The following is a 72,089-nucleotide window of genomic DNA, read 5'->3' as shown; positions in this document are numbered from 1 at the left end:
GCATTTAACCAACACGAATCATTAAGGGCTTTAGTCACTGTTTTAGGTTCAAATTATGAAATTAAGCAGAAATATTCAGCAAATTGTGCTTGTTCATTATTTTTAGCTTTCCTTCTAGTTAGAATACCTGCTTCTTTATCTCCTATAACTAGAGACTCAAGATGTCTCTTTGCAATGATTCTAGAAGGAGTTCTCAAATTAATATTCACTTTAGGACTTGAATAGATTTCTTGTTCATTTGAATTTGGTGTTTCTGTATCAACACAAGCAAACTTCTGATCATCAAAATTATGTTCAATTCTTTGAATGTGAATTTCTTCATCAATCTTATTACGGTTGTTACTTAACAAGACACCTTCATCAAAAACCACATTTATGGCCTCTACAATTCTATTTAGTCTTTTATTGAAACATTTGAATGCTTTACTGTGTGTAGAGTAACCTAAGAAAATACCTTCATCAGATTTTGAACTGAAACCTTCCAAAACATCATTATCCTTTTTAATAAAACATTTACACCCATTTTTTTTTGAAATGTTTAACATTAGCAGTTTTTTCGTGCCATAACTCATAAGGAGTATAGGTAGTTCTAACCCTTATTTGAGCCTTGTTTAGAATATATACAACTATATGAGCAGCTTCTTTCCAAAATTTATCTAGCAATCTGGCTTCATTTAGCATTGTTCTAGCCATTTCTTTAACTGTTCTGTTCTTTCTTTCCACAACACCATTTTGTTGTGGTGTACGGGCAGTTGAGTACCGTCTTTTTATGCCTCATCTTTCACAATATTCAATGAATTCTTGAGAGTTGAATTCTCCACCTTGATTTGATCTTAAGCATTTCAATTTTAGATCAGTTTCTCTTTCTACCATTTTTCTAAATATCTTGAAGCGTTCAAAAGCCTCATACTTATGTTTCAAAAATGTTGCCCAAACCATTCTGGAATAGTCATCAACAAATAACATAAAATACTTTTCACCGTTTATGGATTGATTTTTGGTTGGTCCACGTAGATCAATATGTACTAATTCTAGTGGCCTAGTAGAAAGATATTCCTTAAATGTTTTAAAAGATGATTTTGATTGCTTTTCTTTTACACATTCATCACAAATATTCGTTGGTTTAATGATTATAGGCAAACCATTGACTTTCTTATTCTTTCTAATTCTTACAAGGTTATCAAAATTTATGTGACCTAACCTTTTGTACCACAATCAGTTCTCTTCAACTTGACTCATAAGACAAGTATTGATCAAAGATGATTCCTGAACTGTTGAATCTATTAGATTATAAAGATTACCGCCTGTTCTTAAGCCATTTGCTATTATTCTATCCTTCTTGTTTCTAATTTCACAACCTTTTGCATCAAATGAGATAGAATAACCACTATCACAAATATGACTCGCACTTAACAAGTTATGCCTCAGACCTTCAACATAATAAACATTATGTATAGGAGTATCTTTATTTAGATAAATAGATCCCCGTCCTATAATATAAGCTCCTGAATTATCACCAAACCTGACAAAACCACCATGAAAGTCTTCTAAAGTTTGAAATTTATTTTTGCTGCCAGTCATGTGATGAGAACAACCGCTGTCCAAAACCCACGTTGCAGGTTTATATGAGAATAAGGCTATTTCAACAATCAAAGATTTTTCAATATTCATATTTTTGGGTTTCCATACTCTTTGAGGTTTCAATTTCAGTTTGCACTGATTTGCAAAATGCCCATAATGAAAACATTTAAAGCACCCTGTTATTCTTTTGAAACCATACAATTGTCTATGCCCAAACATAGGACCTTTTGTGGCTAACTTGCAGTTGTTAGCTTTATGTCCAAAAGAATTACAACAAAAACAATACCCTTTAAAGAAACCAAAGTTTGTTGACTGATTCAAATATTGTTTTGATATCTTATTTTTCTCAAATTGTTCAATCTGTTTGTATAACTGAATTATTTTCTACTCATTTTCATGTAACAAAACTTTCAGACTCTCAATAGGTTGATTTGCAGTATTCAATTCTACTTGTAGAATTTGACAATTTTCTTCTTGAGTAGAAACCAACTTCTTTAATCTCTTTATTTCTTGTAAAGAACAAAGTAGCTCCTCTTCAAGATTTATTTCTTCATCTAAATCAGATGAAGATTCTGATTGAACAGTTTCAACTTTTGATCATTTACAATTTCAGCCATGAATAAAGTTTCTCCTTCTTCAACTGAATCATCTGATTCTTCATTAGTGTCTTCCTAGACTCTTCTTTTTAAAGTTTTTGAACCTTTTATTTTGATTCCAAGGTTTCTTTTTAGGAAATTTTCTAGTTTTTCATCATCCTCATTTTGATCAGCATAAGGATACTTTGCAGCAAAGTGTCCATACTGTCCACAGTTAAAACATTTTGATTTTCCCTGATATTTCTTTTTCAATTTCCTAACTAACAATGCTTCAAGAGCATCCGAGATATTAGAGTCACTGTCATCTTTCTTTTCAGCCTTGAAGGTTGTTTCTTTTGAAGTAGAAGCAACATTATTGCTAATTCTCATTTCATAAGCAGTTAGGATTCCTTGTAGTTTATGCAAAGTCATATTTGAGAAATGTTTCTTTTCTTCTAAAGCAAAGATTTTCATTTCAAATTTTGGTAAAACAGTTCTAACAACTTTTGAAACTACATCATATTCCTCAATGTTTTCTCCTAAGCCTTTTCTAGCATTCACCACTTCATCAATTCTTAGTAAATAAGCAGCTATGTTTTCATCTTCATTCATTTTCAAATTATCAAATTGAGTTTTCAAAGTAATCAACTTTGACTCTTTTACTTTTTCATCACCTTGATAAATAGTTTCTAACTTGACCCATATATAATTAGCAGAATTACAATACATGACTTTGACAAACACATCTTTTGAGAGACCACATAAAATAGCAAACTTGGCTCTTTTATCAAGTTCATACTTGGTTTTATCATCAGGGTCAGTAGGTATGGTTTTGGGCACAATGTATTTTGTAACAACAACTTCCCACCTACGAATATCTAAAGAATTTATAAAAGCTTCCATCACGACTTTCCAAAAAACATAATCGGTTCCATCAAACAGAGGGGCTCTAGTAAGAGCAGCACCTTCTACTTGAGCCATTTTCACTTCCAATATCCAAGAACAATCCCTATAGGCAGACCTAACAGAGGGACCCTATGCTCTGATACCACTTGTTGGAAGTGAGAAAACTTTGAGAGGGGGGGGGGGGGGAGTGAATAAAGTTTTAAACGAGATTTAAATTTATTTCAAAAGTTCACAAATTTGTAACCAAGCTCAAGAATGAGTTTACATATAAACCATATAAAACTGAAATGAACAGTTAAAAATGTGATTACTAAGACACATATAAAATACTTTGAATGAACAGATATCAGAGCATCTAAAACAAACTCACAAAAAGAACACATTATATGTGCCTAGTGGAAAACCCTCGAAATCCAATGGATTTCATCATAGGGAGAAAAACCACTCTAAAAAGTACCTCTTATTGATTCAAAGAGCTCCGACTCTTACAATGTTTTGCAACTACAACTGCAAGGAACTACAACCCCTATTCTTTCCAATAATTTTCTAGTGGGTTCACAATGATATATTTGCAATATGATTTGCAACTATATTTTATAAACCTTTATTACAACACAATAGAACTGATATTCAATGATTCCACAAAACCTCTGAGATCTCAATACAACTGATAATGTTTTCTTTTACAATCTCTCACACACTTTTCACTATGCACACTGCATCTATATATACTTGTTTTCACAAGGGTACATACATGCAGTTATGCATATCTCTAACAGATTCATAATTGTTTTAACCTGCATACTGCAACCGAATGAGAATCGCTGTGAAAAAGATATCATAACCCCAAGCAACTCTCGAGTGGTTAAACAACCATGAGAAAAATACAACCGTAAGAAACCGAAAAAATAGTTATCCCAGTTTGAATAAACTATTTTGGAAGAATGAAGAGCACCAGAATAAACTTTCTTAGAAAATAAGCACACAATATTGACAGTGCTTCCATGATCATTTTAAATAAATTCAAGAGACCATAGTGACATTAACCAATTTCCAACTGAAAAACCCTACCCAATCTCTACCATTTTAAGACAAATTCCTTTGAATAAATTTGCAAGAAACAGAGCAGCATCAACGCCGATATTCGCAAAAGAACCCCAATAAAAAATGCATACCTGTGCCTGGAGGGAAGACAAGTTACCCGTGAGGATCATGAGCAGTGATTCAACATAGAACATCTTCAGTCTTGGCAAAAATATCATCATAATGAAGAGCATAAACAGGAGAACAACATAGTAGAAACCCACAACCTTCAACGCTTTCTCCATGACAAAAGTTTCAAACAAGGTTATCAGAAAGCGACAACACAATAAGGTTTTAGCAGTGAAGATGAAAATAAGTATTCAAAAAAAACATAATGAGCTTTGAGATCCAAAAATATCCCAAACCAAAATCAATATGCTTTGACATCTGATAACTCATAACGCCACATAAAGAAAACAATACTTAAGTCAAACTCAATCATGGTTTAACCATTGAGTTAAAATACGTGCGAAAACATGCTGAAAGATAACTGATGATGTGGCAACCAAAGCCCACATTCTGCCACCGAAGAGCCTTGTCATAAAGGACAAAGAGAATAGTCAACACTCCCATGTGTGAATTGGTTGGATATTAATGCTTGGAATTAATGTGCCATGATGGAGTCATTTGTTAACCTACCGCCTATTTCCTCTCCAATGCATTCTCTGCAAATTCTACTTGCCACCTCCTTCGCCGTACTAAGGGATTTGACATTCACACTTCCCACCATCCTTAGCAATTCTATCAGTTGATCAAGTTTTCACTTGGCATTATGGACTATTGGCTGACAACTTGGTTGTCGACCGTTCATTAATGTCATTAGATGGGATAGAGGCGACATTAATTCCTTGCCATTTCCTGCGGTGCATTGACATTCCACTTGTACTCTCCTTGTGCTAGGTCGAACGCCACCTTGGACAACTCATTAGCTTCCTGGTTTCCCTCCCTTCTAACATGAGAGATTTAAATATTGGGAATTCCTTCAAATGATTGTTGATTACATGCACCATCTTACCAATCTGCTAGTGTATCACATTGCCTTTAGCAATCCCCTGCACTATGATTTTGGGGTCACCTTCTATATGTAGATGTCTCACCTTCAACCTTCTCGCCAGTTGGATAGCAAGAAGCACTACATTCACTTCAACTATGTTATTTGTTGTTTCTCCTAGGCCTTGACAATCGGTTGCCAATATGGTCCCCTTATGGTCCCTAGCAATGCATCTGGCCCCTGCCTGTCCCGGATTGCTTAGTGTAGCACCATCAAAGTTGATTTTGATCCAACCTATCTCAGGTGTATCCATTGATCACATGATCCGGTGTTTTGAAAAGGATCAACCCTTGAAGGCCCATTAATGGGCTGAGATGAAATTATTTTTGCAAATGAAATATTCATGAGAATTAATAATAAAAGATAAATTTATAAAAGTAAGCATAAAAAATTAGATAAAATTGAATATGAGTGTGCATGCAACAATTTTGTCATAAATTAGTCTAGGACTTATGTTCAAAGAACTTAAAACATCAAATAAATATAGAAAACTTTGCAAATGATATATGAAAGAACCAAAAAAATTAAATATTATAGATATTAAAAGGCAATTGATTAATCCATAAATGAAGAATTCAAAGAACATGAATGAGTATATTGCAAAGTTGAAGAACTTAAGTCATTGACTTGCAATTTGATAAAGGTAGAATATGTAGATTTGAGAATCATTGATTTTTTGATTGAAAGTTTTCCAAATGAGTATCAAACATAGAATATGTAGATTTGGGAATCATATAATTTTTGATTGAAAGTTTCCCAAATGAGTATCCAACATGTAAGAGTAAGTTTGAAAAATGAGATAAAAATGGACATGAATGTGCATGCAACTATTCTATGGAAAATTCTAGGATTTGTGTTCAAGAACTTAAAACAGCAAATAAATATAGAAAACTTTGCAAATAATATATGAAAGAACAAACAAATTAAATACTATAGATATTTAAAAGGCAATTGATTCATCTAAAAATGAAGAGAGCATATAACATTAATGATCTTATTGCAACGTTGAAGAATCTGAGTTATTAACTTGCAATTTGATAAAGATAGATTATGAAGTTTTGGAAATCATATATTTTTTTTTATTGAAAGTTATCTAAATGAGTATCAAAATTTCACATGTCTATTGTCGTGCCCAAACTTTAGGGCAAAAACACAACAACAATTTTTTTTTTGAAAGGCTTAATTACTTGTGTTTACGTAATGTGAAGATATGGTTGCTCACTTAGTTTCACTATCTTGATTATTCTAGTGTCAACTTAATGTGACCTTCAATGGGAATGATTAAATGCTTTATTTAAATTCTAATTAAAATGGCAACATGCAATGTACATTGACTATGTGGGGTAAGTTTAATCCCTTAAGCCATTGCACTACATTACACTCAATATGGATTAGTTCTTTGAAATAAAATTAAAGATACCATCCCTAGAGATGACAACAATACTTTAATTTGGTTAATTAAATTATTTATTAATTCACAACTAAGTGCTTGAAATAGCTCCATTCACTTAAAATATAACTTTCCAAAGGATTATAATCCAATTCCCCTTGAAATAACTATTTAAGTCCATTTTCGTTTAGAGTTAATTAAAATAACTCAAATAATACCATTATAACTTTATTGCTAAATGTATTCCTTAATTGTGAATTTTCCAACCTCATCATATTAATTTTAATATAAATTCTTTATATTAATATTAATTTAATAGTCTTATGTATCTATTTGCCGACATGGTCATTTTACTATTTCATTATTAACACCCCCCTATTTTACTATTTTAAAAATTATTATGATTCTCGAGTGTAAATATTAATTTATTAACCCAATGTGTCCATTTATAATTGCTATCAAGTGTGTGTGTGTGTGTGTGTATACCCCAAAGGGATGAATATAATACATCCCTTTTATCCATTTAAAAAAAAATCTATATACAAATATATATTTATATATGTATTTATTTACATACCCCTTGTGTATGTAAATAAATACACATAAATATAATATCAAAGATTTCACTTTATCTACTCAACCCTAAAACCCCATTTTATAATATTATTAGGGCTCATCTTTATTTTAAAAAGAGTCCCTTTTTTATTTCCTTATGCCCTAACATATGTTAGGGTTTCTATTTTCTTTTGCAGGGGAGTTTGAATTTTTTTGGAGGGGCAGAAGTGCAATTGGGCAACATTGTTGCAGGGGCCGATCTTGCAACAATGATGGTCGTGGCTATTTATTTGGTTAACGACGCAGTGTTTTAGTAGGTACACTTGGTGGGGGTGCCACCTGTGTGGGTTGCAGCCCACCTGTGTGGATCGCGGCTCACACAGGTGGGACATGGCCCACTTGAGTGGTTTGCTGCCCAAACGCTGCCCCCCATGCACCCTTGTTTTTGTTTACGTTTTTTTTTTAATTTAAAATAGTTTATACACACACATATAAGTATATATATGCTATATAATATATATACATATGCTCATTTTTTTGAGAGGTTATAAATCAGGTTTCCTAGTTTTGTTAATAAGTAGGGTTAGTGTGTATATATATATATCTTCTTATGAACACATTCAAATATACATTTAGTGGAATATTCATTTCAATCTGGTTTCATTTCCAGAATAGCTAGTTGCAGGGTTATATATATATATATATATATATATATATATATATATATATATATATTTATTCTTATGTATATATGTATCTATATACATAAGAGTATATAAAATGCTTATATGACATTTAAATCTGAGTTCTTTTGGATATCACATAAGCAAATTTTAAATCATTTACAGTTGTATAAGTGAGTAGATTTAAATTCATTTCTTTTACTAGCTGAAGGTCCATTAGATCCTTTTGATGTTGGCACAAAGTGTAAAATAAAGAGATATGAAAGGAGAATGGGAAAGAGAGGAGGACTCCCTACTATGGAGATCCTTCCTCCTTTCAAGCCCCCAAAAATTAAAACAAGGAGCTTGAATACTAAGTTCTCACATAATTTCCTTTAGTTCCTAATGTTTTGTTTAAAACTAATATTCTTTTGTTTCAATTTTTGACTCAATGTAATGGAATGCAAAACATGAAGTTATAAAGAATATTTTCCTATTATTGTAATAGCATTTCTCTTGACCTTAGATTAAATTTAACTGCTATATCATTTTCCAAAGCAATCTATTTTTCTACATTGTTACAAATGTAAAAGTTGAAAATAGAAGGAAAATCTTCTTTATTTTTGTAAGAATAATCTTTCTAAGAATAATCTTTCTAAGAATGAAAACTAACTATGAGTTTATAACATACTGTAAATAATGCAATACTAGTTTAGGAAATTGCACAGTTTCATTGATTTTCACATTAACTTAAATTTGAAAATTAACAATTCAATACCATTTTAAAAGGTAAATATTTTTCCAGATTTGTATTCTTATCAAATAAATATTACAACAAAATTAACTACACATTTCTTGTCTCTCTTTCTTTGCTATTAAGTAAATAAACTTAATGGAACAAATACATTCTTTTCACATAATCCTTTTTTTGAAACTCAATAGTAGGAAAATGATATACATAGGTTTGTTTTCCCTTTACAATCTTATTCCAAATTTCACTAATCACATAAAAAGAAGCATAATTTGAAACAATCATGAAGATGCAACTTGATAACACTCTTCAATCAACCACATAGGTAACTCTTTTTCTTCCATCTTCTACAACCAATATGCAGACCTGCAAATAAAATAACTCTTTTGGTTGTGACCATGGAGGCTCACCTCCCAACCTAGGCCTACAAGAGACCACCCTTGAGCTTGGGAGAACTAGGTATAAAACAGGTTACAACCAAATTTAAACACACATACAATTTCCAAGATATGTAGAGGAACATTCAACACAAAAACTCCCAACCCAAGCTTAACACATAGTCATAAAATGACATTTTCAAAGAGGGGTGAAGGTGGACTAGACATGGGGAGATCTGCAAGTATATTACAATAACCATATCCATCACAAGGCCAAAAAGCTCCTTCCAAACTTGGTCTCTCATTACCACAAAATTTCCTTATGACCCCCTAAGGCTTTTAAGCCAAATCTTCCCCTTATGACCCCTAATTAAAAAAATAAAATGCAGCAAGGATCCCAGATCCTTGTTTCCCTCTCTTCCTAGAAGAGAGACTCTACACCCTATGACAATCATACTTCCTTCACCCCAAGGCTACTTTGCCCTCCCAAGGGTGAGTTTGGTCTTGACTCCCATAAACAACATTCATATGAAAGCATACTACAATATGCAATACTCAACCAAAAATATTAATAACACAAAAACTCAAGTCACAAACAAATGCATCTACAACATGCAGATTTTCACATAAAGCATCAATAATATGCATTTAAATCTTAAGGGTGACAATACACCAACCTCAACTCCTGCAAATGGAATGTACTATGAAGATTTGATGAAGAGCTTCCAACCCAAGTCAACAAGATTCCAACCAGCTACAATCTTTTTCCTTAGCTAATTTTTTCTTTCAAATTCAAAATCTTTCATCAACTCTTGATCTCCAAGATTGGAGAGTGGGTGATGACTTCTAAGTTTGAATTTTTCTCCTAACTAGACTCTTCTGACACTTTCCAACTTTCTTGGAAAAGGATGGTGAGAGCTCATAGGTTGGTCTTCCCAACTCTCTTACAAGGTTTCTAAAAGAGGAAACTAAAAAGGTAGGTGTAAGGTGGGAAAGTGCATCTAACACAAGAATAGAAGGTTGTCTTACCAAAACTCAATCTTCTAAAAGCCAATTTTTGTCCATTTAGAAAAGGTCACTTTTGAAGTGACTTGGCAATCACATGTGAGTGGTTCTATGCCCAAAAGGTCCCTTACCCATAGGTATATCAAGTGGGACTTCAAAAAATCACTTAACCTCAGCTATAGGAGTTAGTTAGACCCCCCAAAAACCCACCTAAAGTTTACTTGCGGGTCAAACTTGATTTGACCACACCAAGGGCTCCCTAACCAAGTTGCCTTTTGGGAAAACTAAATGAGGTTTGAAAAATGCATAGGTTTTCACATTTCCCTCTCAAGGACATGTCACATGCCAACTCTCAATACATTACAAGTTTCAAGTGACACCATAAAATACAACACAAAAACATACACTGGACATGCCCTTTCAAGGTGAAATAAATTAAAATTTAACAAATTGAACACACATACATGCATTCACTTATACAAAAATAAACACATTACAAATGAGGTAATGTCTCTCCAAATAGACAAACCTTGGCTTCACAATCACACATAGGTTTGGCCCTAGTTCTCCCGTGTATTTCTATGGCCATAAGGATTAATATCCTACACATCTTAATCCACATATCAGTAGGTCCAAAACAATATGCATACATATCTGAAGGAAATACACTTTTAAACTCATAGCATCAAATTTCACATCATATCATGAATTGATCTCCTAATCAAAGAACAGTAAAGATAGAATCCAACTACTTTTCCTAACAATCCATATGTGACCATTTAGTCAATTGCAACATCATTGAAATCATATAATTCAATCATCAATTAGGCATGCATACATGAATCATAACATCATCAACATAAGTACTAAAATCAAACATAATATATGGGATATATCATATCCAATGTTATCAAATCATCTGTCAAAAGTCTCAAAATCCATAGTGCATCAAAGTAATGTATTAAATGATAAGTCCATAATGAAAATAAAGAAGTGCTATGACGGGCTCGGGGTAGGGCCTCACACCTATTGTAGATACTAAATAAAATGACAGTATAAAGATGGAAGAAACATACAATGGTTTGTTTAAGGAAGATAACATTGATTGTAATGAGAATTAATAAACATTTATGACTAAATATTAGGACAAGAATTATAACTAAGGAGAATCATGCCAAAATTAAAGGGAAACACAAAGAAATAATCAAAGGCAATGGAATCAACAAAGACACAACTTTTAGAAGGGAAAAATGAATGGAGGAATTAAAGGGACAATTTTAGAAGGGAAAAGCCATCACATGTTACAATTGTGGACTAGAAAGGAATAAGTGATTAATGTCCTAAGAAATTATATGTAGGAGGGGAAAGAAAGTTTTATCAAAGAAGACGATCATAATAAAAATATATTGATAGTCTTCTTAGTTGTTCCAGGAAAATATATCACATGGTACATTGATTTAGGGACTAGACAACATATGACCTACGATAAGAACTTTGCTTCTCTAGAAATAGTGAAAGTGGTGGTGATAATTCATGTGAAATTATAGAAACAAGTTCAACTCCAATGAAAGGACATGGAAATAAGATATTAGAAAAAACAAATCGTCTTGTATAAAAAAAGAAAAATCTTCTCTCATAAGTCAAGTAACTCAACATGATTACAAAGGTGGAGCTCTATTAAGATAAGTGGCTGATCAATAACATTAATGGAATCCAATTTGTGGTTCTAGGAGTTCAGAGTGACATAAATCTATACATTTTTAGCATCTATAAATAAGATAATTTACATAAGAATATATTTCTATACAAACGAGTTGTGAAATCAAAGAATTAGTCACTTGAATTATCAAAACCCTTGCTTATGCTTTCAAATATGTATATGGTTGTTTTAATTCCTTATATAAGGGTAAATACGAATGTGTGTATAGGAAACATAGTTAGCAAACAACATATGGACAAATTTAAAGATTCCAAATAGAGGGAAATTGCATCTTAAACTTGTCCATAGTGATTTCTATGTGTCCATGTATCCTCAATTAAGGAGAGAGGGTAGACATATGTTAATGTTTATTGATGATTTTTCAAGGAAAGTTTGAGTCCACTTCCTCAAGGAAAAGGATAAAGTGAGGAAAATTTGACATGTTTAAGGTTTTCATGGAAAATAAAAGAGGGAACTTGATTAAGATTTTTGTGAACAACATGGTATTAAGAGAGAAATAACTAATATGGATAATCCTCAATAAAATGGTTTTATTAAAAGGAAGAATAAAATCTATGAAGATAGTGAGGTACATGTTACAATCCAAGGATTTTCCTTTGTTGCTTTACTATGTAACTTGTTTGTTGAATTTCACTTCAAAGGAAGCAGGGAGAGATTTAGAAGCCAAATTTCAAGGATTTTAGAGTATTGGATGTGAATCATTTGCTCTAATACCTTTTGAGATTGGAGAAAAGAATTAAAAAGATTGTTTAGTGCACCTTTATTGGCCATACTAATTAGAATAACAGATAAACATTGTATGATCTTAGTGTGGAGGGCATGTTCAAAAGTAGGGATATCAAGTTTAATAAGGGTTTGAAGAGAATAAATCATCTCCAAATATTATCCCACAAATGGACATAAATAATGGTAGTAACTTTGAAATCGACAAAATTTCAAAGGTAACCTCTAATATAGATGAAGAGTCGAATCTACCTAGTACACCAAGAGTCTTCAAGAAATTTATCAAAGGACCCAACAAGTTAATTTTTCTCTAATGATATTAATAATGAAGATTAATGATCCTCACTTGTGATGAGGCTAAAGGAAAACATGGATGGGAAGATTCTCTTGTCCATATACAATGAATATGACTTCTAGATAAAGAAAAATATTGAGAATTGATGGAGTTACCCAAGGGAAATAATATGGTAAAAAGTAAGTGGGTATATAAGACTAAGTTTAAGCCTAATGGAAGCATTGGGAAACATAAGGCAAGATTAATGGCCAAAAGTACTCACAAAATGAAGGGAATCGACTATAAAGAAACATTGGCCTCAGTAGCAAAGTATTGATTAGCATTGTTGTATTATTGGTAGCTCATTATAGGTGGTCTCTTCATCAAATGAAAGTAAAGAAAATATTTTTCAATGGAGAAATTAATGTGCATGACTCAACCACAAGGATTTGAGGATTCAAGGAAATAAAATTTAATTTGTAAGTTCAATCAGTCTCTATATGGATTCAAACAAGCTCCAAGGGTTTGGTATGTTAAGATTTATGTGTGTTTTAAGGTCCTAGACTTCTATAATATTTCTCATGATCCAAACATGTACATGATTGAATTTGATAAATTTTTTTTGATCAAAGTGGCATAATCTTATTGTGCTCTATGTTGTTGATCTTAAATTAAAAAATAGGATGGACAATATTAGTGACAAAGTTGAGTTTGAAAGATATTTGAGATAAAATCCTAGATCTTAGTTTTTTGCACTACTTTCCTAACAAGTAGAGGTTAAAAAAAAGATGGAATATGACACTTGGATTGTAATGAAATAAATCGCATAAGATGAATGTGAGATGAAATATGTTACAAATACTTGATAATAATATGTCACTTTGAGGGGGCAACCTCCTAATCCACTTTGAGGGGGATACCTCCAATAGTCTTCAATAACAACTCAATACTCGACATGATCATAATAACTAACCTATACCACCTATATATACCATAAAGCCTTAAATACCACCTTGTCCAACTTAGATACTTAAATATATCTCCTAGGATGACCTAAATACATATATATATATGATTATAATAATGATTATCTACCTTATTTAAGAGTTAAGGTACCCACGAGACGACTACTCATATGTAACACAATACACACTATAGGGGTGGACATAACATTGCCTTCAATATAACTCAATAATCAACATGATCCTAATAGCTAGCCTATACCTCCCATATATATCATACTTATGCCTAATATATCACCTTGGTCGACCTAAATACTTACATTTGACTCCTAGGATGACTTAAATACCTATTTATAATTATAATAATAATTATGTAACTCATTAAGAGTTAATGTAGCCACAAGCCAACTATTCATAACACAATACATGCTATAGGGTCAAGGATATAACATTGAATTAAGGCTTGGAGACCTAAAACTTGTAAATTCTAATTTAGATTCGATAGATTTTGTGCAAATGATAACAAAACTATCATGGGAAATGTTTTCTCTCTTAGTTCTGGCCCAATTTCATAGTTAGTGAGAAACAAACAACTATTTTCTTACCAACTACAAGGATGGAATTTGTGGCAACAAATGAGACAACTAAAGAAATAACTCAATTATGGGTTGTTCTTTTACTCCTTAAAACATCAAATAGGGTCTTCTTTACACCACCATGTCAATGAGTTTGATGTAACGAGTTAAGCAACAACAATTATGGGTTGTTCTTTTACTATAATATCATCAAATGGGGCATTCTTTACACTTGTGAACCACTTCTCATGAAACATGGGTCAATGAGTTTCAATATGACATAATGAGATAAGCAATATCAATTATGAGTTGTTCTTTTACTAAAACAACATCAAATGGGGCATTCTTAGCACTTGTGAACCACTCCTCATGAAACATGGGTCAATGAGTTTGACTAAAAAATTACTCAGTTGAATCTTGATAGCAATATCATAATTTGACTTGTGGAAAAGATCCCCTACTTATCATTTGATGAGCTAAAAGACTCTATAATGAATAGTTCATAAGACTAACACTTTTTGAAGGTTTTGAGAATCTTAATAGCAATATCCATAAGATCTCCTACTTATCAATTGATGAGCTAAAAGGCTCTACAATGAATGGTTCATAAGACACAAGACTTGTTGAAAATTTTGCAAATGAGGTAGCAAGCTAAGTAGACTTACCCTTTGGGAAACCCCATAGTTAAACGTTCTTGTGTTGGAGTAGTACTAAAATGGGTGACCTCCTAAGAAGGTCCAATAATTCACCTCCATAAGCATCACCTAGATACAACAACAACTACTCATGAATCATGGTTTAATGAGTTTGACTCAAAAACTACATAATTGAATCCATAAGATCTCCTACTTATCAATTGATGAGCTAAAAGGCTCTACAATGAATGGTTCATAAGACACAATACTTGTTGAAGATTTTGCAAATGAGGTAGCAAGCTAAATGGTTCATAAGACACAATACTTGTTGAAAATTTTGCAAATGAGGTAGCGAGCTCATTAGCAAGCTAATTGATGAGCTAAAAGGCTCTACAATGAATGGTTCATAAGACACAATACTTGTTGAAGATTTTGCAAATGAGGTAGCAAGCTAAATGGTTCATAAGACACAATACTTGTTGAAAATTTTGCAAATGAGGTAGCAAGCTAAGTAGACTTACCCTTTGAGAAACTCCATAGTTAAGCATTTGTGTCTTGTTGAAAATTTTGCAAATGAGGTAGCAAGCTAAGTAGACTTATCCTTTGAGAAACTCCATAGTTAAGCATGCTTGAGTTGGAGTAGTACTAAGATGGGCGACCTCCTAGAAAGACCCAATACTTCACCTTCATAAGCATCACCTAAATGCAACAACTACTACTCATGAAACATAGTTTAATGAGTTTGACTAGAAAACTACATAGTTGAATCCTGATAGCAATATCATAACCACCATCATAACCACCATGTCAATCAAAATGCCATTTAATTATCTAAAATTCCAAAATGCCATTTAATTTTTCTAAAATTCCAATTTTTCATTCAAAACAAAACATCTGCCATTACATGAGGTGATCCATCTCAATATTGTCAAATAAAGGATTAGATAGTTAATCGTTTCACCAAGACCTTATGTTAGCATATTTAATAAAACAGATCAGTAACATAGTTAAAATAATGGATGTGAAATTAGACAAATAACTAGAAAAATAGATTAAAATAATTGCACACAGTGCATATGTTGAATCCTATAATTGACATGAATAAAATAAATCAATTAATATTAACCTTTTTCTCATACATCTTAATGGGTGCTTTGTGTAAATTGATTAACCCATCTACGTTTTGCAGTTCAATAAATATAGGCCAGTATAAATTGATCAAACTAAACAGCCAAATTATATCATGAAGAGTCTGCTAATCTCTCAGGTGCATAAATAATCTTATTTTCAGTAATTAAATATAAGTCAATATAAATTGATTGAACTAAGCAGCCAAATCCTGAAAAATCGTACTAATAATATATACTATTATATCCACAGTTGAAGGCTTTGTTCAGCTTCAACATTAAGATTGGGCATACTCAACTGTTGGATAGATAATTATCATCAATGATATGCGGATAAATAACTTCTATATTGGCTCTTCATACCCAAAACCAGTAAAATCATTATATGCCTGATTGTCCACAACCAGAACTAAAATTCAGGTCACAAAATTGGAAATCAGTTTTACAATATGCTTGTGGCCATGGCGATGGCCACCTTCAATCTATTAAAAGAATATCTTCCATACAAAATCGAGGCTGAAAACACTGAAACAGTTCCTACTGTTTGCCATCTTTCACTTGGAAGCATACCCCTGCTGAGGTGCACTGGAAACACCCCGTCTCAACCGCTAGACCAGAGCGTGACACAAGTAAAAACTCAGAACTAGATTCTAATGCCTGGCCTGGAATTTTGGTTGGAGGTTGTGGAGGTGACATAGACAACTTGGCAGACATGGTACTTTAGCTTTTTTGCTCCGATCTCTTTCCAGTACGGTAGTGCAGGGTTTGTGTGAGGATATTTCACCATAGCTGATGCTGATTCTATGCCATCCCATACTCCTAAACCGATTACCTGTTTTCCATCTAGTGAATCATAGAATGAATAGGAAAGTATCCCTTTGAGGCGGTTGAAATATGACCTGAGAATGGCAAGGCAGGAGTAGGAGAGGTCATCCTGTCTATTCGAGCTGCAATATAGTCTGCGGATGCTGACAATGTCCCCTGAGGAGAGCTGTGCAAAGGGAATGCCTTGGCTTGTTTGCTGGGAACTCCGCTGAAACCACCCTGAGTCTATTGTTCTCACTGCAGACTTTAATCCCTTGGTAAAGACAGCTGCCTGCAGAATCCATCAACAAACAAAACCAAAGGAATTCGGATCATCAAATCAAAACAAATGTTGGCCTTAAGAAAACAAAAGGATATAAGATCATCAAACCAGAAGCTACTCGATCGGTTATTAAAAGATTAACATACCTCAGGGAGATTTAAGGCGGAGTTCTCTGCATTTTGTGATCCTCCTTTCCATACTATGAAAACCGCTGCCTGCATGTATAAATTAATAAAAGAATTAGAAATATATAAGTTCTACCAGCATAGATCATATTCCATCTTGAGAAAGTCTGTTGGAAGAGGCTTCCATCCAGTAAGATATAACTTACAAAAGTGAAATGATTCTATTGAAAATTCAACAATTTATTTCTAACATTTCAATATACCGAAAAGAGACAATTGAAACTCTATGCCAACTAGATTAAGTAAAGAGGAGTGCCTCAACTTTTAATTATAGGCCACCTTTTCTTATTAAAGATAGGATGGGGGTGTTTGAACTCTTGGATATCTGCATAATATTCAAAATTTTGGTTGATTGCCAAATGAGTTGTAGGTTTGTCTAAGAGAGATGTCAATGGAAGTTTTGAAAGAAATATAAAATTGAAACACAAATAAACTATTCTATTGATTCAAGAGATTATATGAGCTTCTTGATCTTCTTGATCAACTGATCAACGATCAGACTAACTGATAGAGAATGAATTATAATTGCCTCATTATATAGAGGTTTTAGATACATCTAGATTTTGGAAAACTTGAATTATTAGAAATAAAGCAAAAAACTAAAACAACTTTTATGCATAATCATCCCAAATAAAACTGAAAAACTAAAAGCATAAAACTATGCAAGTGGGAGGAATTACTAAATAATATTTCAACAATCTCCCCCTTAATTTCAACCACTAATGGATTTAACAGAAAGAACAATTGTATCTTCCATGTTTATGATTATTGATGGATTTTTAGGCACATCATGTTTCCACTGCCATACTCCCCCTTCATAAAAAATCACATCCCGGCTAACTATCCATTGCTTTGTCTCGGGATTATACAATCTGTAGCCTTTAGTTGCAGTAGAGTAGCCCACACAGATACAAAGTTGGGATTTGGCATCCAACTTCTTCCGCTTTTGATCTGGAATATGCACATATGCCAGGCATCCAAAGATGTGAAGATGAGCCACTGAAGGCTTGTAAAAACTAAACTGAAAAGAAGAAGACTGCTGTGAATTTCTTAGAACTGAGAAATATATTGTATGCATTAGCTTGAATAATCTTTCAGGTTTATGATAGCAGCGGTATTGCTGAAGTACATGGATAGTCTGAGTTGAGTTCTATTGTGGGTGTGGGTCTAAGAGAGGGCAGTTTCGAGTGGCTGGAGGGAGATGGTAAGTTGGTTGAAATGAGATTCTTTAGGGAACGGGAGGAGATTAATTTATGCCTTAAACTTACTTCAGATTGGCCCCTCAAACGGTCAAAACTATTTGGACTCAGAGATTCAAGGACAGCAGACTTTATCAAGTAATCTAAGACGATGATAAAGGTGAATGAGCAGTTTAGAGGAGCATTATTGTTAGCCATTGATTTTAATTGGATCTGGTTGTAATCTAAATCCAAATCATTCATGTTGTAACTATCTTGTTTAAAATCTCTTAAGAGCGATTCTAATTGGATCAGGTTGTAATGTAAATCCAAACTATTCATGTTGTATCTATGTTGTAAAAGACCCTACGAGGCTTTTATGGACCTTAGAACACCATTTTCCATGTAACTTGTTCTTTCCATAGACTTGCGATGACTAAGGCAGAGTTGTAGACATTCTAAACATGTTATCAAGGGAAGCAAAGCATCTGGGAAGAAGTAGGAAGGCTTGAGGAAGAATCTTGAAGAATCTGTTTTGTAACAGCAAGTCTGAGAGATGGGTTTCTGCAGGACCAAATCTGTCCTAAGATTACATGACAAGTCTATCCAGGAACGAACTATTACCAAAACTGTGAACACTAGTAATGGGTTCATGAAGAATGGAACCCATCCTCAAAATTCAATATCGAGATACTTTTGGGCAAGAACAAACTTTTTGCAAAACACTATCAATGGGGTCATCCATAACTTAACGCGTCCTCAATGAGACAAAAGCTAACACCAATTATCCAGCATGGTGCGAGATTGGAAGATAGATTGGGTTGTTATATTTTTCATTTTCTAGAAGCATTTTTCCATAGGTGTCACACATTGAGCATTCCTTGGTTAAAAGAGAGTTTCGGAGGGGAGTTGAACAATCATCTAGTCATCTAGAATCGGTGTTAAATTTTTTGAGCATGGGAGAAGAAGAGACATTTGGGAATGGATTTTGTAGACTGCAGAACAAGGACGATAGGTTTTGGTTGTAGGCCATTTCCTTGCAAGTTTAAAATCTCGCATTAATCAGCAACAGTAAATTGGAAAAGCAGTCCCACATGGCGGAGTTATCCCACACAGGGTCTCTCCAATTGATAACTTTTTCAAATTATATTCAAGAATGTGTTTTTACCCCCTGTATTGAACAAGAGGTGCAGTAGGTAGACAATTAATTTCGGCAGTGTTTGCTCCTATGGTGCCTTACAAGTTGAGAGCTCAAAAATGACAGTTAGTGGTGCTTTAGCAAGGGTTGAAAGAAACAGTGCATAAGGCCAAGGGTAATAAAATATATACACTTAATTCAAAGTAACAATAAACTGTATTGGAAGTGTCTATGGAAGATTCAGCTTTTCCAATCTTCCTCGGTTAGTTGATAACAGCTTATTTGTTTTGATTAAATATTAGCATTAAACAAAGCATCCAGAACACTATATTTTCTTTCAGCTTTTAATGTAAATGCTTCGCTAGAGCTCCAGTCCATACTCTTGCATATCCCAAATCTATAAAGGGCTAATTGATCACTTTCGGCAGGTTCAGCAATGTTTGCTCCTACAGGGTCCCCTCCTGACATGCCGTGAGCTTAAAAATGGCTCTTTGCGGTGCTTTACCAAGGTTGTAAGAAACAATTCGGCTGACCAAAACCAGTTAACATATATTTTGGATGTGCTAGTAAACTATGCTGTTAATCTTGTTTTTTTCCACCTGAAAGCTTCCTTGGTATGTGATTTCAGCTTATCTGTCTTGGTCCATTATAGTGGTCTTAAATAAAGCATTCAGCCCACCTTATATTTTCTTTAGCTTCTTATGCAGATGCCCACGACATGGTTTGTGGGAGGTTCAATCCAGGCTGTTGTGAAGCCCAAACCTATGAAGGCTAATAGCTAAATGATAGACAGCTTGGCAATTTAAATGGAAGGGGGGAGGGTTCAAGTCACAGGTTAGGGATGTGATGCATTTACTAAGGAAAGATTTGAAGGACTGCTGTCAGGACTGTTGACCTGTTGATAATAGCACATAAATATAAACCATCTAGACAACAATCAAATGAAGAGAAAGAGAAAGGAAAACCCTTCAAGAGAATAGAAAACAGGTTAAATCTAATTCAGCTGGTAACCTAAGAAAAGGAAAGGAATGGTCTTTAGAAGGTCCACGATATCTATAGGCTTAGCTATGAATAGACTCCAGGGCAGCTCAAAACAGATGAGGCATTGAGGTCACCTGGCACACCTGGCATTACTTAGAGTTCAGGGATATAACATCAAATCCTCAAGGAACTTCCAACTGGGACAAATAAGGGTTCAAATCCAATCCAAAAATTTGAAAGTTTCTCCTCAGGATCAATACCAGTCTAAAAAGTTGACAATTGCCCCTCGAAGAACTTCCAATTGGGACAAATAGGGTTCACCAAGCCAGTCCGAAAGTTGTTAATTTTCCCTTGTTGGCCAAAAAGCTCTTATTTGACAAGATGTATAACACAACGAAAAGAGGGATGGAGGAATCTCTTAGATACGATATGTTGATTCAATGCATTCCTGGTTTTAACTTTTCATTCCATCATCCATGCTGATCAGATGGAATGCCCTCGAGATGGGACAAACACTTATAATACATTATCTTACGCATAATGGGCCAAAGTAATTCTGCCGTGTGTGGACAATGTGCAACCTAGTTAAGTAAATGTGAACATGCTCCTCAGAACAACAACCATGAAAAATTGGTTTCAAAACAGACTTAGTTTCAAACGCCACAGTAATTTCTATAATGAATCTTCGTGTTATTGAACATGGACAGAATTTGAGAATGGCATCTACATTTTAAAGTGGGACTAAAAAGCAATTAACAGAAAAACAAACAAATAAACAAATGAAAAGTGCCTGGTTCTGAAAATAGAAGGCCCATAATTAACAGCAGGCATGCTATGGAGAGATGAATACATACCCATGAATCATCCAGGCACTTGAGAATGGCCACATTGATATTACTTGACTTCTCTATCGCAGCTGCTACTTTGGTCATGTGGGTGACTGCATCATTAATGTCACAGCCATCTCCGGGCCTAAACATGCCAAATGAAATCTTCACATTCTGGCTATTGCTAGGGCTGGTGCAAGGCTCGCCTGGAGCTATCATATTAATTTCCTGTTGTTTCAGATAAACAACAAAAAATATCTGCTCAAATTCTCCCGGTAAAATTCCTTCAGACTTCTGATACCGAAAGCAGGACAAAACAAAACTCTTTGTCCTTTACTTGTCGTGTTAGGGCATACAACTTAAAAAGAAAATGATGGGTTTGGTGGTAGTATTACGCGTAATTGAGGCAAACAAACTTGCAGGTGGAGTGAGACCATTAAACAGGGGCTTGCTAAGCTGGCGTGTATAATTTTGATGGCGGTTTTAGTTGGAACTCCGAACAGAAGAAGTTTTTATTAATTTTCTCCGCGTATTTAGAATTTTTTAAATGCGACACAGCTGGTTATTTAACACTTCTTTACACGCGGACGGCGCACCTTGGACGTCGAAGCACGTTTAAATATTGCATGTCCCGAAGTAACAAGTGTACGACACACATGCAAGAGGCATTCAACGATGGCGAAAAAGGACAAATGTGCAGAATATAAAACGTCAGTGGCCTTGGAATTCGCCACGAACTTCACGTGATCACTAAAACAAAGTTTAATGACACTTCTCAAGAGAATTAGGTGGTCGAAATATTGCGTTACACGTTGCATGAACAGTGAACGCTAGAGATTCACTCCCGAGAACTTGGATTGAACGTACAGCATTTCGTTAAATAGATACTTTAGGCAATAGAGTAAGTAGCTTACTCTATACTCTATAGGTGGTTTAAAGAAACAACCGTACACAACCTAGTACGGAATTCTAATCAGGTGCATTCTTCCGCTTGAATTGTGGTAATTTATTTTTTAATGCATATATTAATGAGAAAGAAATATTATAATAGAAAGTTTCTTCATGATAAGAATTTTGAAGGTAGGCTTGGAATTCAGGGTCTTTCATTTGACATTTTAAGAAAAATATTGACTGTCAAAAAAATATTTAATTTCGACAAAGTACAATTGCAAACATAAATCTTATTAATAAATAAAAATATTAGAACATAATTGTATGAACTACAAAAGTATATACCTTGATACCAATTGTTGGCATTAGGTTGTCATTGATGTCAACTGGTATGGCATGGTCACCAATGAGTAAGTAGTGGTGACCGATATGGGTGAAGAAAGACATGATGATGTATACCATTATATGTGTAAGCAGACAGAAAGGTATGTTACCGGTACATATGAAATACATCATCTACTAGTAAAGTAAGACCACCGGCAAGGCAAAACAAGCAAGCAAAGAAGAAAAGAAGGATGTGAACCGGTATACACAGAGAAGTTTAATGCTACTGGTAAATGAGTTTAGTTGATGGACTAGCATGTTTGATGGAAGGCCAAGCTCATCCACCGACATAGGAGAGGTCAGCAGGTATGAAGGTCCACCGATGAAGTTAGGTTATATCGGTAAGGTGAGTTGAATCGGTAGATAGTCTTGGTCGGTGAAGGATGTCAAATCGACATAGTAGACTGAAGATGATGCCAAACCGATATAGCAAACCGAGCTTAGGTGGATGTCGACAAGGATGACAGGTGGAAACCAGGGGATGAGCACACAGAGGTCGGTGAAGTATTCATCGACATAGTAGTTTACAAGAAGGTCGACTTTAATGAAGAACCCACAAATCATGGGAGGATGGCAGAATGTTGCGGCTTGAGGAAGACAAGGTGGCAAGGTGATTGAACCCCGACCTTGCAAGACGATCTGATCTATGTACCCGTTTGCCGAAGGAAATAGCTGAGCCATTAATGGCGATTGATAGAGAAACACAAAAAAGCATGTTGCAGTCATCCAAATATAGAAAACGCACATTGGAAGGTGAGGTGTTGGCGGTGTTGATTGATGACATGCGGATCATCATTCCAGAAAAGTAGATCTGATCATATTTGATATGGATTGAGTTGGTGGAGGAAAACCCTAGCACGCCACCATTTGAATGATGCTTTTGGCGGGAACCCTCACAGATAAATATGTCAACTCGACACTGAAATTAGATGATGCTAGATGCGAGGTGTGAGAGGAAAGAGAGCCTTAGCAAGAAGAATGACTATCTGCCTAAGAGTTATTTCTTAGAGAGTCAGAGTGTGTGTTAGCAGGTCACCGGTGAGAGGGTCTAACCGGTAGAGATAGAGTAACGGGTAAACTATTACAGTCTTAATAGTCAAGCATACCGGTAAGGAGTAATTGGTTAGGAAGGCATCCAAGAGCAACATTGTGAAGTGTGAGGCTTAGAGAGAGAGAACAGAGATTGGGAGTAACCAGTGACTGATCAGAGAAAGTAATATGATAACCAGTAGTGTGAGAACTAGTGAAGAAGAGGAGGTTGTTAACTAGTAGACATCTGTTGATCAAGTGTTGCAGAACTCATTTGCAACTAGGTGCTTTCATTGCATTAAAATTGTATTGCATTATATTACACCGAGTTGGTACTTGGTGCAGGGGTTGGTGCTCCTTGGGTTGGTGCCCTAAATCAATAGGGGTTGGTGCTCCCATGTTTGATGGATCTAACTATGCCTTCTCGAGTAGAAGAATGGAGACCTATATATCCTCTTTTGGTTTTGATGTGTGGATGTTTGTCAAGAATGGTTATACTGTCCCTAATGTTCCTCCCACTGATATGGATGCTAAGGAGTATGAGAATAATGCAAAGGCTAAACATGCTATCTTAAGCGGGTTGTCAGATAATGAGTTTGTCAAGGTCATGCACTGTGCATTCGCCAAGGAGACTTGGGATAAATTGCAGAGATTATTTGAAGGAGATGCCAAAGTCAAAAAGGCCAAACTGCAATCATGAAGAGTTCAGCTTGAAGGCATCAAGATGAAAGATGAAGAAAATATTGCAGACTACCTTCATAGAGTAGATGAGATTGTGAACACCATCAAAGGACTTGGAGAAGAAATTGCTGATGGGATTATTGTCAAGAAGGTACTTAGATCTCTCACATCTAAGTATGATACTAAGGTTTCTGCCATTGAGGAAGCAAAGGATCTGAAAACCTTCACAATGGATGAGCTATTTGGCTCTCTAACTGCCTATGAAATGAGGATAACCGATGAAGGGCAAAGTTAAACTCCACCAAAAAGGGCAAGGAAGAGGTTGCTCATAAAGGATCCAGTGAAGACTCGGATGCAAAGGTAGCAAACTTTGTCAGAAATCTCAAGAGAGGATCTGACAAGTATAAAGGAAAGTTACCACTCAAATGATTCAACTGTGGTAAAGTTGGACACTTTGCTGCAAAATTTCCTTATAATGAAACCAATGGAGATGAGCAAAGAAGTTTTGGCAGATCTGTCGGTAAAGACAAAAAAAGGAATGTCTACCAACAAGGAAGAAGAGGCTATAAGAAGCATAATAACCTATATACTATTGAGGATGATGCCACAAACGAAGAAAGTGCATCAGAAGATGACTACCATGAGAATGAAAGAGAAGTTAATCTCTTCATGGCACTAGATGAATTGGTTGGTGAAGATGAGGAAGAAGAAGACATTGAAGCTGAAATGGATCTAGAAGGTGAGCTAATAAGTGCTCTTGAGGAGTTAAGTAAGACAAGAAGAGAACTCAAGAAGGTCAAGCTTGCTGCAGCAGAAGAACAAGGTCTCTTGAAACAATCCCTGGATAAGTCCAATCAAGTTATCTCTGACTTAAAACTCTAGTTGGAAGTCCAAGAGGATATGTGAAGTTACATCCTCTGATCTAACGAAGAAGGAAAAGGAGCATCGAGATTTGGAAGTAGAAATAGTGAAGCTCAGAAAAGAGCTTGAAGAGAGTAAGGATGAACTGAAAAATGGGGAGCAAATATGAGGGTAGCATAGAAGCCTTAGACAAGATGTTGAGCAAACAGAAGCAATCTAAAGATACCGATGGCTTAGGATTTGAAGAAGGAAAAAGTTCAAACAACAAAGACACATTCGGTAAGGAGATACAGTTAACTTCTTTTAGTGAAGGTAAGAAAAGAAAACATTCACATAAGCAAGGATACCGGTAAAAAGACTTATGCATAATCTGTTAGAAACCGCCACACAAACCGGTATACACAATCAATGAACCGGAGGCCACACTCAATGTACTAGAATGCAGATCTTAGGAGAAATGCAAGAGTTGATCATGAAGGATTCACTAGAGTTAGCAGCATGAAAGGAATACTCCTAGTGAGACAGACATTTGTAGGACCAAGGCAACCTAACTGGTATGTTCCAAACTTTCATGGTTATTGTTACCAGTGTAACAAATTTGGGCACATGTTAGCTGATTGTAGATTAACAAATAAGCCCACTATGAGTTATGAAAGTAGAAATCCATTTAATTCACTCTGGGATGTGAATGTTGTTTGTTAGATCAATGTAATGGATTTGGTCATTGGAGTTTTGAATGTAGGAAGAGTAAACCGTTGTCCTACAATAGTTTCAAAGATTCCTCCTTCAATGTAAATGTGAAATGCTATAATTGTCAAGAGTTTGGACATATAGCAAAGCTTTGTAAGAACATGAAAATCAAGCAGAAGAGGACAGATCCCGATCAGGAACCAATAGCCAAACCAGAGCACAAAATTGCATTTGATAAGAAGAAGGAAACTCAATTGGTTTGGGTTGAGAAAGAAAAGGACAAAGCAGAATCAAGTTTGATAGTGCAGACTGCCCTACATGCTGAAAGAAGAAATCTATGGGTTGTAGACAATGGTTGTTCAAACCACATTGTAGTACTCTGAATCTAGTTTCCAAACTACTAAATTTTTTCAAAACTGGATAACGTTAAGGGGTTCAAATTTTTTGCACACACAAAAGTGTTCCTATTTTTTTCAACAAAACATAACATAGTGTTTGATATGCGCATCAAAAAAGTTATAGTTGCATTTAGTATTTTGAGAAACCTTTTGATAGAAATATAGTTAAGAGTAAGCACTAGAATTTGTGTATTTTTTGTTAAGTAATTTTTTAATGATTTTTCAAAGTGAACACATCCTGAAAATCAGGTACCTGTTCGTGCACGTCACATAACTTGCACCAAAATAATAAAAAAATCAATTTTTTAAAAGTGTAAAGAATGAAGTGTAGAATAATAATACTCAATTTATTTCAAATTTGGACAAGTAGTTCAAAATTTATTGAAAAAATGGTACATGTCTGTCTCTAAGAACTCTAGAGACATTGATAAAAGAAATTCAAGATTAATATGTTAATGTTGTTCAATTTTTTTTAAAATTATATGCTTAGAAATCTCATAAGATGTATGAAATTATGATGACAATTTTACAAATACCCACTTGATAACATGTAAACTTAATGATGAGGAAGTTGAGAAATTATATTTGAAGAAAAAAACAAGCAAAAATGAGGCAAATGAAACTCCCAGGCCTCAACCTTGCTATCCAAGGCTAATTACAAGCCGTGACCCGATTGGGCTTTTATTTTTTACATAACTTGATCAGGCTTTTATTTTTTCAATAACCCAACCAAATTTTTATTTGTTTAGAAATACGATTGAGATTTTTTTTCATTAAAAACTCGATTAGGTTATGTTCTTTAATATTCATATATGTTAACATATACATATACTCATATATAGTCTCATATATGTAGATGCACATATATTTATATATGTAGACATACATAAATTCATATATCTATATTTATCTCTCTCTCTCTCTCTCTCTCTCTCTCTCTCTCTCTCTCTCTCTCTCTCTCTCTCTCGCCCCCTCTCTCTCTGTTCCTCTCTCCCTTGCTCGATCTCTCTCCCTCTCTCCCTCTCCCTCTCCCTCTCCCTCTCCCTCTCTCCCTCTCACTTTCTCTCACTCAACCCCTCTATGTCTCAACCTCTCCTCTCCTCTCCTCTCTCTCTCTCCCTACCTCCCTCCCTCTCCCTCTCCTCTCTCTCCCTACCTCCCTCCCTCTCCCTCTCCTCTCTCTCTCTCATCAACTCCTATCTCTCTCTCTCAACCTCTCTCTTTTGTTGGATTTGTGTGAACATTGTCATTTTTGTCATTGATGTCAAACCTGGTCATTCGAATTGGTCTGGATGTGGTATACTGATAAGTTGAGGTAGGTATAGCTTATGATGAAATGCAGTGATGAAAAAAAGGTATATGAGATATAAGGATTGTATAACTCTATAGAGTCATTTCCAGAAGTGACCACAAATCTTATATCTTGATCATGTTGGTTTATATTTAAGTTTTTGGTCATGGTTATATTACTCATATTCTATGCTACTATTTCTATATTTCGGAATCAATGGTATTCATATTATGAAGTCATTTTATGATGATGCTTGAGAATAGTGCTTATGGACCCATTCCTATGGCTTTGGCAGATGCTTGTTTTGGTCTTGGTATGTGAAGTGTTTAGAATATCAGTGAAGGCCGACCTGGTTATCACGTCTTTGATCGAGGCCATTTTTGGTAACGTATTGATTTGAGCAATTATATCTTTGGATAAATCACTTGTGCTTCTAGTTGACATATCATCTTGGTGATTGTGCTTACTAGTGTGTATTTATTACACATCTATAAATGTGGAAGACATGGTATGAGTGTGTAGATTTCATGTATGAGTCAATACAATGCGTGAAGTGAGAAGTGTAGATAGCAGAGCAGTTGGAGCAGAGTCAAAGAGCATAGTAGTGTTGTAGTAATCTTTTACCAGATCTATTGCAGTGTACTGATCAGTGTTAGCACAAAGATTCTTTACCGGATCTTTTGTGAGTTGTTGCTTTGAGATTTGAGCTTACAATGGATTTGATTCTATGTATTCAAAGATGAACCTTTCTTCAGTTCATCCTTTTTTGTTGTAGTGAGCATTCCGATTGTAAGTCTTTTTTTTTTTATCTTGCAGTGACCAGTCTGACAGTGATCTATTTTTGTAACTTGGCAGTGAGCCACCCCTGTTATAAACATCTATATAACTAGTTATATAATTATCTTGAGAGATAACCCTCTCCGTGGTTTTTCCCATTTGGGTTTTCCATGTATAAAATCCAGTGTTCCATTTGTGACTATGTTTACATGTTTATTCTGCATTTGCTATTTCATGATTGTTATGTTAAATCTAATATAACAGCATGAGAGGTTAAGAAGTCGGGAAAACGTTTTTATGAATATGTGGGAATACTGATTCACCCCCTCTCAGTATTCTGATCCCTTCAACCAATTCAACAATTGGTATCAGAGCTTTGATCCCTTGCTTGTAAGATTAACCGCTTGAGGGAGATCCTTGTTGGTTGAATCATGGAACCTATGTGTATGACCGAACAATTTTAGTTGGATGAAGATTTGCAGACAACTCTTGAAGATTTGAAAAGTGTTGAATCAAAGAATGATGAATTAAAAGAGAATGTTAAGATAGCGAATGGATGTGTGCAAAATATGTGAGAGCAAATCCAAAAATTCAAATTGAGGCATAAGGAGGTTAACAATCAGTTGAAGCAGGCAAATGAGACTATTAAAGACCCGATCCAAAAGATTTGAGGAAAGAAATAAGATAGAGGAATTTCTGAAAGAGTCAATCAAGTTGAAGACTAAGGAATGTGAGATGCTAGAGTAAGAAGTGAAGAAGCAGAGGGCAAGAAAATAGGTTCTTGATATAAGTAAGCTCTTGGAAGAATTGATCAACATGCAGAAAGCTAATTCAGACAAGATTGGACTTGGATTTTAGCTCGGTGATTGTTCAAATTAGAATGAAAAAGATAAAGGCAAAGAGGTCAAGGTACAAGAAGAGAAGAAATCAAAAGATACAAGCAAAATCCAGAATCAGAATACTAATGCAAGAAGGTCACCGGTTCATCAAACTAATACACAAAGTTACCCATCTTTTAATGGCTATTTTTTTAATGCAATAAATTATTGTTAGAATCACAATCCAGTTGGAGCAAATAAGGTACATAATAACTTTCATGGATATTTTTATACTTGCAATCATTATGGTCATACAGATAATTAGTATAGATCTAAAACTATTCCGGTGAATACAGTAAAAAAGAACATCAACTGTTTTAGGTGCAAGCAATCCATACATTATGCTAATCAGTGCAGGAATGTAATTATGGAGAAATCTACTGAGAATAATGGAATGAAGAATGATGGATCAAAGAAAAAATAAATTTTGGTCTAGAGAAAGAAAGAAGTGAATAATGGAAGCAAGTATGATGTACCAAAATCCAGTGCAGGCATCTCTTCCTTCGGTAACTAAGCATATTGCTTCGACTCAGGGGGATTCTTTGAAGGAAAATCTTCTAATACCCCCGTCTGAGTAGTTAATGTTGTAGATCCGGCATGACTGTGGTAGAGAGGCTATCAAATAAATAGTGGTTTGTGCTAACGTCATCGATAAGAAACTTTTTGGCAGCAAAACCCTAATGCAATTTTTGGCAAGATAAGTATCGATGTTTGAAGCTATTTTTTATTCATCATGCTTGAAAATATTGTAGAAGTGAAACATAGAAAGAAAGCAAAGAAGATTATCATGGAGTCTAAGAAAATCGTCGGAGAACAGAGCAACGAAGCATTTCATGTCGTTGGTAAGGTTCGACTTGAGGAGTTTGACACTGAGACAATCAGAATGCAAGAGAAGAATTTGAGTGAGGTGGATGCACAGAAAGTTAGAGATTTAAGTAAAGGGTTTGATCTATGGGTTAAGTTTCCCTAGTTCGATAACAAGGAGATAATTATACTGATTCTCAACTGTATGTAGGATAATTGCCTGGTATTTGACAAACCCTATATGATATCTAAAGATCTTATTTTGGCTATGATTGGCTTGTGTGATAAAGGAACAATACTAGTGAAGAAATTTGTGAAAAATAAAGAAGTTGAAACCCTAACCAGTGTAACGGGAGATCAAAGAGCTCTAATAATTGACAGAATTGATGATCCAAAAGTTAGGTATGTGGTCTATGGTATCTCTTACAAACTCTATTTCCAAAATAGGGAAGGTTCCACTTCGGCAATTGTAGTTTATGTTGTACATATGATGGTAATGGAAGAAAAAGAGTTTGATTTGTGTGAACTTTTGAAAGATCAATTGCTTGAGAACATAAGAATAACAAAAGAACAAAGTTATCCCTTTAGGTTTGGATCATTACTTGTCTGTCTAGATATGTACTGTCTTAGATCCTTACCGACAAAAGAAGATGTGTTAAGGGAGTCTCGTGTTCATGTGGCTAGACAAATCTATCATTATTTAAAGAATCTGGATAATTGTGATGAAATTTGTGAAGCTTACTTTAAATCATTTCTTGATGCTTGGAGTGTTGCCCCGGTATCTCCTAGTGTTACTACTATTGAGGAGGGTTCTTCCTCTGAAAAGAGAAAAATGGAGAAGATTGTGTCTATCGGTTCCCATGTTGCTAAAAGGCAAAAGAAAGATCAGTAAGACAAGGATATAATTCAATTAGATGATCCAGAATCCCTTGTTAGAGAAGAGTTAGTTGTTGTTGAACCGAAAGTGATATTAGCTAAACCTGATGATAGTGATGAGCCTAATTTGTCAAAAATTCTTGAAGGTGATGATGAAATAAGAAAGATTGGATCTATTTGGCTTACATTTGTTAAATTTGATGAGATTGAGAAATTGTTGGTTAATCATTTACTTTGAAACAACATTAGAATTGAGGATCTTAATGACGGGCTTCCAAAATCTTTGTTTGAGTTGCTTAAAGAACAAATGAATGAATATTCTGAGACTAAAAGCTTGAATAGCTTGTTGGAAAAATGCAGTGATGCATAGAGGAGTTTATCTGTATGTATAAAAGAAATGAAGAACTACATCGACAATGATGCTAGCAGGGTGTACAAATATTGTTTGCAATGACCGACAACTTTGGAAAAGCTTAAAGCTAGGATTGATTCAACGGAAGGTGAATTGAGTTCTCTAGGCAAATCTTTTGATTTTTTGAATGATAAGGATGGTGTGCATAAAAAGAAGGTAAATACTTTGTAGTTTGAGCTATTGTTTTTTGCAGAGGCAGAGAGAAGACTTTGTTAATGTTTTTTGGAAGGTTAAGAAAATTGTCAAAGCAAAATTGGAGAATTTTTAGCATTGCTTTTGGATGCAGTTGAATATGACCAAAATCCTTCTACTCACAAATTTTCTCATGTTATTGATGTGTTGGTAGAATGTAAGAGTCTTTCAATAAGTATTAAGCTAGCTATGCATTTGTGGAATTTCCTTCTTCCAAAATTGAAGAAGTATAAGGAAATCTTTCCAAAAATCTGCAATAATATCCTATAATCTCATAAATTTAAAACCCATAAATTTGCAACACTAGATGCAGAGATCTAAGCCTAATCTGCAATAATATCTAAATCCACACCTCGCGCTCTATGCAGCTAGCCCAATGATCTTCTAGATGTGGCACATGAGTGAAATGAGAACCCATGAATTTGCTAAATGTGATGATTGGGTCAAATTTGTCCCAATTAATTCGAAGCAGGTCCAAAGAGAACTTGAGCAATTCACCCTCAATGTTCTTTGCCACCTTCATGTCAGAGTAGGAGTGTGTTCCTACAATAATTGGAAGTTGGAAGCATGGCTTATGTTTTCTCTTTATTAAATGGTGGGCATCTGCCACTTGCCTATACAATTCTAAGACAATCAACCCATCGCAAGGGTATTAGGACAATTTGTATGGAGGCATAGTGCACCGAACAACCCTTATGTATGTAAATGTTTTAAATTGTGTGAAATAGATGCCAAATCATTTGATCTCGTTGTCATCCTTAGGGGATATCCTTTTACTAAAGTCTCCCTCAATTGACCTAATGATGACAAAGACGAAGAAATCATTGACCATGCGATGACCCTTTCTACTCCTATCTAGTTGTAGCTGAGGATAATGGTGATATATAGGAGTATTTGGGAGAGACCCTTCACTTTTCAACTCGGGGTATATGGCTTGTGCTATAAGTAAGTAAACCACATATGAAGTCATATAAAACCTTGGGTTTGTCTTGAACCACTATAGCTGCTCATCTAGATCATCACTTATCACTTTGCCCCAATCAATTTATTCCTTCCTTGCCAAGATAATTTTAATAAACGACAACATTTAGGGGTGATCTCCTTTTCATCTGGTAGTCTTGCCACCCTGTTGAGGAGAGTGATGTGGTCCTTGGCATCCATGTGGAAATATGCCTTGTGAAAGATCTTAATTTGCTCCAATTGATTGGGCTTCTTGGTTTTTCCCATTAGATTTTTATTGATATAACCCATGGGATCTCTTTCTTCTTGAGAGTATCACTACTCGCAAGTCACTATGACATGAGCATATGAATCATACTTGCGGATATGGAAAGTATCTTTGATGGCATTAGAGGAGATATCTAAGATTACATTATCGAGTGGGCCATAGACCCTTCTTTCATCTAGCTTAAATATTTGTATGCACATGCCATTATCAGCTCGAGAGATTGTAGAGCCACTAGAAATCTTGCTTCTTGTACAAGTCCTAAGCACACCAAAGTAGTGGCCCAAATGGTCCTTTCATCTAGCCTGGCCATCCTCTATGGGAATTCGTTCAAGTCTACATGGCCTATGTTAGTGTCCATGATATCCTTGTTTGAAGAATGTATCTTCGTAGGTGAAACCTGTAGGAGTCAAATTTGTACTTCATGGTGACTACCCTTGATCCAAACATTAGCAATTCTGCATCCAAAAGAGTTGTATCAAGAGTCTTATTATTAAACAAAAATAAAACGCAAATCAACCAAATTAACTAGTGCAAAACACCTTATTATTCAAACTATTCCAAGTAAAGTTTGCAAAAAATTGAGGGTCGGGGATGTGAACATCCTTGATCCCCTTCTTAGTAGAGGCTCAAGATGTTTGGGGGTTGTGGAAATCATGATCTGTGATCCTCAATTATTATGCATGAAAAAAATAGTGGGGCTCGGGGATCATGGAATCTTTGATCCCCAAAGGATCGATGAATAGAAGTTGGGGTTAGGGATGTTGGAATCTCGTGATCCCAAAAGTGGGCATCGAGGATTTGGGAGTGATGATCGAGGACGTTGGAACCTTACGACCCCAAAAGTGGGAATCAGGGATTTGGGATCCCTGAAGGCACTGGACAAACACAACTCAAGAGATAGAACAAGAAGCCTTAGTTTGGAGATTTGAGATTCCAATCCCGAACTAGGGTTAGAAAATGATCGACGAGATAAAAAGGAAACAACGAAAAAAAAACTTAAACCCTAAAATTTAGAACCAAACCTAAATGAAAAGAAGAAACAATGAGGAATGACACAAAAGGAGACAAAAAGACAAAACACAAAGGAGAGGGCAGAGGGTGACAAGAAATGGAAATGACGAAGGAAAGAAAACAAAAGAAAAAAAATGAGTCTACCTTCGAACAAACAAGGCTGACACCAAAGTTGTCGCACAATCCCTTCACACAATCTTGAAATCACGCACTGAAAAGCACTAAATTCACAAAGGGAAGCAAGAAGTCAAAAGCATAGGTGCATAAAACTGAAGCAGAGATGCCAATTTATACATTCGAACATGATAATTAATGCAGACAGAGGTGGGGCCCATCGAGGGTCAAGGATCGAAGATTCTCGAAAAGGACATCGAGGGTCAGGGATGTCTCCATCCCCGATCCTTGAAAAGAGATAGGGCACAAACATAAAAAAAGAGGTGGGGTCGGGGATTAGGACTTCTTGAATCATGAAAAGGGACAAAGGAAAAGGGAAACCTGATCATCGATCCTTGAAAGACACAAAAGGAAAAGGCAAGAAAGAAAGCAAAAATAAAAAGACAAAAAGAACAAGGAAAATGAAAAGAAAAGAGGGGACAAAGGACAAAATAGAAGGAAAAGAAAACAGAAGGGGGGTCCCCATTTCTCAAAACGAGAGATGGGGTGTGCGTTGTGGAGGCACAACAATTATAAATAAAGAATGAAAAATAATAATTTAGAGTAGACATTTCCTTTTTAAATATATAGTCATCTATAAAAATCTAAAAAATCTATCGTTCTAGAAATTTATTTCTATGACATCAATTTTTTTCAACCAATTACAAAGCAGATGAATAATTTTTACAATATATTAAGTTTAAAAATATAAATTTCAAGTCAAGTTTATTATAAAAATAAAAATAATAATTATTTTCGATTGATACAAAATAATTGATTAATTGAACTTGCTAGGCAAAAACTAAGAAGCATATATAAAAAAAAAACATTCTAAACTGTAGACTTAAAATGTCCAATAAATATTAGCTGTCCATGGACTAACATGTTTACATGTTAATGGGTGTACAATTATTATTTGCTCAAGACAGTGAAGGGATATTGATAAGAAAAAATGGTATATGCATGTTTTCACTAGAAGCTACAAGTTAGCAATTCATAATAGCTTTTAAAGCCTAATTCGATGGAATTAAGGACAGTTTTTGTTCGCTTCTGCTAAAATTTTGCTATTGCTTTCTGTACCATATTTCCTTAAGTAAATTCCCAATGGTATTTCTTAAACTTTATTGAAAATAAATAGCGGAAACAATGGAGCCATTTATACATTTAACTAAAAATAGCATTCTTTTAGTGCGGCTGACGTGGAAGGCACACATGCGAGACGGAGTAAATTAACTGACGTGGAAGGAACACGTTGCACACTTGGAAATTCAATTCAATGCGGTCATAGAAAATGACAGAAAATGTTGGGTTAGATGCGTTGGCAAGCCACTAAAAGCATCAAATTATCATTAGCCACCAGGATGCCTCTTTTTACAAAGGAATATAATAATCTATTAAATATTATTTTAAATATAGATATTAAATCTTATTATCTTAGTTTTTGTTAGTTATGATTTTTTAGCTAAATATCGGTGGAAATTATCATAAAATGTGTAGGTTTTGAAACTTGGCTGTCAAACTCTATTGCTGTCATAGTTAATTGAAGAATGAGCCTCTAGCCACGTGACCTGAGTTGTTTTGGCATATATCAAATCATTCTCCAAACATAATAGCTTTTGGGCCAATTCCCTAGAGAACATGAAAGTGGGGCCCACTACCAATGAAGACTCGTTGGTATTTAGAGCAAATGTGAACATACTTGCCATGCATGTTAAAGTATCACAATGGTAGATGTTTACATTATGCAACTTGTATTAGACTTCAATTCTTCATGTATCATTAGAGAAAGGTGACAGGTGACAGGTGACGTGATGTAATTGGATGATGTACATATCAGACGACAATCACACACATTAAGCTTTGATTTATAAGCTGAAAAGTGTTAAACACTTATAGTTACCTGACATTCTCTAGACTTAATATGTTGTTTAGTGTGTGTGGTTTAAGGCTGGTTTGTACACACCTCATTTGTCCAAAGACTTCCAAAACACTACCGATACAAAAGGAAACCATAAAATACTAATGCAAACAAAGGTTTTACTGTAGCCATGAGCCATGCCAATCAAAATTATATGAAAGTAACTTTTGACTTTGTCATCATAGTGAAAGTTGCCTTCAAATTATATTATTCTTCTCATTCTTTTTTATTTTTATTTTTGTCCTAGCTCTTAAGTGTTACTATGGTAGATATTTGTTGAAATTTGTATAGATAGATAAATTATAACTTTCCTAACAAGATTAAGTATGAAGTTATTTGTCTTTTTGTTTTCACTGTACAAATTAATCATTACATTAGATTTTTTTTTTGTCAAAATGAACTGAAACAAAGAACTAAGTGAGGTATATGTACCTTTAACCATTACAAACATAATACTCTAATACCTAATTCTAGAGACTAGGGACATGTCATCTTTTAAGCAATAGGCTAATACTCTTGAATACGAATGGATAACTCTTCTTCTTCTTCATGTTTCTGTAAGATCACTTAACAACACAAATAAAAAGAAATGCAAACATAGATTCAAAACATCAATAACCATAACCAAAATATACTAAATCCCTAAAACTTATCACTAAGTTTATAAGATATTGGTAATTATAATTAAAACTTAAGACCTTGTTCAACTAAATAGAAACAATCATGTGCATATACAGCAAAAGATTAGGAAAAAATATTTTTCTTTCTACATATGAATCCTCTTACATTCTACTTACAAATGTACACATATGAATATATTAAAATTAATCTCTAGTTAATCTATAAATATCAACTTGATATATGTATGAACATGTGAAACCTTAAATACTCGTGGGATACCATGGAAAAATTCATAGTTTGTTTTTGTTCCAATCTTTCCTTAAACGTTTGGAGCTTCACACCACCGTATATGGCATCATATACGCCACCACCCTTTCCCAAGGTAAACGTTTTTGCCATTGCTTACCATATTTCCAATCTGTTTACTTAACTTCTCATTGGTATTCGGTACACACTATGAAAACAGATAGCAGAAACTATGGAGTTGTTTTCAATTTCGACCAGTTTTAGAATTTTCTTCCTCTTCTTTTGCTCCCCATCGTATAGAAATGATTTCCCAATGCAAAACTACAATGGAACTGAACTTGCGGCTGGTGTTGATTGAAGAACACTTGTGGGGTCACGCTCATAAATTTAATGTAGTCATAGAAAATGATGTAAAATTTTGTGTTGATTAAGTTTATCGTCCCACCTTGTGAGGCCTCTGGTCATAAGCATTGCAACATTTTGCACTTGGCAAACAGCAGAGGAGAAAAAAATGAGCGACCACCAGAGTGTGAAGGCTTCATTTGCCATATTCACCCCTGAGGAGGGGTTTGATATGGACGATGCAATTGCCCATGTCACCAAGGTAGCAGCTGAGATTGAAGACACTAGGAACATCAATGTGGCCATTCTCAAGGGCCTCCACCATTCATGGGTATGAATTTCATTGATAGCATCACATCATATGGGTTTTTAATCTGCAATTCATTTGTAGAACATATGTAGTTTTTGAATTTGATTTTGTAATATTTTATATGCATTTTATATAGTCGAATCTTGAAATTTTGCGTAATAAATGTTATGAATTGTAGAGATCTGATGTCTTTCATTTATTTGTAGATTTTTGTCAGATTGTCTGTCTAATTGTACAATTTGTTTGTTCAGGTGGCAGTTTTTGGAGTACAGAGAGTGGTTGAAGCAACAAATTTACCCGAGGTATGAAAGAAATGCAAAATTGAAACTATTGACTTAAAATCTGATGAATGAATTACAATTACAATTGCTTCATTATATAAAGCTTTTGGATACATCCAACACAACCATCTTCCCCTTAATTTCAACTACTAATGACTTTAAGAGAAAACTATGATATTTAAATGATAATCTTCATATCTTCTTAAGCAACATAGATACAACTAACTTTAGTTATTGTTCCAACTTGTGTGTGCTTCTCTCCTACCACAATGTGGTGATTTCCTTTGCGATTGCATTTTACCTCTTCTTTGTTACGATAATGTGGTGATTTCCATTTTTATTGTGTTTTACTTTTTGTCCTTCTGTAGTTTCAGTTCTTTGATACAAATGCAGGGCTTCATCTTGAGCTGGTTTTAAACCTCTTTGTTTTGTTTTAGGGGTAATTTCACTATACCACCCACAATCTTCACCATGCTTCCTTCACAAGGGCTTCAAATAAACTATGACATTCTTAACCTCCTATTGCTTCTCTACCTTCTCAAATTCTCTAATGATTTCTTCAGTGCTTTAACTGGTTCTTCATCCAACTATTGCTTCTACAAATTCAGCTTTGACTGGTTCTTCAACCAACTATTGCTTCTTCAAATTCTACCTTCTGCGAATTCTCTAATGCTTTCTCTAATGTTTTCTTTTGGTTCTTCAACCTCCTATTGCTTCTTTCAGTACTTTAATAACTGGTTCTTCAACCAACTATTGCTTCTATAAATTCAACCTCTATTGCTTCTACAAATTCTTGTACTGTTTGCAAATTTTCTAATGATTTATTTAGTGCTTTAATTGGTTCTTCAACCAACTACTAGTTCTGCAAATTCAACCTCCTATTGCTTCTACAAATTCTTAATGATTTCTTCAGTTCTTTAACTGGTTCTCTTCGATACCAAATGAAAGTCAGTGCTCTAATTAATTCTTCAACCTCTCTAATGATTTATTCAATGCTTTAATTGGTTCTTCAACCTCTAATGATTTATTTAGTGCTTGAACCTCCCACAATTTGAACCTGAAAGCAAAAGTCATTTAACCTCTGTAATGATTTCTTGAGTGCTTTAATTGGTTCTTAAACCTCCTAGAATCTCTTCCTCAGAAAGAAAAGTGTCTCAAACCTACTCTGAAATAAAATTCAACCTCTCTTCTTCAATGCTCTAACTAGTTCTTCAACCTCCCCCAATCTCTTGTTTCTGCGAATTGTTGAACCCAAAAAAGTGTGTCCAACTTGCTCCGGTTCTCCGGTTCTTCAACCTCTCTAATGATTTCTGGTGTGCTTATGGTTTTTCGACCTCCCAAAATCTTCAAGGGTCCAACTGGTTCTTCAACCTCCTTTTGCTTTTGCAAATTCTTGAACCCAAAAAACCTACCTTTTTTGTCTTCCACTATAGCTGTATCTAATGATTTCATGATTTCTTTGGTGCTCCAACTAGTTCTTCAACCTCCCAAGCTCACTTCACTTCTACAAATTCTTAAACCCAAAAAAATTTCTCAAACCTGCTCTCATATCAAATAAATCAAATACAAAATTGTAACATGAATACACAGTTCTATCTATTTAATAGATTACAAGAATCAAAATAGTAACACAAATAAACCCTTCTATTGATTTAATAGATTACAAGAAATTCTATAGATTACAAGAACTTCTCATTGTCTTTGTCTCATTATATAGAGGTCTTAAATATTTTAGAAACTTATCATGCTAAATTTGTATTATTAGAAATAGCCAAAAACACGAAAACTAAACAATTAAAAAACTAAAAAATTGACATAAAAAATTTATAGTAAAACAACAAAAACTAAAAGCGAAAAACCATATAAAATGAAGAATTACAACAAGATATATGTTACATATTTTATTATTTCAAGAAGATTTTTAGCGACTATATTTTGTTGTAGTTACATTATTATTATACATTGATAAGATTACAAAGAAAGATGTGAAAATGTTTGTTGGGTTCCTGCAGGCTGCTGCCTTTACGAAAGGATTAAGATGTCCAGTGAGAAAAGTTGAGTCGGGATGGTTCAAACTAAATTCCCAGCAAACAAGAAAAGATCTTCCGTTTGCACAGATCTCAGTGGGAGACATAGTGAGTATACGTTCAATAAACAAGAAAACGTCTTCCGATCACACCAGTTGGGAGGAAGAGGACTCACTCTCATACTCGTGCATCGCCATTCTTAGGGCCTATTTCCACCGCTTCAAAGGCTTATATTCTTGCTCATTCTTCGACTCCCTCGATAAGAAGCGGATAATCGGTATAGCAGTGTGGGACACCATTGAATCTGCACGTTTTGTGGCAGAGCATCCTGAGTCGAACCCTGCACTAGCATATTGGGAACATGCAGAAGAACTCAAGTTCCATATATATCAGGCTGTGTATGCTACCACCCGCAGAGATTCTTCACTACCTGGCTTTCAGATATCATTTGAAAGCCCATAAAAACTTAAGATATATTGCTACATAAGATCTGTGTAAGAAAACCAGTATGGTTTAAGAGGGTGTAATGTTGCTTCTGCAACATTGTATTTATTTAGATTGAGAAGAGGTCTGTTATGATTGTATTTAGATTTGCGAGTGAATGCAAGATGAAAGGCCAACAATGGCGCCGGTTCGGTACGCAATCTTTTCGGTCTGAGTTTGTTCTGATTGGCGCGTTTACTAGTTGATTGGAAAGTTCTATATTTGTAATGAGATTTTGGGAAAGAGAACAGTCGAGAAACAGAACATTTATTTTTTAAATATAAAGAAATCCAAAAAAAACTTAAAAAATCTATCATTTTTAGAATTTGCTATTATTTGCTCGTTCAATAACAATTTTTTTAAACCAATCATAGTGTAGATAAATAATATTTAATATACTAAGTTAAAAAATATAAATTTCAACTTTATAAAAATCAAATTTATTTTGAAAACAAAAATGATAATCATGGTGCAAAATGTTCTTTGAGTGTAACAGTGTTTCCTACAACAAGTACTAATAACCAATTAAATTGTTAATATTTATATTTAATAGTGTTTTAGTTAATTGTTGTTATAAGTGGTAATAGTGTTTCCTACCACAAGTACTAATAACCAATTAAATTGTTAATATTTATATTTAATAGTGTTTTAGATAATTGTTGTTGTAAGTGGGAAAATGTTGGAGATAATTTAATGAATTTTTATATTTTTCATAAATTATGATAAATATCTTTTATTTAAAATTTCAATGTCACATACAACCTTCACAAATGTGAGAGTAATTTTTGCAAAAAATATCTATATAACTCACAGTATTTATCTTACCAATTCCTACAATTTGTAGTCTATTTTGCCTAGCTCATATGATTTCTTAATGTTGCAAAGATGAGCAATGTTTATAAACACCTTTGAAAATTTGTCGAATCACATTAAGTTCTCCTTGCTAAAACTACTAGATGGGATAGCTTTGTGGCACTAAGTGAAGATTCAAAGACAACAAGCGAGCATGCGTTAGAATTAAGATTATGTTCTCTAATAATTTTTCTATGATGCTCTGATAAATTTTGATTACAAGTGAACAATGCAATTCTAATATTAATAATAAAAATATTGTGTTTGATTAAGTACATGTGATTGAACCATATAATAAAAATGAAACTTGTATAAATATATACAAAATCAACAAACCATGTAAACACAAAATATACATGAAGAAACACTGCAAGTAAAAACTCTAGCACTAATAGACTCAAGCTTGCATTAAGAACAATAATAAACTACACCAATAAAATCTTCCTATGCATGTATTTAATTGTAATTTAATGGCATAAAAATACATTAAAAAAATGTTACAAATCTTTAACTTTTTTAATTATATAAAAAAATAAAAAATCAAGAAACGACCAAATATCTAAAAACTAAGAGTAGCTACTATGGAAAATTGAATTTCCCATAGTCATATTCAAGAAATTAGAATATAAAGTAATTCCCCTTACATCTCTCTTGCAACACAAATTCTATCACAATTATTGTATTGACCAATTTCTTAAATCTAGGCATCCTAAAAAGATAGTCAATGCTTTGTCATAATACCTATATTGGGAAGTTTCTCTATAACTTCCAATATGAAGATTTCCAAATAAGCTCCATATTTAATAGATTCTTACATAACAATCAAAATATAGATTAGATAAAAATAATAAATAAATAATGTCCCCACCCTTATAAGACATTCTATTTCAATCACTTCATAATGTTTTGAGATCATGCAAGATTTATGATATAAAAGATTAATTAAAGCTTAGGATTTATAAGGAATTAACCATAACATTCTCCCAATAATACAATAGTAAAATGAAGGAATCAAGTGCAAGAAGAGACAAAATGCATTACTTCTTTCCACCAACATAACTTAATTGTGATAACTACTTTAGTGAGAGAATCTACAAGATTATCCAAAGTGGAAATCTCTTATATCATGGCTTTACCACCCTCAGTTATGTCATAAACAAGGTCATATTATGGATCAATATGCTTAGTATAATCATGCTACATAAGAAATTTAGCCAAATAAATAACTCTCTTTCAAATCTTATCTTAACCCACCCACACTAAAAGACAATACTTGGAAGCATTGAAGTTTGAGTCACTTGTGGAATAGGCAATAAAGATAAGCATTGGAAAGAAAAAAATCATTGACCACTTTTGAATATGACTAATGATGAATTGTTCTATTGATTCAAAAGATTATTTAAGGATCACATTGTTGACATAATGTTGTCATTTATGTCAACTAGGTCAAGGTGCAAATAACAAAAGAGATGAGATGCACAAAATATTGCTTGCAGATGTGAAAGAGTAATGGATTCATGTGTTGCAATGAGGTTCATTATTGTTCTACATCAACTTCATATTGAGTTGAATCCATTTAGTCTGATTATGCCTTTTTTTTGACAGTTTTTGGCATGGAAGTTTAGAGAAGAGTGACCTTGCAGGGTAACATAAAAGCAAAGAAAAAGGTGTCCTCTTCTATCCTACGACAACAAAGAACTGAAGAAATATGACCTTGTGGGGTTAAAAGAACAAAAGGAGATTGAGGCCCCCACTATCCTGCATTGAAGAAGAATTAAGAAAGATAGTCTCGCGGGGTAAGAAGGTGAGGTGAAGAACGATGCACCCTGCCATTCCGCAACATGAAAGACCAAAGTTAAATGTTCCTATGGAGTAACAAGGGAAAGTGAAGAGCGATGCACCCTACCATCCCGCAACATGGAAGACCAAAGTTAGATTGTCCCACGGGGTAACAAGGGAAAGTGAAGAATGATGCACCCCATCATCCTGTAACGTGAAGATGGAAGAGGAACAATCTTGCAGGGAAATAAAAATAGAGATGGGTGAAGCATCTCGCTATCCCACGTCAAGGTAAACATAAGGAAGATGACACTGCGGGCAAATAAGGGGAAAAGATGGGTGAGGGTCCTGACCATCTTGCAACCAAGAAAATGGATGGAAAACAACCTCATGGGGTGAGTTATATGGATATTGATGCGTTATCTCGTTGTCCCGTGACCATGAAGATGAGAAAAGGAAGACTCTATGGGGGTGATGAACACAGTGAAGATGCTCAGTCTCTCTATCTCGCAAAAATACTTGAGCTGTATAGGTAAGACGGTAGAAGAATAAATGGATGTCGATGGATAAATGGAATACATGGACTGCTGACTGAGGTTGACCCACACGATGACTTTGAAGGAATTTTTGAGGACATGGAGCTTGCAGAATGAATTAATGTGCACCAAGAAGAAATATGACTTTTCTTGTAGAGATGGTGCATATAAATGAGGTAACTTTTCATCAAATCAGAGCAGGTCGAAGAAGGATGAAGCTACATTTAATGGCGGTCAATTTCCAGTCCATTGTGAGGCTCAAGACAATCAATCAGACCAAAGATTACTAAATATAGTAATCTAATCACCGAAGAATGATCCAAATTTAGAAGGTTTCCAAAGGAATGCATTTATGAATGACGACTATCTAACTTAGGATAATGTACAGAAGATCCAACCAGCTTGTAAACAAAATTTCTTAGAGGCTCAAGAAGATCGGAATATCTTTAAAAGACAAGACATCAAGCTGCAGGTAGGTGAAGATTACTAAAGAGATTAATCTAAATTCAGAGACCGATATGAAGATGGAAGAAGAGGCAATTAATGATGGTAGTCAATCTGTCCATAGGGTAGATTTCTTAGGGGCTCAAGAAAATCTTTTATGAATTCCCTATTGAAGGGAAAATCCTAGAATTACGATGATGACCATTAAGTGGAGTTACTCTGTCAAATTATTTTTAGAAAGGCTGAGTGTGTGTGTGGGGGTTGAAGAGTAAGTGTGTGAGAAGCAGAGATAGATAAGAGAAGATGAAGCTTTCAGAGCAGTGTTCTGAGAGCAGAGAATAGACAGTGAAGTGTACAAAGGTGGAGAACATAGTGCAGAGACCTGAGAGTAGAGAGTGAAGAAGACAGAGTCAAAGAGAAGAAGACCAAGTGCAGAGAATATAGAATCTTATCCACACTAAGTGGGGCAGAGAAGGAGAACAAACTGTGAGTTATAAAATCTCATTTATAACCAGGCAATAAATTTGTAATCTTTTCTTTTATTGTAGTTGTCCAAGTGGGTGCTTAGGTAGGGGGTTGAAGCTCCTTTGGGTTGGTGCCCATAAACATTGTATTTCTTTGAGTGGGTGCTTGGAGCAGGGGTAGGTACTCCTTGAGTAGGTGATCAAAATTTAGGGATTGGTGCTCCTTTGGGTTGGTGCCCATAAACATTGTATTTCTCTGAGTGGGTGCTTGGAGCAGGGGTAGGTACTCCTTGAGTAGGTGATCAAAATTTAGGGATTGGTGGTCCTTTGTATTGGTGGCCATTAACAATTGTAAACAAACTTTTTCACTGAGGCTGGATTGGAGCATTAGACTCCAACAACTATTCTCACCAAGTTTTTTCCCATATTGGGTTTTCCTCATAAATCCCCGTGTTATGTGATTTGTTTTTGTGTGTGTATGTATCCTCTTAATATATTTGTATTATCATTTGTGTTTGCACACTTTGATTTGAAATTTTAGAATATCATTGATTCTCCCCCCCCTCCCTCTGAGTGATCACTTGTGTTCTTCACATATTAACTCATGATGAATGAATTACAATTGCCTCATTATATAGAGTTCTTAGATACATCCAACTCTAACATTTTCCTCAATTAAAAAATATCTTAGATAAATATAATAAATAAATATTGTCTCCACCCTCACAAGGCATTCTATTTCAATCACCTCATAATATTTGGAGATAATGCATGATTTACTATCTACATTATTAAACATAAATTGTCAAAACTTAAGATTTACAAGGCGAATAATAGAACTAGAACCATAACATTCCCCCAATTTATATTTACATTAATACAAAATTAAAATGAAAGAATCAAGTATGAAAAGAGACAAAATGCATTACCTCTTTCCACCAACATAACTTATTTCCAAAGTGAAAATCTCCTATATCATGATTTCAATTATCTCATAAACATGGTTATACTCTATATCAATAGGCCTAGTATAATCATGCTACATAATCTTTTTCACCAAATAAATAATGTTCTCACATCTTATCTTAGCCTATCTATAAATGAATAAATAAACCAATACTTGGAAGAATCAAAGTTTAAGCCACCTCTCGAATAGGAGATAAAGTGAAGTGTTATAAAGTAAAAATCATTGAGCACCAATATGATTCTCTCATTCAAAAGTAAAATTCTTGCCACGTGTAAAGAGCTCCAACATGTAAATATCACCTAAATGAAGGGGTCGATTGAAAGGAATTTTAATAAAAGGTGAATTTTCTCATTTTAAAGTTATTAATATTTATTTTTGATTGAGATAAATGGGTTTTACAGGGACCCAAAACCCAAATCCAATAAAAATAGAACCAGTAGCATACGAAAGTCTAACCAACTGCTAAATAGTGACAAAAACAGGGGAAGCTCCCCACCAGACCAAACAAAAAGAAACTAGCCTACAACAGAAAAAGACATAAACTTCTAACTAAGAGCTTTCATGAGCTCAACATTCTTCTGAATCATACTATTGTTGATCTCTTTGAGCTCCTCCATAATAAATTTGGAGCTTCCTTTTTCCTATTTTTTGCTTTTGGTCCTGGTAGAGGGCCCCATGGAAGTCTACTTCTTGTCTAAGTTAATTGTTGAAGACAGATTCAAACTGGCAGGTTGGACTTTCTGTATCGCAATTTTTTCGTTGACCCTTTTGAGGCCTTATGCACTTCTAAGAATAGCTTCTTTGCTAATCTCTACTAGTCCCCTGAGTTTTCCCATCAAATCCTCCATGCCTATTTCCAGGCGTGAAATTCTAGACTCGTGCTCTGTTTCAATAATCTTGATGTCCTCAGTTATTTTTTGAGTCAAATTCAAAAGCTTTTTAGTTTTATCAGGCTCTAGATTCTCAGTAAATGTGTTATTGATGTCCTTGATGCCCTGTTTCAGGAGGTCAATTTCACTTATAACCCAATAGAAACATTTCTCCTCATTGGAAGTCGAGTTAACCAGGAGCCTGTCAATATCCATCTTGTCCTTTTTACACTCCTCTGGGTCCATAGTTAGGGGAATATCGAATTTAATTTCTTCACCCCCTTTAGTTTGGGTCTCCAAATTTTTCCCTGTTTTTTTCTTTTTTATATTTTGAGGGCCCAAATTCTAGGAATGGGGAATTGGGGATTTCAACTTTTTCACTGCCCATCTAGGTGGATTTTTACTTTTCCTGCTACTAGTAGTGCTGGGAGTGGGTTTATGAGGGGGACCCTCATCCTTCGAGGGTCTATACTCTGAATCATCTAACACATGAGTAAGTGCACCAAGATGGTGTGCAAAAAGGGGGGTATAAGTGGACACTTTTTTTTTTTTTTTTTTTTTTCTGAAATTAGGTAAACCTAAACTTGGAGGAGAAAGTTGAGAGTCATCCACTCAAGATATGAAGATACTCAAAGAACAAAGATTGTATTACTTTGAATCTAGTTTCCAAAATACTATTTTTTTTTCAAAATTGGATAATATTAAGGGGGTCAAATCCTTCATGCACGAAAAACATAACATAGTGTCTGACGTGCACATCAAAAAAGTCATAGTTAGATTTAGTATTTTGACAAATCCTTTGGTAGAAAGATAGTTAAGAGTGAGCACTAGAAGTTGTGTATTTTTTCGTAATTTTTTGTTGAGTATTTTTTTAAAAAGATTTTTCAAATAGAGAACATCTTGAAAATCAAGTACCTGTTCATGTGCGAAGCATAACTTGCACCAAAACAATCGAAAATGCAATTTTTTTAAAATTGTAAAGATTCAAGTTCACTACAATAATATATAATTTTTTAAAAATTTGGATAAGTAGATCAAAATTTATTAAAAAAATGGTACACAAATGTCTTTGAGAACTATGGAGACATTGGTAAAAGAAATTCAAGAATAATATGTTATTGTTGTTCAAAAATTTAAAAAATTAAATGGTTAGAAATCTCCAAAGATGGGTGAAAATATGGTGGCAATTTTAGAAATACCCAATTGATGAAGTGTAAACCTGATGATGACAAAGTTGAGAAACCAAGTTGATAAAAGAAAACATGTCAAAAAGGAGGGAAATCAAACTTCCAATCCGCAACTTTGTCATCCAAGCCTATTCACAAGCCTAAATAAACTAAAGCGTGTATGGGGTATTTTGAATATGTAGCACGTTCGGGGTTTTAATAAATAAAACCGCGTACGAGGTATTTTGAATATGAAGCACGTACAAGGTTTTAATAAACAAAACCACATACGGGGTTTTAAGAAGACAAACTGTGTACATGGCTCAAATTAATAAAGTTAGATTAGTAATATGGAGTTGTATGCAATTCATTTAGCATTCCATTAGTTTTTTCAACAAGATATATACACAAGTGGCATTTCTCTTTGTCTTTTATCTTTCTTATACTTTAAGTTATATTTTATGTATATATTGTCAGGATGTTTGAGAGTGCTTTCACATCTCTAGGAGTCATAATGCAAATTCAAGATTTTAGGGGATCCTATAATTTTTCAGACTTAGTCAAATTTCAGTAATGAGTAGGCTTGTATCATCTTTCACTTTGTATCTCTCTATCTCACGCTATTTGTCCCCCCTAAGCTCTAGACCTATCTATTTTCCTATCTCTCTCATCTTCTCTTCACCTCTCTCTATCTCACTCTCTCCTCTCTCCCCAAGCTTTAGATATTATAATTTCTCAAACATAATCAAATTTCAGTAATCACTAAGTTCTTATTATCTACATAATCTACTTACCTTTTTTCACTCTCCCCTTAAAATATTTATCTAAATACATAGATAGATAGAGAGAGAGAGGTGCAAAGAGAAGGAGAGATAGATATAGATAGATAGACGTGGAGGTAATATTTAGAGAGAGAGAGAGAGAGTATGAAGGGAAGGATGTAGAGAGTTAGGGGAGTTAAAAGTAGTGAGGGATGAAAAGAGTGGTAGGTAGAGAGAAGGAGAGGGATTTTTAAGAGTGTGAGATAAAGAAAAATAGATATGGAAGGAAGGAGGGATGGAGTGAGAAAGACAAAAGTAGAGAGCCCTACCTTCCTCCCTCTCACTTCAGATCTCTCTCTCCCCCTCTCCCCCCCTCAATCCCACCCTTCCTCCATCTCTCTCACTTGAACTCTCACTTGAACTCTCTCTCAACCCCTCCCTTCCTCTCTCCCTTTCTCTCACATGGGCTCTCTCTATCTCTAGTCTCTTCTTCTCTTTCCATCAACCTCTCTCTCTCTCTCTCAACCCTTTGCTTCCTCCACTCCTCTCTCTCTCACCTGGGCTCTTTCTCTAGTCTCATAGATTTTTCATCCCTTCCTCCCTCTCACTTAGTCTCTCTCTCTCTCTCTTAGGTCTCTCTCTCTCTCTTAGGTTAGGCTTGGGAGGGAGAGAGGGATAGAGAAGAGATAGGATGGAGGGAGAGAGGGAAAGAGAGGGTGAGATACTTGAGAGAGAAAGAGAAAGGGAATATGAGAGAAAGAAAGAGTGTTAGAGGGAAAGAGAGAGAGAGTTGAGAGAGAAAGAGAAAGTGAGAGAGAGACACTTGACAGAGGGGGAGGGAAACAATAGGAAGGAGAGAGGGAGAGAGAAGACAAAGGATGGGGAAGGGAGAGAGGGAAAGGTGAATATAATAGGAAAGAGAGACACCTAAGAGAGAGGGAGGTGGGAGAGAGACATGGTAGAGGGATAGAGAGAGATAGAGAGAGTGAGAGAGAGAGAGAGGAAATAATGGGAGAGAGAAACCTAATAGAGAGGGAGATAGGAGTTAGAGTGAGAGAGAGTGAGAGAGAGAGTGAGAGAGAGTGAGAGATGAAGAGGAGGGAGAGAGGGAGAGAGTCATATCGGGTCCTATAACCCCTTAGGACACCATTGGTGTCGTTAGGGGTCGTATGGTGTCCTATGACCCCTTAAGACACCATATGACCCCTTAGGAATCCATATGGTGTTGTTATGTGTCATATGGTGTCCTAAGAGGTCATATGATGTTATATAACCCCTTAGGACACCATAGGACCCCTTAGGACACCATTTGGTGTCATTATATGGTGTCCTTATGGATCGTATGATGTTCTAAGGGGTCATATGGTATTCTGTGACCCCTTAGGAGACCATGTGACTCGTTAGGACACCATATGGTGTTTTTATGGGTCGTATCGTGTCTTAAGGGTTCATATGGTTTCTTATGAACCCTTCAGACACCATATCACCCCTTATGTGTCGTTAGGGTCATATGGGCTCCTACGACCCCTTAGGAAGGACACTATATGACCCCTTTGGACTCCATATGGTGTCGTTATGGGTCGTATGGTGTCCTAAGAGGTCATATGGTATTCTATGACCCCTTAGGACACCATTTGGTGTTGTTATGGGTCGTATGGTGTGCTAAGTGGTCATATGGTGTCCTATGACCCCTTAGGACTCCATATGACCCCTTAGGTGTCGTTATGGGTCATATGGTGTCCTAAGGGGTCATATGGTGTTCTATAACCCCTTAAGACACCATATGACCCCTTATGACTCCATATGGTGTCGTTATAGGTTGTATGGTGTCCTAAGGGGTCATATAGTGTCCTATGACCCCTTAGGATACCATATGACCTCTTAGGTGTCATTAGAGGTCATATTGTTTCCTAAGAGGTCATATGGTGTCCTATGACACCTTAGGACACCATATGACCCCTTAGGAAACCATACAATCCATACAAACATCATATGGTGTCCTAAGGGGTCATAAGATGCCATATGAACCCTTAGGACACCATACGACGTATAACAACACCGTATGGTGTCCTAAGGGGTCATATGGCATCCTATGACCCCTTAGGACACCATATGACCCCTTAGGTATCATTAGGGGTCATATTGTGTCCTAAGGGTCATATGGTGTCCTATGACCCATTAGGACACCATATGACCCTTTAGGACACCATATGGTGTTGTTATGTGTCCCCTTAGGACACCATATGGCGTCGTTAGGGGTTGTATGGTGTCTTAAGAGGTAATATGGTCTTCTACGACCCCTTAGGACACCATATGACCCCTTAGGACTCCACATGTTGTCGTTATGGGCCGTATGGTGTCCTAAGAGGTCATATGGTGTTCTATAACCCCTTAGGACACCATTTGGTGTCATTATTGGTCGTATGGTGTGCTAAGGGGTCATATGGTGTCCTATGACCCCTTAGGATTCCATATGACCCCTTCTATGTTGTTATGGGTCATATGGTGTCCTAAGGGGTCATATGGTGTCCTATGACCCCTTAGGACACCATATTACCCCTTAGGACACACACATGGATCCCTAGGATACCATATGACCCCTAAGAATACCATATGTGTTGGCTTGATGATGATTTTGTTGTAAGAAGTTGATTGATGACTTGTATTATGTTGTCGTTGATGGAAACCATGTTTTGTTAGTCATATAAGTCTTTTAGTCCAACTGGTAAAGCCTAACTGGTAGTGGAAGAAGTTAAACAGTGAACCAGTAAATAGTGATAGAGCTATGTTCAAGCGATCGATACAGAATATTGATGAAGAGTTAAATATTGCAGTTTGGAACACATGTTCATGACATTGGTCGAAGTTTATTACTAGAACCACATCGGTAGATTCAATGTTTGGAGCGAGTTATGATGTTCTGAGCAGTCAGTTAGGAAGAACAGTTAACCGATAGAGCAGAGTCACTTAGATCGGTAAACTTGTAGACTTAACATTTTATTTTTGAGTTAAGTTGTTTGTGGCCAACATGAGGAAAGTGTAATGTGCAAGATTGACTAGATACATTGAACCTAGGAAATTGTTCCAAGGGTTCTTAGCCGACTTAGCAGAGCTATTTATAAAAAGGAGTATAGTGTGTGATGATGTATTAGACATGAGATCCGAAGTGCGAATGTGACTATGCAGTGAAAGGCGAAGCTCTGTATTGATGTTTAGTTGGTGTTAGAAGCATATATGAAGCAGATCTAATCAGGCACATAGGTGCTATATGCAAATCAATTAAGCTTGTTGATCCCTAATTGTTGCAACAAGATAAAGTCCTCTGACAAGGTCGCTCCTAACAGGGTGCAGTAGGATCCTCATAGGTCCGAAGGTTTAAATCCCTTAATAGGGTCACACATTAACTTGTGCTGTTTAAATCCCATTGATCAGTATCTCCTAATAGGGCTGGTCCTAACAAGCCTTATTGTAATAGCTCCTAATCGGGCTAAGACACTCCTAACCGAGTGTGCTCCCAACAGAGTAGCTGTAAGACCTTAATTGACCAGATCCCTATTTTGCAGATAGTTTATCTTGTTATTGGAAATATGAAGGAATTGATTATGTGTCGCATTGATGTCAACACTAGCTATTATGGTTGGTTACCGACAGACAGGTTTTGGTTACAGGTAGAAGGACTTGTGTTACTGACATAAGCGACTATCAGTTGGATACTATCAACAAGTTTGGATCAATGGAATATATTTGGTTTGATGTTTCTGGAGTATGTTTTGATCAGTTGGTATTGACTTGGTGATTGGATGCTATCATACACTCTAGTAAGCCTATACCGGTAAGGGTTTAAGGTTTTACTGGCAGAGCTTTTTCTGAGAATCTTTGACAAGACGCACAAGTGGTGTTGGTGCGGCTTCTAGATGGAATTTAGGATGCTGAAGATGATCTTTGTTCATGCCTCGACTAATTGGAGACATTGCTTTGGCGTGGAGAATCTGATTAAGTCTGGTACCTATCTAGGTTATGGATCGGTATCATGTTAAGTGTTCTCTACATGTTACCAGGATGATTTATGGATTGGTTAATGTTGTTTTGGTCTAAAGCCGACATGGCATATCATTGTAATATGGATGTATGTAATGATCTTATTGTAATATCTTTTAGGTGGCCGACCTAATTGGTTTAGGCCTTAGGGTTTGTATAAATTGATGTAAGATCTCATTGTAGATTGTGTGGGTAATGTTCGTGGTCATGGAATGAAATATCATATGCAAAGGAGATTTGGTCGATCATAGGTGATCAAATTGGGTTTAAGTAAGAGGTTAAAGGCCTCTGGTATTAAGCTTAACCGAGATTGTAATCAAGCATGGTAGATGCTATCTTTGGCAATTCATTCTTCTGGATTGCTGTCCAATTATATTGACGTGGTTATAACCTCTCTATAGTCAGTGAGACTCCTTTGTAATGAGCAGTGTGCTATAGGAAATGTGCCTTCCTGCATGTGTAGGCCCCTTATTGTATCACATACTTTCTGTAGAAGTATTAACTGACTATGGGTAGGCTTCCCACCATGGTTTTTCCCTTTACCCGATTTTCCACGTACAAATCGTGGTGTTATGTGGTATGGTTGCATTGTGTTAATTCTTTGTTTCATTCTTAAGTTTTATTGCTTACTGGTATCTGTTTCTGCTATTCCAGTATTCAATGTTTATGTGCTCCGGTTAAAGGTTATAAAGTGGTTTGATTAATATAATCTATTGACAACTGATTCACCCCCCCTCTCAGTTGTCCACCAATTATCCTAACATTTGTGGGTACCGATTCCCACTGTGGTTTTTCCCATTTGGGTTTCCACATGAAAAATATTATGTTATGAGTTGTATGCTTTATTGGGTGCTAGCTTATGTGGTTATTTTTCTTGCATGCTTCTTACGTTTCAAATTGATAAAAGTGGTGATCAGATTTGTGTTGTTTCTTTTGCTTGCACTGATTCCCCCCTGCCTCTTAGTGCCTTATAAGTTTATTTATTGGTATCAAAGCCTAATTCCTTTAAGCTTTAATTGCTTGGTAAGGATCCTTAAGGCTATCATGGGGGATATGATTTATAGAGAGCTTTCTATCTGGCTTGCAAAATTTGAAGAAGCCCTAGGTGACTTAAGGGTAAAGTATAAAGCTTCATTGGCTAAGAGAAGAGAGTTAGCTGAGCAGTTGTATGAAATTAGTGAAAATAGTTCATCCGAAGAAACTAACATTGATGCATTGGCTAATGAGGTGGAAAATATGAATGATGATAAGTCAAATCCGAGGAGAGATCTAGAAGCCCTAACTATTAGGATGAGTCAAGAGATAGAAGCCAGAAGGGATGCTGAAGACAAGATCAAAGAGAAGGATCATGAGATCTCTAAACTGAATCAGGAGTCTGGTACTTTGTATGCACATCTTCATGAGGAAGAAGAAGAAAAATAAGAAATACAGGCTGATCTAGACATGACTAGGTCCCTTAGAGAAATTCTTATGAAGAAGAATGAAGATCTTACTAAGGAGTTGGTTGATGCTAATGAGATCCTAGCTAAATACAATAAGAGCTCTACTATGCTTGATGAGAAGTTTCAGTCACAAAGGTAGAGTGGAGATAGACATGGCTTGGGATACACTACCTTTGAGAAATGAGAGCCTTCCGGTACTAAGGACACTTTGCATGAAGGAAAATCAACACCTAAGACAAAGAAGAACATTGGTAAGAAACCCTACAAACCAATATGCTTTAATTGTCATAAGACAGGTCATACTGCTAATGTTTGTAGAAGCAGATCTAGTTCTTTTGATGGTTATAGATCTAATAGTTATGAAGGATATAAGCCTATAAATTTTGATGGCTATTGTTACACTTGTAACAAGTATGGGCATAGAGTTGTTGAGTGCAAGTCTGGAGAAAAAATTTAGAGACTTTACATGAATCAAAGGCCTAATGGTGAATTGCATAGATCTTTCAATAACCAGAGAAACCCTACTTGGTAGAGACCTTATGTGAACCGGTCTAGTTCTTATGAGATGGAGTATATAAAAAATGTGACTTATTCAATTTGTCACAACTTTGGACATGTTTCTTTGAACTATCAGAGAAGAACCGGTAGAGGCAATGCTAGACCCTGGAGAGCATCTGGAATGGCTTGTTTTCATTGTCACAAACCGGGACACCTTGCAAAGTTTTGTAGAGAAAGAATGAACCAACAAGTTAATTAGTCTGCTGACCAGAAAGGTAAGAAGAAGGTTGATGTGGAGGAAACTAGAGAGATGAATAAGATCTATAGAAATAATAGTGATGAGAAAATTGAAGACAAATCACCTGAATATTCCCATTCTTCACCTAATGTGGAGAATACATCATCGGTAAACTAAGCTGTTATAAAGCTTAGGGGGAACCTATTGTCAGATCTATTTGCAGACCCCTTGAATGACTGTGCATTAAGTTAAATCTTCATGTTGTGATGCTTTATGATGTTGTGAAGTGATTTTGTGATCAAACTGGTAGATGTGATGTGATTTGAAAACTAGTAGTGAGTTTTAGGGTTTGTTCAACCGGGTATAGCATTTAATGCTGTTGGTAAAAGGTAAAAAAAGGATGTTTTTCAGTTTCATTTGTTACCTTGCATTTTTGAGAGCATTTGGAGAGTGACTAAAGCAGAGAAGAGATTTTGATCGCTGCATTGGTGAAGATTAATAGCGGATTGCAAAGAATTGTGGATTTGTGAATCAGTGAAGTGCATTAAAATTGGAAAGTGCAGAAACCCTTGCTACGAAGGAGGAAAAGGTATTTATCTGGAATTTGTATCTGTGTTTGATATCTTGAGATGGATACACCACACTTTGTTGATATAACTGAAAGGCCTTGATCGGAATTCAAGAGGCATCCACTCAAGTCAATTAAAACTAATCCCGCTGGAGCCCTATCTAGTGTTCTGTATGGTGTGTTGCATGTTGAAGATGTTAGATCCTACATTCATTGCAAACTAGAAGATTTGAGAATGTTTGCAATCTTCAACCAATTTGAACCAATGTGTGACAAACAAGGTGTTTTGAAGGATCAGTTCAGAATGGTTTTCGACAAGGGTTTTCATTAGGTGTTGAATTTTCTTGATGAATTCAAAGAAGACCATATCAAGTATGTGTTGAAAAAAATACATGATTAGTTTATGTGGCTTGATCAACCACATGAGATTACAAAGGAAGCTATTCATGCTGTCACAGAACTGTGTGCAACCGGTGAAGTTCCTATGCTGAGGTCAATCCCGAAGAATGATGTAACTAAACAAAAAAAGTCTAAATGGGATGGACGTGCTATGTCAATAAATACAATTGAATACCCTGAGGTGAAATATGCATCTATGGTGATCTGTTACAAGGTTTATCATTCTAGCAAAACAAATAGTATTACTGGAGCTACGATTTATACTGCCTATTGGATGTTGAAGGAGAATGCAGACTATGATCTTTCAGAAGCCTTGAGAACCTAGTTGGTACTGAACCTTGAATAAATCAAGAAGGATAAAAGAAAGAAATTTAATTTTGTACAGTTGATCATAGGTTTGTTTTTTAACTTTTAGAACTCCTATCCCGATATCCGTGATATATAATGGTCAAAAGATACACCGACAATGTTACAAATCAAGAACAACATCAAGATGATTGGTAATGAATTAGATAAGGTCATGTGGGGATACTTTAAAGATTTTTAGAAGAGGATGCATGATAGAGAAAGAATACCAGAACAAGTTGTTAAAAGATATGAAGATTCTATCTGTTTCATTGTTGATACTGACACTTGTCAGATGGAGGCAATAGAACCTAGGACATCATGGGTGATGCTGATGGGTTATGAAGTTGAAGCTGATTTACTAATTACTTATGCTGATCATCTCCTAGCTCAACCGATAGACTCGAATGCAACAAGGTTTGGAACATACAAGGAGAAATATACTGAGGTGCATTCTGATCTTGCAAGACCGGTCATTGCAAACAAATTCATAAAAGAAGTGGAACAATTTGCCATTTCACAAGGTACTAAAGAGGTGATTGCTGAGGCTAGAGATAAATTTGAAGCAAAGAAGGCTGCTAAATCCTCTAGTGCCCCAACTGGTACCAGTACCAGTAGACAAACAAGAAGCACAACTGCTAAGGAGAAACCTTCTAAAATTTAATTCAAGAGAAAGGGGAAAGAAATCAAACCCCCTGCACCTAAAGCACCGGTAGTCACCAGAAAGAGGAAGAAGGAGTAGGAAAAGAGAGTTGTTGATGAAGAAGAAATAGAGTCTAAAGGAGAAAAGAAAGAGATGAGAGCCAGTGGTAAGAAATCAAAGGTTGTTGGAGCATCTACTGTAAAATCAGTTAAGAAACCTGTAGCTAAACTTACTCCCTTTGAAAAATTTGTGTTACACATTAAGGAGTATGGTATATTAGCTGGTTTGAATAAACTTTATGACAAATTTAGTGAAGGAGAGCAAAGGCAAATTGAAGATGCAGTAGTTTTGTCAATGAATAAGTTTAGTAAAGTTTTAATTAAATTGCAAGGGAAAATGCCAAATTCTTTGTATAGTAAATTAGATGCAAGATGGAAAGCTGCAATAAAACAAGATAGGGAGATAATTGAATTTGTTCTTGTAAGTTTACAACTGGAAGCCTCAAAGGAAGAATTGGAAAATATCTTTTTGAATTCAAAGCCATTATTTAGATCAAAGAAAAGGCTTACTGGATTACTTGTTGGAGAATCCTAGTCAGTACAAGATGAGACTGAGGAGATTTTGAAGAAGTTTTTAGGACTTATTCTTGAAGAAGAGGAACTAGAGAGATTAAAGAGAGAAGATATCCCTAACAATGTGAATATTGATGAAATCATATAAGATGAGATTGTTTTTACTGACACAACAATTGATACACACATTGAGTAAGAAACAATCACCATCACTAATGATGAGACAATATTACCAGAAGTGAATCTAACCGGTACAAGTAAAGAAGATACAAAGAAGGCACAACAACAAGATGAAGAAATGATTGAGCCACCGGTGAATGATAATGTACAACCCATTGAGAAACTGGGGAAGAAAAAAGCACAAGAGCCACCGGTAGTTACACAAATAGATGATGTGCAAATCACTGCACCATCGGTGAAGGATAAGGAGAAGGAAGAGGAGAAAGATGAAGAGAAAGTAGAGGAGCATGAGAAGGATGTAGAGAAACAAAAGGAGGAAGAAAAATAGAAGGAAGGGCAGGAACATAAAGTGACCTCCTGGTCACTTACATCAAAGAAGATAATTAATGAAGATGAGGAAGATGACACTGTGAGCATACAAGGAACAATAAAAATGGATATGTTGAGTCCTACTGAGCTGATGCAGATTGCATCTACCATGCAATCTAAGGCACAAAAGAAGATTATGAAAGCTCAGAGAAAAGAAGCATAAACTATTCAAAGTGCAATAGATATACTTTCCAGTATATTACCAGAGATTGATATTGACAATCTTCCTACACTTATTGACAAATTGGAACATTTGGTTACATCACTAGGTGAGCAGATGAAGAGCCTGGAAGAAGATGCAATCAAGAATGCTGAGAAAGAATATGAGAAAGAATATGAGAAGAGAAGGATTGCAATTTTGATCAAGGAAATTGACAGAGACAGGGTAGGTCTTAGTGACAATATGGGATAGATAAAAGATGCACTCAAGACCGATGGTAAAATACTATCTACAATTTATAATTTTTCATTATTTCTTGATGATATAGAGAAGAAGATCAAGGATGAACAACAAACAATAAAGGTTATGAGTGAATCATTTGATCCTCTAAATGATTCAGCTACAATTTTTGGGCATTCTATTGTAAGTGGACAACATAAGTTGAAGTCATATGAGGCAAAAAAGGTTAAGAGGACTGCAACTCTACATGAGTTACAGACACATATAGTTCCCAAGTTACAAATCTTGCAAAGAGGCTACAAGGAAACAAAGGCAATCTTGCTGATACCAGAGACGAGCACTCTAGATGCCATGGAGGAACTTGCATACCAGATCTAGACACACATTGAGATCAGATCCTCTCTTTCAGCAACATGGGATAATGACTTGTAGGCTTTGAAGATTAATTTTGATGATTTTTTTTCAAAATGTAATATGTAACCTATTGACTCTTATACACTTTGCATCAGTAATACAAATTTTGGTCTATTGTATTCATTTTGTTGCACATGTATTTGCTTACCTTTGTCATTGCTGTCAAAGGGGGAGTAGTATTGAAAGTAAATTTTTTTTGTAATAGCATGTAATTGCTAAGGGGGAGTTCTGGAGTTTTGAGCTTTGAGTCATGAGTCATAATTTTTGTAATGTGACACTTAGACAATTTTTTTTTCCTAAGTGTTTCCATCAATGCCAAAGGGGGAGATTGTTGGATTGATGATGATTTTGTTGTAAGAGGTTGATTGATGACTTGTATTATGTTCTCATTGATGGCAACCATGTTTTGTCAGTCATTTAAGTCTTTTAGTCCAACCAGTAAAGCCTAATCGACAATGGAAGCAGTTAAACAATGACATAGCTATGTTCAAGCGACCGGTACGGAAGAATGCTGAAGAGTTAAATATTGTGATTTGGAACATATGTTCATGACATTGGCAAGAGTCTATGACCAGAACCGCATTGGTCGATTGAATGTTTGGAGTGAGTTATGATGTTCTGAGCAGTCAGTCAGGAAGAATAGTTAACCGGTAGAGCAGAGTCACTTAGATTGGTAAACCAGTACACTTTAACATTTTATTTTTGAGTTAAGTTGTTTGTCGACGACATGAGGAAAGCGTAATGTGCAAGATTGACTAGATACATTAAACCTAGGAAATTGTTCCAAGGGTTCTTAGCCGACTTAGCATAGCTGTTAATAAAAAGGAGTATAGTGTGTGATGATTTATTAGACATGAGATTCGAAGTGCGAATGTGATTGTGTGGTGAAAGGTGAAGATATGTATTGATGTTGAGTTGGTGTTAGATGCATATCTAAAGTGGATCTAATCAGGAACATAAGTGCTATATGAAGATCAATTAAGCTTGTTGTTACCTAACAGTTGCAGCAAGATAAAATCCTCTAACAAGGTCACTCCAAACATGGTGTGGTAGGATCCTCATAGGTCCAAAGGTCTAAATCCCTTAACATGGTCACACATTAACTTGTGTTGTTTAAATCCCATTGCTGGGTAGCTCCTGACATGGCTGGTCCTAAAAGGCCTTATTATAATAGCTCCTAATTGGGTGTGCTCCTAATAGAGCATTTGTAAGACCTTAACTAGTTAGATCCCTATTCTAAAGATAGTTGATCTTGTGGGTACTAATTCCCACTATGGATTTTCCCATTTGGGTTTCCATGTGAAAAATATTGTGTTATGAGTTGCATGCTTTATTGGGTGTTAGTTTATATGGTTATTTTCCTTGCATGATTGTTAAGTTTCAAATTGATAAAAGTGGTGATCAGATTTGTGTTGTTGTTTTTGCTTGCACTGATTCACCCTCCCCCCCTCTCAGTACCTTATAAGTTTATCAATATGACCCTAGAGAGGGAGAGAGAGAGAGAGAGAGAGAGAGAGAGAGAGAGAGAGAGAGAGACTTGACAAAGGAGGAGAGTGAGATAGAGAGATAGATGCAGAGAGGGAGAGAGACTTAAGAGAGAAATAATGAGAGAAAGAGAGGGAAAGAGAGTGAGAGACAAAGAGAGAAAGAATGGAATAGAGAGACACTTGATAGATGTGGAGAGAGAGAGATATAAAAAGGTTGATAGCCAAAGACTTGATAGAGAGAAGGAGAGAGACTTGAAAGAAAGAGAAATGGACCGAGAGGGGGAGAGAGAAAGAGAGTTAGAGGGAAATAAATACTTGACAGAGGAAGAGAAAGGGAGGGGGAGGGAGAGAGAGAGAATGGGAGAGAGAGACACTGAAGAGAGGGGGAGAGAGTGAGAGATATAGATATTTGAGAGGGAGAGAAAGAGAGGGATATATGAAAGAGAGAAAGAGGGTGAGGAAGATGAGAAAGAGAGGGAGAGATACCTAAGAGAGGGAAGAAAGTAGAGAGGGAGAGGCCTAAGAGACAAAAAGGTAGGGGTTAAGGAAGAGAGAGGGGTTTCATGTAGGGAAGAGACAAGAGAGATAATGCTGATACAAGCATGTTGATTACTGAAATTTGACAATGTCTAAAATTGATAAGAATACTAAAAAAACTAGAATCTGCATTATAACTCTTAGAGATTTGGAACCACTCTCAAACATCCTGATAATATATACATAAAATATAACTTAAATGTTATATTTTATGTATATATCCTACCGAAAAACCTAATGGAATGATAAATGAATTGCATACAAGTCCATATTACTAATTTAAATTTTACTGATAGACAAACGCGTACGTGGTTTACAAACTAAAAACACGTATAGGGTTTTAGTTTCTAAACCGTGTACACGGTTATTATACTTTAAACCCCATACGCAATTTATCTTTGGTTAGGCTTGGCAAAATGAGCTTGAATGCGTACGAGGTTTTTTAAATTTGAAATACCTCGTGTGCGTTTTGTGTTTTTTCATGTTTTTTTTGGGGGTGTGTCCACCTTTTTGTACACCATCTTGGTGCACACACCCTGTTGGTAATCAGTGAGTGCAAAACACAAGTTAGAAAAGTTCTGATATCGATAAGAGACAACTCCCTCAATTTTGGCTGCAAATTTCCAATTAACATTCTCTATAAGTCACTATCTGGTAGGGAAAAAGGGATTCTAGTAGAGATAGATTGGTATCGTGAAATGAAATCTGTAACCTTCTCATTTGGCTTTTGTTTACAATAAACAAGGTTTGTGATGGTGACTATGCTACCAATGTTAGCATGGAACAGTTTGAGAAATAGATCCATAAGATGATCAAACATCTGGATGGAGTGATCAAGTAATAAGTTACATACCATTCTAACACAGTCCCCTTGAGGGAATGTGAGAAAAGCTTGAGCAAGCCAAAATCTAAACTATGGTAATCACTACACATAGTCATGAATGGATTAATATGCACATTAGGATCACCATTTCCATTGAATCAATCAAACTTCAATGCCTCAGCCCCGTGGGTTAAGGATAGTGTTAAGATAGTCAAATCAAGAAGGCTCTTGCGGTAGTAAGCTGGTGTAGTGTCCTAAAATTGCGACACTTGCAATTTCGACCGCATTTGGGTCTTCACGATGGCGATGCGACATGGAACCTGAATGGAGACCCCGAAACTTGTTCATGACATCAAAAACTACATTTTTCAGCACCCTGGCCTGATCCTCCTTGCACCCTGCTATCCCTTGAGGTGGGACCAGGGCGCCCAGCGCCCTGGTCCCTGGCCCTATTTTGGGCCCGGTCTCTTTTGGGGCTTCGGGTCTTTATGTTTGCAATTTGGAAAATAACCTTCCTGGTCGGCCTAAGGTTGGAAAAAATCAATCTTTTAACCCTAATTGACAAGTATATAAACTACATTTCCTCTCCCATTTTGGGAAGATGGAAAAAAGGCGGAAGCGATACTCAAACATTCAAGCATTCAAGCATTCAAGCATTCCTTCAAGCAATTGATCATTCTAAGTCTCCATTCAAGGCTAAGTGTTGCATTCAAGACAAAGGATTCAACCATTGAAGAGGAGATCACATACAACATACAACATACAACATACAACAACATTTACACCTTCGCATGTAAGAATACAAACATTCTTACAACAAGGTATCAAGTACTTGTTTACCTTACAATCATTTACATTTACAACATTTCTCATTTCTTGGTTAATTCCAAAACTGGGGTTTGACCTAAGGGCAAACCCCTAATCCCTAACCCCCCAATCATCCTCTCTTTTCTGTGTGTAGGTTGCAGGTACGCGACTATAATTGAAGATCTGGAATCCTTGTGCAAAGACGAACAGATCCCCTTCATTTCGCGGATTTTTCGGAGGACCGTGTGCACGCCGGGCGCCATCGTCCTGTCAACTTTCGCTCAAATTTGCAGGATAGCGCCGTCTCGACATTTTACTGCTAATTCTAGGTCCGCAGCTTCATCCTATATTCCTATCTCTGTTTATAAGTGAATCTTTCTCACTTTTCATGCGTTCCTAGCTCAATCCTTCTATCTACATTCTTTACAAAAGAGGGTAGCCTTGCTGTCTTACCCCTTGAAACTCATTTAGAATCCAATCTTGCATTGTGTGGGATTGGATCTTGTGGGTTTCAACCCCTCTTTTGAATGTAAAGTCTCTCCTAAGTGAAAACCGTCAACCCTAGTGACCTCCTTCCCCTCTCCTCGGAGTGGTGGGGGGAACACTTGGGGTTCGCTCGCGATTTTCTGCTTTACATTTTGGTGAACCCGACGTGAACATCCTTTCTGATTATTCATGGTTAGATCTGAAAATTTTCTTCCTTAATTACATTTCCATGTTTGATCTTTTGCAAATTTTAGAGGTTGATTGCATAAAAACCCTAAATTTTCTTTTTAGCAATTGAGCTTGCGAAATGTTTAATTGTTAATGCTTGTTTCAGATCTACCCTTCTACTGCAAATTATCAAATCATATCTATGCTTTAATTTTGAAAATTAAGTGGTTAAGTGTCAAAACCCTAATTTTTAAAACCCTCTTGATTCAACCTTTGACTGATAATTTCACTGATCAAAACATTTCCAAATCGGCTGTAACTTTGGATTCCACAATAAAATCATAATATCTGTCATCCCTGAAAATTTGGAAAAAAGTTGCGAGGACTGTGTGCACCCCGAGCGCCATCGTCCCTGACATTTTTTTCGAAATTTTGGGAGTTAGATCTTACTGTATGTTTCTGCTAAAATCCAGAATTTTGGCTGATTTTATCAATTCTAACACTTTCAAAATTAAAGTCAAAGTTGGTCTAGTGATTGCTTGGATTAAGGCTTCTAATCATTCAAAAATTGTTGAAATTGAAATTTTGTGTCAAAATTGTGTTCTTACTGTCCTAAATCTGAAAAGTGTGTTGGTGTTCATTTGAAATTTCAGTGCTTTATTCAAATTCTTGCAATTTGTGACTTTTGAAATTAAGTGTTTAATTACAACAACTTTGATTTCCGCTTTCAAAATTGAATTTTGCGTGAAATTGAGTCAACCTTTAAATTTCAAAACTTGCATTGCTTTTGGTATTCCCTCTAAAATCATAAAATTCAAAATTTCAGTTTCCCTCTCTTTTTCAAAAATCAAATTTTGCATTTTTCAACAATCTTGGTAGGGTTCAATTTTGAGATTGCAACTTTAATTTGGCCTATCTACAGATCATAAAATCACTCAATTTTTTCAGATTAGCTCTAAAATCATCATAACTTTCATCCCTGCAAATTTTAAAAAAAGTTGCGAGGACCGTGTGCACTCCGAGCGCCATGGTCCCTGACATTTTTTCCGAAATTTTGGGAGATTGTCGTGATTGCATTTAACAGCTTAAATCTAGGAGATTGGCTGATTTTATTGAAATTTGTTACCTCTAAATTCAAAATCTTCTCTCCTTCTCTAGTGCATGAGTTTTACAACAATAATCCCTACTTACACTATTCCCGTTAGACAAAGCCGTAGAATTAAGTCTTTCCAAGGTTTAATTACTGAGGAGATGGAACCTAATTTGAATAGCCTTTTTAACGAGGACACGGGTAATTCCTCTAATCCTCCTAATGATGAAGAAGCTCTCCATGAGGTTTCTGTAGAACAACTTTGGAAATTGGATAACCAATTTGACGATTTTCGACAATGGATGTCTCAAGAATATCCCGATAGTCAGGCTCTTTCATTAATTGAGGGTCTAAAATGTATGATTCAAAGTGATAAGAATGGAATTGATATTTTGCGTGGTATTGCACACATTGTGGATTCGAATGTGATGCCTATGAAGAGTTGTGCTGAAACTTTAGGTTATACACAACCTCCTACTCAAGTCAATCATTCTGTTCCTTTAACAACCTCTATTGCTAGCATATCTACCTTTACATGAAACATAATGACTACTTCTATACAAGACATTCCACCTATGATCACCAGTCATGGGGGCAATCCTTCCTCTTCAATTAACCCTCTGCCTTCATTCAATCCGACTTCTTCATTCATTCCTTCAATGAGCGTGTTACCTTTGTTATGCTGCATTGTCCTTGATGACAAAAAGGTTTTGGTGACTATATAGCTTTATCTCTATGAATAGTGGACAGGTGTAAGCAGATTAATTTTTGGTATTCATTGATAGTGAAACTTTTTGTGGAAGAGAAGAAGGTAGGTTCAGTGACCAGTGGTTCTTCAAATTCGCATTGTGGTATTTTTTGATTTAATAATCTAGAGGCATGAATGCTTCAGATGGTAATATTTTATGGCTAATTTTGTGGGGATTTCTCGCAATTGTTTTAGCATCAAATTGTCAAATTGTTATTTTTGCAGTATGTTTTGTGAAACCGTGAGGGGTAAAAAGTAAAAAAAGGAAGTGAAAGAAAAAAGAAAGAAAGATAAAAGTGTTTTCTCTTGTCAAACCATGAAGGGTAAAAAGTAAAATGGAAGTGAAAGAAAAAAAAAATAGAAAGATAAAAGTGTTTACTCTTCTATTTTTAAAAAAATGAAAAAGATGGTCCCGAGTATTTTTCCAGTTATCAAAAATGCAAAGATTAAAAATATCTTTCTTGCTACTATATTCTTCCAAAGAAATAATCACAAGTAATTTTTTTTGAAACAAAAATTGGGAAAAGGAAAGAAGTATTTCTAAAGAGATCCTATGCAGTACATTTATTTTGGTGATAAATTTTTATTAACTCCAACCTAAGTTAGGGTTTGGTAACCCTACTCAAGGATGAACACACAAAACAGTTTTATTCCGGTTGTGATTCAGTTCTATAAAACCCGTATTACAGTTTGGGAACCTGATTTTGGAGCGTGGTCAAGGAAGAAGTTTTGTTAGTTGGTTTTGCTTGATGAAGGATAGATCTCTTGAATATAATAGGGTGTAACCAAAAATAAATAAATAGAGATGGTGGTGATAGACCATCTTTTGTATTAATCTTGTTCAGTGATTGACAAGTTGAGAGTTGCATAATATGACGCACTTCTGAATTTATCAGTGCTCGTAATTGGAGATATTTTCTTGATATCATTTGTGACATAGGGGTCGGTGCTCCTTGAAGTTTGAGACTTCTAAATACAGTGTAAGGAGTGGGTGCTTCTTGAGATAATAAAATATTCTTTTATCGATTGGTTTTTCTACCCCAAGAGGGTTTTCCACTCATGAAAATCTGTGTTGTGTGCTAATCCACTTTATGTGTTCCATTAGATGAATGCTCTGATACATTTATTTATGCTTCATTGTTGTTCTACAAAATTTTAATTCTTTATGCTGGTCACTTTGTTTTTTAATTAATTCTACCAGTCATAATTTGATGCTTTGACAAGTTCAATAAGAAGCATATCAAGATTACTCAATTATATATATTGTTTAATCAGAAATGCATGCTTCGATACAAGTTAGGGTGTCATATGTGTGTTAAAAGAGTTTTCCAAAGTAAGAAAAAATTAAAGAGAGTTAAATTGATTATTGACTCTGATTCACCCCCCCTCTCAGAGTCAATCCACTTCCAACAAGTGGTATCAGAGCGTAGGGTCCCATCTTTTAGGTCTATCCTAGGGATTGTTCCTGGTCTTTTGGAAGTCTTGTCATGGCTTATTCACAAGAAGGTGCCTCTCTTTCAAGAGCTCCCCTCTTTGATGGCACAGATTATGTGTTTTGGAAGATCAGAATGGAAACGTACTTGATCTCTGTTGATGTAAATGTGTGGAACATTGTTATCACAAAATATGTTGTTCCTAATGCTATTCCTTCAGATCCTGAAGCTAAATCTCAGTATGAGTTAAATGCTAGAGCAAAACATGCTCTCTTGTGTGGTCTTACCAAGGATGTGTTTGTTAAAGTTATGCATTGTGCATCTGCTCATGAAATATGGAGCAAGCTTGAAACTATTTATCAAGGTGATGCAAAGGTCAAAGAATCTAAAATTCTCACACTCAAGAATCAGTTTGAGTCATTGAGAATGAAAGAAGATGAGACTATTGCAAATTATTTTCTTAGAATTGATGAAGTTGTGAATTCAAGAAGGGGTCTTGGTGAAAATGTTGATGAAAAAGATGTTGTCAGAAAGGTTATTAGAACTTTACTTCCTAAATTTGAAACTAAGGTGTCAACTTTAGAAGAAAAGAAAAGCTTTTCAACTATGTCTCTTGACAGCCTACAAAGCATACTCACAACCTATGAAATGAGGATAGGTAGTAATCCTTCTAGTTCTAAAGAAACTGCATTTAAAGTAGAAAAGAAGGAGGAACTAGATAGCGAGTCTGAACTTTCAGATGCTATAGAAGCTTTGCTAGTTAGAAAGTTAAAAAAGAAGTATAAGGGAAAATTACCCTTCAAATGTTTTAATTGCAGCAAAGCTGGGCACTTTGCTGCTCAATGTCCCCTGAGTGATCAAAATAATGAAGAAGAAAAACCAGAAAAAGTATTCAAAATGAAAAAATGGAACTCTAAAAAGAAATTCAATCCTTTTCAGAAAAAGACGAGTCTTTTTATTAAAGAAGATTCTGAAAATGATTCAGATGACTCACCTTGTGAAGGTGATGAAACCTTGTTTATGGCTGCAATAGAAACTTCCTCAAAGAAAGATTTAAATAACATATCAGTAGATCAATCTGATGATTTAGATCAAGGTGAAATTGATCTTGAAGGAGAGTTACTGTGTGCTCTCAAAGAAATCAAAAGGTTTAAGAAACTTGTAGCTTCTCATGAAAGTGAAAAACATATTTTACAAATTGAATTAAAAGATTCAAAGCAAATAGTTGAGGATCTGAAAGTCTTACTTGCTGATAGTGAATTGAAAGTTAACATTTTGGAACAGCAAAGTAGTTCTTTACATAAGCAGATTGAGCAGTATGAAAGTACCTTGCATTTGAATGAAATCTTAAGCAAACAAAAACAATGCAAGAATTTGACAGGTATAGGTTTTGATAGTGCTGAATCATCAAAACAAATTACTAAACTTGCAAACAAAAAACAATTTCAGGCCTACAACAGAATGACTCCTTTTAGGTTTGGGTTCTTTCATGGTTACTATTTTTACTGCAACAAGTTTGGCCATAAGGTTAACACTTGCAGATTTTTGCAACATAGAACTTCTATGTTTGGACATAATCAAGCCTCTGGTTTTCCAAATACTGTGAAGTGCATTAAGTGTAACTTCTTTGGACATACTTCTTCTCAATGCAAGTCAAAGGAAAAAATTCATAAGGTGTGGAAACCAAAGTTTGTCCCTAGTTCTGAACAGTCTATGATAGTGCAAACTGCATTTCTTTCAAGTAAAAAGTCATTGTGGGTGTTGGACAGTGGCTGTTCACACCATATGACAGGAGACAGAAATAAATTCCTTCATTTTGAAAACTTTGATGGAGGTTTTGTAAGATTTGGTGATAATTCAGGAGCCTTTGTCAGAGGTAAAGGCACATTACTGCTAAATGATGACACTCCTATTCATGATGTTTATTTTGTTGAAGGATTAAAACACAATTTGTTGAGTGTCAGTCAAATTTGTGACAGTGGTTATAATGTATCTTTTAGTTCTCAAGGTTGTGCTATCAAAAATAAATCTGGTAAAATTGTTGCTACTGGTTTGAGGACTATTGGGAATGTTTACAATTTACTTGACTCCACAGATTATGAAAATAATGTAGGTATGTGTCTTATGGGTCAAGTAGAAGAAAACTGGTTATGGCACAAGCGCTTGGGACATGTAAACTTTGATAATCTAGTTCGAATCAGCAAGAACCAGAATGTCAGAGGTTTACCCATCTTGAGCAAACCATTAAATATTGTGTGCAAAGAGTGTTTGAAAGGTAAACAGACAAAAGTATCTTTTAAATCTAAAGAACACTCTTCTAGTAGTCCTTTACAACTTGTTCATACAGATTTATGTGGTCCAACAAGGACACAATCCATCAATGGTGAAAAATACTTCATGCTCTTTGTGGATGATTATACAAGAATGGTATGGGTCACTTTTCTCAAACATAAATATGAAGCATTTGACAGATTTAAAATTTTTAGGAAAATGGTTGAACGTGAAACTGATTTAAAACTTAAATGTTTAAGATCAGACAAGGGTGGTGAATTTACATCACAGGAATTTGTTGATTATTGTGAAAAACATGGCATTAAAAGACAGTATGCTGCTGCTCGAACACCTCAACAAAATGGGGTGGTTGAGAGGAAAAACAGAACAGTCAAAGAGATGGCTCGCACAATGCTTAATGAGGCAAATCTGCCAGACAGATATTGGAAAGAAGCTGTTCACACAACTGTTTATATTCTAAATCGTGTGCAAATTAGGGTAAAATCTACTTTTACTCCTTATGAACTCTGGTATGGTAAAGCTGCTTCAATTAAGTATTTCAAGATTTTTGGGTGCAAGTGTTATATAAAAAGAGATGAAGAGAATCTAGGAAGCTTTGATGCTAAGACTGATGAGGGTATATTTCTTGGATATTCTACTCATAGCAAAGCTTATAGGTGTTTCAATAATAGATTGAACAAAATTGTTGAAACTGTTAATGTAAGATTTGATGAGCAATTCTTTCTAAGTGATGGTATGCAGGATGTTGAAGAGGATATACCAATAAGACTGGAACAAGTTTCTAAATCTGCTGAAGCATAAATTACAAATGAGAAGAGTCCTCCATCAAGTCCTAAAGCAGAAAATCTTTTACATACACCCTCTAGAATCATTACTAAAAGACATCCTCAAAGTCAAATTATTGGTGAAATAGATGCATGAATCTTGACTAGGAGAAGAGCAAGAATTGGTGAACAAGCTCAAATGGCTGAGCATTGCTATCTGCTAACTGATTTTGAACCTAAGTCTGTTTCTGAAGCTCTTATTAATGATTGTTGGCTGAATGCAATGCAAGATGAAATCAATCAAATAGAAAAGAATAAAACCTGGGAACTAGTGCCTAGACCAGATGATAAAAATGTTATAGGGGGTAAATGGATTTTCAGAAATAAACTTGATGAATCTGGTAAAGTTGTTAGGAATAAAGCACGCTTTGTGTGTAAAGGCTATGCACAGCAAGAAGGTGTAGATTTTGGTGAAACATTTGCACCTGTTGCTAGGCTAGAGTCAATACGAATATTTCTGGCATACTCCTGTTATAAATTTTTTAAAATTTATCAAATGGATGTTAAAACAACATTCCTAAATGGTTATCTTGATGAAGAGGTATATATGGAACAGCCAGAAGGGTTTGTCTCTGCAGATAAACCTGATTATGTATACAGGTTGAAAAAGGCTCTATATGGTCTTAAACAAGCTCCAAGAGCTTGGTACTCCAGGTTAGATGCTCACCTTACAACAAATGGATTTACTAGAGGTGGAGTTGACAGTAACTTATATGTCAAAGTTGAAGGTAATGATATTTTACTTGTTGAGGTCTATGTGGATGATATCATTTTTGGCTGCAATAATGATTTTTTATCCAAAAAATTTTCAAAACTCATGGAATCTGAATTTGAAATGTCCATGTTGGGTGAATTAACCTTCTTTCTTGGTCTTCAAGTAATGCAGCTTGAACAAGGCATTTTTTTATCACAAACCAAATATGCAAAAGAAATGCTAAAGAAGTTTAATATGATAGATTGCAAACCTGTTAGTACTCCAATGGAGACTAGCTGTAAATTAACCAAGGCAGATGACTCACCTGAAGTCAATCAATCTGAGTACAGATCAATGATAGGCAGCTTACTTTATTTAATTGCATCTAGGCCTGATTTAATGCATGCAGTCTGTTTGGTTTCACGATTTCAATCTGCCCCTAAACAATCTCATTTGATAGCTGTGAAAAGAATTTTAAAGTACATTCAAGGTACTTTAGACTATGGTTTATGGTATCCATGAAATAATGATTTTACTCTTGTTGGTTTTACGGATGCTGACTGGGCTGGCTGTGTAGATGATAGAAAAAGCACCAGTGGTGCAGCTTTCTTCCTAGGAGATCGTCTTGTTGCTGTGTAGATGATAGAAAAAGCAAGAATGTGTCACTTTATCAACTGCAGAATCTGAGTATATTGCCGCAACAGCTTGTTGTACCCAATTAATCTGGATGTCTTATCAACTTGCTGATATGGGTATTACAATAAACAAGCCAATCTCTATTTTTTGTGATAACACTAGTGCCATAAATCTTTCTAAAAATCCTATTATGCACTCATGCACTAAACATGTTGCAATAAAGTTACATTTTCTACGTGAACAGGTGTTAGCTAATGAATTTCAACTTTTATATGTGCCTTCCCAGGCACAAGTGGCTGACATTTTCACAAAGGCTCTATCTAAAGAAGTATTTGAACATTTCAGAGACAGGTTGGGAGTTATCTCTCAATCTATTCTTGCTTAATATCTTGCATTCTATGAGGGGGAGCATCACTCTCCCCAAGTTTTTCCCTTTGTCCTTGAGACAAAAAGGGGGAGAAGACAATTGTTCTTACAGGTTATTCTAAAGTTTCACAGTTGTTCTTACAGGTTATTCTGAGTTTCACAGATAGTTGGAATTACAAGTTGTTCTAAGGTTTCACAAATTAATTGGCAGTTTACTCAGGTGGTATTTATGGTATCATGATGTTGTTTCTAGCAGTTAATGATGGTTCAGTTTTATGATGGTTCAGTTTTTGCCATCAAGGACAAAGGGGGAGTTTGTTACCTTTGTTATGCTGCATTGTCCTTGATGACAAAAAGGTTTTGGTGACTATATAGCTTTATCTCTATGAATAGTGGACAGGTGTAAGCAGATTAATTTTTGGTATTCATTGATAGTGAAACTTTTTGTGGAAGAGAAGAAGGTAGGTTCAGTGACCAGTGGTTCTTCAAATTCGCATTGTGGTATTTTTTGATTTAATAATCTAGAGGCATGAATGCTTCAGATGGTAATATTTTATGGCTAATTTTGTGGGGATTTCTCGCAATTGTTTTAGCATCAAATTGTTATTTTTGCAGTATGTTTTGTGAAACCGTGAGGGGTAAAAAGTAAAAAAAGGAAGTGAAAGAAAAAAGAAAGAAAGATAAAAGTGTTTTCTCTTGTCAAACCATGAAGGGTAAAAAGTAAAATGGAAGTGAAAGAAAAAAAAAAATAGAAAGATAAAAGTGTTTACTCTTCTATTTTTAAAAAAATGAAAAAGATGGTCCCGAGTATTTTTCCAGTTATCAAAAATGCAAAGATTAAAAATATCTTTCTTGCTACTATATTCTTCCAAAGAAATAATCACAAGTAATTTTTTTTGAAACAAAAATTGGGAAAAGGAAAGAAGTATTTCTAAAGAGATCCTATGCAGTACATTTATTTTGGTGATAAATTTTTATTAACTCCAACCTAAGTTAGGGTTTGGTAACCCTACTCAAGGATGAACACACAAAACAGTTTTATTCCGGTTGTGATTCAGTTCTATAAAACCCGTATTACAGTTTGGGAACCTGATTTTGGAGTGTGGTCAAGGAAGAAGTTTTGTTATTTGGTTTTGCTTGATGAAGGATAGATCTCTTGAATATAAAAGGGTGTAACCAAAAATAAATAAATAGAGATGGCGGTGATAGACCATCTTTTGTATTAATCTTGTTCAGTGATTGACAAGTTGAGAGTTGCATAATATGATGCACTTCTGAATTTATCAGTGCTCGTAATTGGAGATATTTTCTTGATATCATTTGTGACATAGGGGTCGGTGCTCCTTGAAGTTTGAGACTTCTAAATACAGTGTAAGGAGTGGGTGCTTCTTGAGATAATAAAATATTCTTTTATCGATTGGTTTTTCTACCCCAAGAGGGTTTTCCACTCATGAAAATCTGTGTTGCGTGCTAATCCACTTTATGTGTTCCATTAGACGAATGCTCTGATACATTTATTTATGCTTCATTGTTGTTCTACAAAATTTTAATTCTTTATGCTGGTCACTTTGTTTTTTAATTAATTCTACCAGTCATAATTTGATGCTTTGACAAGTTCAATA

At 35.3% G+C, this 72,089-nt stretch overlaps 3 protein-coding genes across 3 annotated transcripts; 2 read left to right on the top strand and 1 right to left on the bottom strand.

The window, feature by feature from the left end:
• Window positions 1-16,243: 16,243 nt before the first annotated feature.
• Window positions 16,244-21,841, bottom strand: LOC131074387 (uncharacterized). Its single transcript, XM_058011008.2, has 3 exons — window positions 21,376-21,841; window positions 17,186-17,254; window positions 16,244-17,048 (listed from the first exon to the last, which is right to left on the bottom strand). The coding sequence occupies exons 1-3, from the start codon at window positions 21,565-21,567 to the stop codon at window positions 16,596-16,598; spliced, it is 714 nt and encodes a 237-aa protein (XP_057866991.1). The 5' UTR covers window positions 21,568-21,841; the 3' UTR covers window positions 16,244-16,595.
• Window positions 21,842-37,170: 15,329 nt separating this feature from the next.
• On the top strand, window positions 37,171-40,382 carry LOC131074356 (uncharacterized). Its single transcript, XM_058010952.2, has 3 exons — window positions 37,171-37,362; window positions 37,593-37,643; window positions 39,635-40,382. The coding sequence occupies exons 1-3, from the start codon at window positions 37,201-37,203 to the stop codon at window positions 40,109-40,111; spliced, it is 690 nt and encodes a 229-aa protein (XP_057866935.2). The 5' UTR covers window positions 37,171-37,200; the 3' UTR covers window positions 40,112-40,382.
• Window positions 40,383-65,709: 25,327 nt separating this feature from the next.
• LOC131874064 (uncharacterized) lies at window positions 65,710-68,748 on the top strand. The gene is made up of 5 exons (XM_059217283.1): window positions 65,710-66,019; window positions 66,314-66,414; window positions 66,595-68,082; window positions 68,260-68,424; window positions 68,689-68,748. Exons 1-5 carry the CDS (start codon window positions 65,710-65,712, stop codon window positions 68,746-68,748), a joined length of 2,124 nt encoding a protein of 707 aa, XP_059073266.1.
• The last annotated feature ends 3,341 nt before the right edge of the window (window positions 68,749-72,089 follow it).

The sequence above is a fragment of the Cryptomeria japonica genome, chromosome 3 (assembly GCF_030272615.1).
Source record: "Cryptomeria japonica chromosome 3, Sugi_1.0, whole genome shotgun sequence".
In the NCBI taxonomy this organism is placed as follows: domain Eukaryota; kingdom Viridiplantae; phylum Streptophyta; class Pinopsida; order Cupressales; family Cupressaceae; genus Cryptomeria; species Cryptomeria japonica.
Note: the sequence above shows the minus strand (reverse complement) of the source record. Positions and strands in the feature narration are given on the sequence as shown.

Excerpts from the sequence above, each read along its gene's own strand:
- LOC131074387 (XM_058011008.2), bottom strand. The coding sequence starts at position 21,567 with ATGATAGCTCCAGGCGAGCCTTGCACCAGCCCTAGCAATAGCCAGAAT. Across the intron at positions 17,255-21,375 it reads AGTGCCTGGATGATTCATGG|GCAGCGGTTTTCATAGTATG; the intron begins GTATGTATTCAT and ends TTATACATGCAG. Across the intron at positions 17,049-17,185 it reads CCGCCTTAAATCTCCCTGAG|GCAGCTGTCTTTACCAAGGG; the intron begins GTATGTTAATCT and ends TGGATTCTGCAG.
- LOC131074356 (XM_058010952.2), top strand. The coding sequence starts at position 37,201 with ATGAGCGACCACCAGAGTGTGAAGGCTTCATTTGCCATATTCACCCCT. Across the intron at positions 37,363-37,592 it reads AGGGCCTCCACCATTCATGG|GTGGCAGTTTTTGGAGTACA; the intron begins GTATGAATTTCA and ends TTGTTTGTTCAG. Across the intron at positions 37,644-39,634 it reads AAGCAACAAATTTACCCGAG|GCTGCTGCCTTTACGAAAGG; the intron begins GTATGAAAGAAA and ends GGGTTCCTGCAG.
- LOC131874064 (XM_059217283.1), top strand. The coding sequence starts at position 65,710 with ATGGCTTATTCACAAGAAGGTGCCTCTCTTTCAAGAGCTCCCCTCTTT. Across the intron at positions 66,415-66,594 it reads ATGCTATAGAAGCTTTGCTA|AAAAAGACGAGTCTTTTTAT; the intron begins GTTAGAAAGTTA and ends AATCCTTTTCAG. Across the intron at positions 68,425-68,688 it reads TAAATCGTGTGCAAATTAGG|GATGTTGAAGAGGATATACC; the intron begins GTAAAATCTACT and ends GATGGTATGCAG.